General features: G+C 32.9%; 8 protein-coding genes, 1 long non-coding RNA gene and 1 pseudogene across 16 annotated transcripts in view; 5 read left to right on the top strand and 5 right to left on the bottom strand.

Annotated features, from left to right (window-relative positions):
- Positions 1–1,272: 1,272 nt before the first annotated feature.
- LOC102610081 (DNA-directed RNA polymerase D subunit 2b-like) lies at positions 1,273–2,963 on the bottom strand (annotated as a pseudogene).
- An 11,552-nt stretch (positions 2,964–14,515) lies between these two features.
- Positions 14,516–16,202, bottom strand: LOC102609767 (uncharacterized). Its single transcript, XM_052443000.1, has 4 exons — positions 15,948–16,202; positions 15,749–15,869; positions 15,245–15,645; positions 14,516–15,140 (listed from the first exon to the last, which is right to left on the bottom strand). Exons 1-4 carry the CDS (start codon positions 15,983–15,985, stop codon positions 14,900–14,902), a joined length of 801 nt encoding a protein of 266 aa, XP_052298960.1. The 5' UTR covers positions 15,986–16,202; the 3' UTR covers positions 14,516–14,899.
- Positions 16,203–26,720: 10,518 nt separating this feature from the next.
- On the bottom strand, positions 26,721–28,173 carry LOC102609490 (E3 ubiquitin-protein ligase SGR9, amyloplastic). The gene has a single exon (XM_006480476.4). It carries the CDS (start codon positions 28,005–28,007, stop codon positions 27,162–27,164), a length of 846 nt encoding a protein of 281 aa, XP_006480539.1. The 5' UTR covers positions 28,008–28,173; the 3' UTR covers positions 26,721–27,161.
- Positions 28,174–30,271: 2,098 nt separating this feature from the next.
- LOC102609205 (pentatricopeptide repeat-containing protein At2g37310) lies at positions 30,272–32,755 on the bottom strand. The gene has a single exon (XM_006480475.4). The coding sequence runs from the start codon at positions 32,622–32,624 to the stop codon at positions 30,633–30,635; it is 1,992 nt and encodes a 663-aa protein (XP_006480538.1). The 5' UTR covers positions 32,625–32,755; the 3' UTR covers positions 30,272–30,632.
- A 4,066-nt stretch (positions 32,756–36,821) lies between these two features.
- On the top strand, positions 36,822–38,879 carry LOC102608725 (dirigent protein 17-like). 2 transcript variants are annotated; one of them, XM_025099530.2, is made up of 3 exons: positions 36,822–37,090; positions 37,778–37,848; positions 38,019–38,879. In XM_025099530.2, the coding sequence occupies exons 2-3, from the start codon at positions 37,786–37,788 to the stop codon at positions 38,562–38,564; spliced, it is 609 nt and encodes a 202-aa protein (XP_024955298.1). In that variant the 5' UTR covers positions 36,822–37,090; positions 37,778–37,785; the 3' UTR covers positions 38,565–38,879. The 2 variants fall into 2 exon arrangements, with proteins under 2 accessions (XP_024955298.1, XP_006480537.1); XM_006480474.4 differs by lacking the exon at positions 37,778–37,848 and having other exon boundaries at positions 36,825–37,090.
- A 4,326-nt stretch (positions 38,880–43,205) lies between these two features.
- LOC112495482 (uncharacterized) lies at positions 43,206–46,561 on the top strand. Of its 2 annotated transcripts, none has more exons than XM_052443010.1 (2): positions 43,206–43,366; positions 44,015–46,561. In XM_052443010.1, the coding sequence occupies exon 2, from the start codon at positions 44,022–44,024 to the stop codon at positions 46,131–46,133; it is 2,112 nt and encodes a 703-aa protein (XP_052298970.1). In that variant the 5' UTR covers positions 43,206–43,366; positions 44,015–44,021; the 3' UTR covers positions 46,134–46,561. The 2 variants fall into 2 exon arrangements, with proteins under 2 accessions (XP_052298970.1, XP_024955369.1); XM_025099601.2 differs by having other exon boundaries at positions 43,208–43,366; positions 44,002–46,556.
- Positions 46,562–47,125: 564 nt separating this feature from the next.
- LOC102607956 (uncharacterized) lies at positions 47,126–51,633 on the top strand. 4 transcript variants are annotated; one of them, XR_003066075.2, is made up of 5 exons: positions 47,126–48,411; positions 49,107–49,381; positions 49,592–49,960; positions 50,041–50,150; positions 50,571–51,633. It is a non-coding gene; the product is annotated as an uncharacterized LOC102607956 (long non-coding RNA). The 4 variants fall into 4 exon arrangements; XR_003066074.2 differs by having other exon boundaries at positions 50,359–51,628; XR_370932.4 differs by lacking the exon at positions 50,571–51,633 and having other exon boundaries at positions 50,041–50,307.
- A 4,877-nt stretch (positions 51,634–56,510) lies between these two features.
- LOC102607457 (uncharacterized) lies at positions 56,511–61,399 on the top strand. Of its 2 annotated transcripts, none has more exons than XM_006480469.4 (4): positions 56,511–56,925; positions 58,430–60,037; positions 60,129–60,857; positions 60,971–61,399. In XM_006480469.4, the coding sequence occupies exons 2-3, from the start codon at positions 58,444–58,446 to the stop codon at positions 60,818–60,820; spliced, it is 2,286 nt and encodes a 761-aa protein (XP_006480532.1). In that variant the 5' UTR covers positions 56,511–56,925; positions 58,430–58,443; the 3' UTR covers positions 60,821–60,857; positions 60,971–61,399. The 2 variants fall into 2 exon arrangements, with proteins under 2 accessions (XP_006480532.1, XP_006480531.1); XM_006480468.4 differs by having other exon boundaries at positions 56,512–56,925; positions 61,015–61,399.
- Positions 61,400–66,510: 5,111 nt separating this feature from the next.
- On the top strand, positions 66,511–68,417 carry LOC102607158 (pentatricopeptide repeat-containing protein At2g37320). The gene has a single exon (XM_006480467.4). It carries the CDS (start codon positions 66,672–66,674, stop codon positions 68,289–68,291), a length of 1,620 nt encoding a protein of 539 aa, XP_006480530.1. The 5' UTR covers positions 66,511–66,671; the 3' UTR covers positions 68,292–68,417.
- Positions 68,418–68,689: 272 nt separating this feature from the next.
- Positions 68,690–71,035, bottom strand: part of LOC102606880 (uncharacterized) — a 2,555-nt gene continuing 209 nt past the window's right edge. Inside the window, exons 1-6 of one of the 2 annotated variants that reach the window (XM_006480466.4) lie at positions 70,967–71,035; positions 70,579–70,714; positions 70,389–70,473; positions 70,242–70,289; positions 69,193–69,293; positions 68,690–69,077 (exon numbers count right to left, since the gene is read on the bottom strand). The exon at positions 70,967–71,035 is cut by the window's right edge and continues 206 nt beyond it. In XM_006480466.4, coding sequence (XP_006480529.1) covers positions 68,945–69,077; positions 69,193–69,293; positions 70,242–70,289; positions 70,389–70,473; positions 70,579–70,714; positions 70,967–71,035 — 572 coding nt within the window. In that variant the 3' untranslated portion in view covers positions 68,690–68,944. The remainder of the gene's footprint in view (positions 69,078–69,192; positions 69,294–70,241; positions 70,290–70,388; positions 70,474–70,578; positions 70,715–70,966) is intronic. The other variant, XM_025099938.2, reaches the window with a different exon arrangement.

Here is a 71,035-nt window from a genome sequence, read left to right on the forward strand (position 1 = left end):
TCAATCTTTTTGCTCTTCTAGTGACCACATTTATAGTTTAATACAAGACCTTGTAGCTCTTTCTTTTTGTGTAAAGTACAGGAGAGTAAATTTTTCTTTCATCAGAGTAGACTTTGGATTATATTGTTGTTGTTCTGCATCAAGGTTAGTTCAGTAGGTTTTTAGTTGCAATATTAATAAATTGCAAGTAACACTAAAAAAAATAAAATAAAATAAAAACAGTGCTCATTTTTCTTGTGTAGTTGTACCTTTTAGTTTTAAAGTAGTTTGATGAAACTCTAATAGTGGTGACACATGTCATAATCTGTGACTTGTTAATATTTTATATTTAGACATAACTAAATTTTAATAATTACTTGGTCACATAAATTATTTAAACGCTTAATAAGATGTGACTGTTGGCTATTGATCTTGGGTATGCTCCTTTCTACATATTGATCCATTTTTTCTTAAAAATATATCTCATTATTTTTCCCAACAAATGGTATTTTTGTTTTATTAATTGAAAATTTCTATGGAATATTTTGAAGAAGTATTTTAAATGCTTTTTTTTAAACCTTCCAAAAAGGGCAATATCAAAAATATTATAAAGGCATGCTAATTTTTACTTATTATACACAGAGGAACAGTGAAAATTATTAACCAGTGCTTGTATTTTGTTGTAATCCTCATTAACGTCCAAAATCTTAGTTAGCACCCCTTAAGCCCACGTCGATCTTACAGTTGTGACCTCTATCAAAACCTGAGGATTGAATTACTTAAAGATGGAACGAATAGCCTTGTCAAAGTCAAAATTTAAAACTTATAGACTTAATTATATTAGAGTAAAACCATAAAGACCTTACTGTAATTTTCCTATTGCACTGTAACCTAACATCAAAATCTCTGTATTGCAGAATGGATGTGAGCCAACCAGAATTTCTTAGCCTAAATTTAAGACAGTAATACTTTACGTATCAAGCAGTAATAGAAAGAAATTCATCCAACAATTTACTTTTTAAGTTTTATGAAATATTTTCCTAATTAGTTCAAATACATACCTCTTGTGGTTTTTCGAATTATTGATCCAGTGAGTTACTTCGTCACCTAATGAAACACAACTGTCCTCATGATACGATTTTATAATATCTCATAAATATAATTGTCGATTAATTAAACAATTTTAAGCAAACCCTTTCAAATATGTTTGCTGTACCCTAGAGAAATTAATAGAAATTCGGTAAATCCTAGAATTGGATTTTATACTGTAATAAGAATATCATAAGCTGCATCTAAAGATTCCAAGCATATGATTCGATAAAAGTTAGATGATACATAAATCTCCACAAATTCATGAGCTAATTTTGCTGCACCTCTTTTGTGGCCAATAACCAGAGTAACTTCCAATTTGCTGATATCAATATGGTACAAGGGAACAAAAGATCCACTAGATAAAAGGAAGCTAAGCTCCCCCGGCATTTTTTAACATTTCAATGCCATGCTGAAAGTCTCCTGGCACAATAACTTGGCCTCATAAGGGATGTTAAGCTACACAATTTTCCTGCATATTCTCCAAAGATTTACCGATATACGCATAACGGCAGGTTAAAACAAAGTTCTATAAACATGTTGTACAGTCAACTACTCAACTGACGCCACCATGAAAACTCAACAGAGCTGGGTGTCGAACTTCAAAGAGATGCCCGTGCTGAAAAGTTCTTGACAGAGTAACCTTGCCCCATAAGGAACATCGGCCTTAACAATGTCATCGGCAGATCCACAAACACTGCAATAGGGGCCCCGAACCTTGCGTCCGCTGCCCACCATTCATTGAACCACATTTGCCACATTCTTGCTCTTCCCATAAATGTGCATCTGGTACGAGTCACCCGGCGTGAACAAGCGTTCATGTAAGTTGGCAGAGGCACCATGGGCTAAAAGACAGTCACGCTCCATCTCACCAAACTTGATCCCCACCAAATCATTTCCTGTCTGTGACTGGCAGTCGGGTGAGGGGTTTGATTGGCCCATTGTTTCAAAATTTCACTTTGTCCTCAGACATGTGAATGAACCCCTGGTAAAATGTTGGCCCTATAATATGAGTAAACGAACCATTACACCATATCGGCCATCGTAAAGTCTCTCCGTTCCCAGTTTGGAAAATCCAGCCCTGCACAAATTTACAGAAAATGAATGCTATTCAGTCGGCGGACCATGTAAAAGACCAAAACAGAAACTAATGCTTGAATATGACAGGAATCCCCCAATTATGACGTCCTTAGTTTCCTCACTTAGAACATCCTTCTGAATTAACTGTTCTATTCCAGATTTGAATTTTTTGCTTGTGACACCTTTCTGAGTGTATACCTGCAAGATTATGAAGATGCAGCATGAACACGATGTAAGTAATTAAAGAGCTCAAAGAAAGAATATAAAATTTCTTGCACACTGACATTCATCATGTATTCAGTGCTACAATTGCGGCATCCAGTAACTTAAAAGGAAATTAAGGAAAAAACATCAGAAGAATGAGATGACCTGCAGGTTTATTTACACTGTGTAGATTTGAACACTTCAAGTCCAAGTAATCTGAGCACATATAGGTTGGATTCTTTGAATTTCCGGCCAATATAATTTTTTCAGACTCAGAAAGTAATCAAATGTCAGATGAAGAATGGTTGTTGGCATCAACAATCACATCCAAAATAATGGGCATTTATGAGTAGAAACACTAACAAAGAAAAACAAAAATATCATAAATTCAAAATTTCAGTGAAAATAATACTCTTTACTCACCTGAAGTTGAACGTTCACTTTCATCCTAGATGAATTAAGTCATGTTTTTTAAGCCTTGCATGCCTAGGAAGCATATCATGCTCCTATCCTCCACTACCCGTAAAAGAAACTAGGCTTACCGAGAGTAACCAGCCCAAACCTGAGGGAAGCATATCGCCACTCACCTTCTCCTTTCTTTGACGGGCCATAACCAGGCTCAACTACAGTCTCTCCAAAAGAATCAAATGCCTTCTGGAGACCATTTTTGATAAATTCATTGTATGAGTTACATCTGGTGACAAATCAGACCATACTCATTAAAAACAATATTGATGCTTTCCTACAAAAGCTTTTCAGAAAGTCTTTCCCAAGATCATGCGTACTGCTTGTGTGTAAATTCATATCATTTGTAAAAGGAAAAAAAGGATCAAATAAATAAATAAACAGACAAGAGATCATCTAATGAACATTGAAGCTAACACCCCAATTTGATAAGAAGAAAACCTAAGAAAACGAAAATCTAACTTATGCCTGTTGAACCCTTCAACCGTAGAATAGAGTGCTGTTGCCAGTATATTTTGACAACTTTCTGGGGAAAAGGTGAAGAGATAAAGAGAGAATTGAAAGCATTTTTATAGTTATAAGCAACAATTTAACAGTTTCTTTCGCAACCATCTGACTTATTTTAAGAACAATACAAGCAGGATCTTAAGCATTTTACCCTCATTTCTTATTACATACTATCTACCGTAGAATAGATATTTTACACACATTTTTGTAAAGAAAGAAAACAATTCTTAAAACCAAAATCGCAAAACAATAAGCATTAATACAATTGAACCACAGTTCGCGTGAAACCAAACTTCCAGTTTCAGGTTCTCTTAGCACCTCAGATTTCCATTTCCACAGCACAAAATGCAAAAAGCATTTTTTTTCTTTTTTTCTTTTTTTTTTTTGTTCTCTTGAAAAATCAAAGTTACCAAAAAAATAAGAGATGAAATACACAATTCATTCTCAACCAAATATAAGCACAAATATGAGCAGTCACACCAAGTGAAACGTTTTAAGTAAAAAAAAAATCCAAATTAAAAAAAAAAGTTTGGATTTTGTTTACTAACACTCATAATCAAAACTTTCCTGGGTTTATGAACAATCAGTCAGAAAATAATAAAAAAAATTACAAACCAAACCTTAAGCAGCAATACAGCTAAACAAGCAAACGACAGTCTGAATGCAAGCAAGCTTCCCGTTTCTGGGTATCCTTACCCATCTCATTCTTATTTCCAAAACACAAAAAGCAAAAAACTTTGATGACACAAAATGCTTAAAACGTGGAATACATTTCAGTTTCAGCCATAATATAACAAAAACTAGATAAAACTCTGAATGAAACAGAACCCAAAAGTCAAAGATTCCAAAGAATGGAGGCATAAACTTACATTAAGCTTCCTATTGCATGTGTACTTTCAAATAGAGACTAAACCGCTCTAAAAGATAAATCTTTGATTCGCCAACACTCTAGAAATCCAAACTTTCTGGCTTTTGTAAACAATCAGTCAGACAATAATAAAAAAAATATTGACAAACCAAAACCTTAAGCTGTAATTCAACTACACAAGCAAACAACAATCTGCATGCAAGCAAGCTTCCTGTTTCTGCGTATCTTAACCCATCTCATTTCATTTCCAAAACACAAAAAAGCAAAAAGCTTTGATGAGACAGAATTCTTAAAACATGAAATACATTTCAGCTTCAGCCAAGGTATTAACAAAATCTAGATAAAACTCCTAACGAGACAGAACCCCAAAAGTTTAAAAAAAAAAAAAAATTCCCAAAGAATGTAGATAGAAACTTACGTTGAGCTTTCTACTGAATGTTAAGTTTCAAACAGAGACTAAACAACCCCTCTAAAAACTGAATCTTGTTTTCACCAACACTCTCAAAATCCAAACTTTCAAACGTTTATACACAAAACAGTCACACAATGTGCTCACTTTTATATCCAAAATTCCACTCAAAGCTTCGGGGACACCTAGGGCTGCTAGCCCAGATAAACGAGCGTTAGCGGGCACTTCCAATAGTTTGATTCAAATCGAGCTTTCTTTGGGAATCGTTTGATGGTACTCATTTCGGGTAGCTTTTGCTCCGAACCAGGAGCTCTAGTAAATGTAAATAGTTTTATTATAGGGATCCCATTTGCCCCTGTACCTTAACAATTTCCTTAATTTAACTGTCATTGAATTGTTGGTTGTTAAGCTGATAACACTGCTCAATCCTCTCTTATATCAGACTTAAGGGGTGGGCATTTGGTTCAGTTCAGTCTGAACCGAACCAAATCGAACCGTATTATGACAATTTGGTTCGATTTGGTTCGGAGCAAAAACCTAAATAATTCAAAAATTCTGAACCATTTGATTTTTTATTTGGTTCGGTTCAAAACCGAACCAAATTACCGAATCAAATGGTTTAGGAAAAAATTAAAATTAAAATTAAAAAATAGTTCAGAATTTATTTTTTTTATTTTTATTTGTTAGTTAATACATGATATTATATATGTCATAGCATACACTTTATTTTATTGTTGAACTTTATTATTTTAATTTATTATTGTTAAATTTTATTATATTGGTTATTATTTATGAATTTCTAGATTATTTTTGAAATTTATTATGTTAATTTACTATTGTTAGATTTTATTATGTTGTTTATTCTTTGCTAATTTATAGACTTAAGATTATTGTTGTATTAATAGTGTATTATTATATTTTTTTTTTTATTGAATAATGAATATATAGGATAAAATTAAACCGAACCGAACTGAGCCGAACCAAATTATAGAACGGAACTGAACCAAACCAAATTAATTTGGTTCAGTTCTATAATTTAATTCGCATTTGATTCATAAATTCATGAACCATTTGGTTTCAGTTTGGTTCAGTTCAAATTGAAAAATTGAATGTTGTTATTAACAACATACACTTTGATATTATACTTTTTTTTTTACAATAAAAGGTGCTTCATTACACTGAAATATTACTAGAGAAGTGCAGGTTCAAGAGGCACATCTTGCAGTCATGTATAAGACTCTGATTGACCAAGAGCCATTTTATCAGCTTTGTCAGCTACTGAATTACAGGAGCGGGAATATGTTTCACTACAAACACACATCTGTAAAGAGGCGAAGCCAAAAAAAAAAAATTTGGGTGGACTGAATTTTTCCAAGTCCAAATATTATCACAATTAAAAATATAAATCTTGATAAAAATTTCATGAATACATAAGAAAATGCATTAAATTCAAGAAACAATTTAGTTACAATTAAATATTATTTAAGTTGTGTTTTACGATACTTTTGATAATTAAATTCATCTATTATCGAATTTAAATTGATAGTGTTTACAAATTCTCTTTTAATATAAATAACAATACATTCTGATATAAACTTCTTCTCTATCTTATTTCGAAGTGATGTCTTGATAAGCTTCATAATATTATTTTCACTTTGAACTTCAACTCTTCGAAACTGAGATTCGAGATGTTCATCTAATTTAGAATCATCAACATCACATGGAATCTCACTTGATGACTAACCACCATCTTTTTTAAAATAAAAAAAATGTAAGAAGAGTTTTTGTAGATTTTGATGGTTGATTGTTTGACATTAATTAACATTGAAAAATAAAGAAGTAAAGAAATATTTTACAAGAGAACTAAATAGAAAATTGCTTATTTTAATCAAAGCTTTTCTTAAATAAGCTTCTTTTTCTCAAAGAATGTATTTGAGCGCCATAGTTGCAAGCCAGCAACAACAATGCATCATGCATATAAACAGGGAAAACCCACTAAACTGACCAAGTGGGTTCAACTTCGGCACTTCTTCTCCTTCACAGAAATGACTCATTTTAATTTATGATTTATCAATAATCAATTTAAAATTTTGATTGCTAAAATTTAATGATTTGATCTAACAATAATTTGATCATACACAATAATATTAAAACAAGAACTAATTAAAGAATATGACTTTTAGTCTTTACTACCTTACAATTAATAAATATATAATAAATGATCAAATAAAAAATAATTTTGTTGTATATTTTTACCAAGAGAAGACAAATAACTGAAGAAAAAGCAGAGCACGTCAACATGAAGAAGCGAAGAAAAAAAACAGAGCACGTTCTGGAAGAACAAAGTAAATGCTCAATTTTTTTATATGAATGACATAGTTGTAAATTAATAGAATGGTAAAGTTATAAATAAACGTATAAAGCAATGACATGACAATCTTGTAAAGTTTACACAATGGTATTTTTGTAAAATTATCAAAATTTTGGATAGGCAATAGCTCACAAAAAGCTCCGCCCCTACTCTGTTTTGTTACAAATAAAAGCTCTAATGTCAGAGATTAGCCAATCAATTTTCAAATTGCTACTAATTCTCTCTGCTTTGTTTTGTTACAAATAAAAGCTCTAATGTCAGAGATAAGCCAATTAATTTTCAGATTACTACTAATTCTCTGTGATATAAGACTAATACCATTAACTGAATCAAACTCGATCATTAGTGGAGTAAGCCCCAAATCCACTACCAATTCGATACCTTCCAATATCACACTAGCTTTCACAAATTCAGTAGCACCAGAGAAAGGTCTTCTACATATTGAACTAGCCTTAAATTCTCCCTGCGAATTTCTAATTACAACTTCAAGCCTGGCTAAACCTTCAGTCTCATTGATTGCTGCATCTGAATTCAACTTAAACCAGTTTTTGTCAGGAGAAGGCCATCTTTCCTCTTTACTTGCTAGAGAGGCTTTTAACATGGGTAGCTTGAGCATCCTTGGGAAGCTTGAATTACACTATTAGTCCTTACCAAAGTACTCAAAATATCATTTCCTCCCTGTTGGAATAGAGTCAGATTCTTTGATCGCCAAACTGACCAAGCAAGAACAACAAAACCTTTAAATTTTCTTTAGATAATAGAGAGTGCAAATACAGAGAGACACTATAAAAGTCATTAAAAAGAGTTCATCTTTAAGAATCGGCTAAAGTTGAGAGATTTCATACCTTTCGGGTTATTTTACAAGTCAACAAGGCATGGAAGGCATCTTCCTTACCTATATGACATCTCTGACAATAGGGAGAATCTGATTATTTTCCTCCTGTATAAGTTATCTGCTACAGGTGGAATATTCAACAAAGCTCACCACATGAAAATATTAATTTTACTGAGGAGAGATAAGGACTATAGATGCTTCCACCAGCCTGAGGTTGAATAAGAACAGGAAGGGGATTCTAAGTAATTAAGCCTTAGGGCCACATGGTAACTGCTTTTGACAGTATAAAGACCTCTCTTGTCATAATGCCAAACCAATTGGTTTGATCTTGGCACGTTAGGTATCGGGATTCTAAGAATAACTTCAACATCTATTGGCATAAAAAGACTACGAATTAGTGACTCATTCCATGATTGATCTAAATTCATCAACTCTGCTACCACTTTGATATTATACTTTGATATTACTTATTAGCTTAACAAAACAACATCCATTTGAGATTGAAGTATAAGAACAAGGCTACATCTTAATTATGTAATTTAAATTAAGCAAAGGCACAATAATTACATGAAAATTGATATTAAATGGGTGGGTCACCCATGATAGGCCACCCCGACCCGATCCGCACATGGTAAGCATTTTCCATATGCGATTATGAGGAGTTGAAAGAAGTTGATTTAAAATCAACTTCCCATGTTAGTTTCCAAGATATATAAAACTCCCTTAAAAATTAAGAACGTGAAGAGCGAAGAGAAAAAATGTGAGAATAAATTTTAAGAACTTTGAGCGACTCATCAAAAGGAGGGCATTTATATTGTTATTAGAGGAAGACTTTCGCTCGTGATTTCTTTCCGACCATTGACGTGATCCAACACTTGATTGTTCTGCTGCTTAATTCGAGAAGAAACTTATTTTTAGAATCCTTAATTATTTTTCCATCATTGGTATCAAAGCATTTTTTTTGTGTTGGATTCGTACGAATGGTTGAGTTTATTTCAAGAAAAATGTATGAATTTTATGTGTTAATTTTTTTCATGAAATAAATAATATGGTGGCTATCCAATTTATGTTTTGTAATGCTAGCATCAATGTAAAAAATTCTAGAATTGAGTGACACAAATGCGACCTAGGGTTTAATTTGTATGAACCTTAATTAAAATATAAAACCTAAAATTTTATTTGATCATATCTTTTGATGTAGGCAATCTAACATTGTGTGTTATATATCATTAGAAAGATCTTTTCAAGAGGTTTCCAAAGATATGTGACTCATTAAAAATGGACTTAAAATGAGAACGTTATGGCCAAAATACGAATTTAGTCGCATTAGGGTTACAAAATTTCAGAAACCCTAATTTTGGAGAAGATGATGAACAATATCATATTTGGTTTTTTAATGATTTCGGCTTATTCTGACCTCCGATTGAAAATCTAAAGCCACCATTAGAATTAGAATAAAAAATCAAGTCGGAAGGTGCCAGACCTGACATCATCGGAGTCGAAAGAGGTGGCGCGTGGATCCCATTCTCTGATTATCCAATTATTATGATATAATTTAAACTTTCACGGTGTTTGTTTGGAGATTTTTCTAAATTCAGTCCTTATTGGAACTATCCATTTGGTTAATGCTTTCATTGTATTAGATACAATGCTTGATGATTGAAGTTATAATGATAGTTGTTTTTTCATATGTTATGTTTTCAAGTAATAATGAGATATATGCTATTACTTGGCATGTTAGATTAGGTCACATAGGGTAAGAAAGAATGCATAGACTTGCGAGAGAGAGCATGTTGGGTCCACTCACTAAGGTTGAATTACCCATATATGAAAATTTTCTAGCTGGAAAAATAATTAGAAAATCATTCGGTAAAAGAATTAAATCTGGAAAACCATTGCAATTAATCCATTCTGACATATGTGGTCGAAGGAATGTAAGGGGTAAACATGGAGCTTCATATTTTATAACATTAATTGATGACTATTCACGTTTAGGTCATGCCTACTTGATTTCTCACAAATCAGAAGCTTTGGATTGCTTTAGATTATATCTAAACATAGTAGAGAATCAACTAGATAGTAATGTTAAAGTTCTAAGAACTAACTGAGGATGTGAATATCTTTCGGAATAGTTTAAGGAACTATGTAATGAAAAATAAATAAATAGAAAGAAGGAATAGAACTTTGTTAAAAATGGTTAGGTCAACGATGGCGCAATTAAATCTTCCAATATCATATTGAGGAGATGCATTGTTAATTGTTGTCTATATATTTAACCGAGTTCCTTCAAAATCAGTCAGTTCCACTCAATATAAGTTATAGACGGGTAGGAAACCTAACCTATCTCATCTACAACCTTGTGGATCTACGACTTATGTTCATAACTCCATCCATAAGTTTGGGAAATTGGGAGCTAGGAGTAAAAAGTGTATTTTTATTAGATACTTAGAACATTCTTAAAGGATATGTGTTCATTGGTGAACATGAAAGTGGAACTGTGACTGAACTGGAATCACAGGATGTCAATTTTCTAGAAAATGAATTTCCTAACATTAAAGAAATTGATAAGGATTTTCAATTTTATGAATTAAAAGATCCAAATGAGGTTATCACTTCTAATGTCGGTGTTGGCACTAGTGTGAATCCTTCGGTGATTGCTACTCTGAGTAGGAGTGAAACACCGGACACTTCGATTCTAACTAAGAAATCGACTCAGAAGAGTAGTTGTAAGCCAATTCCTCATCATCGTTTTGAGATTGAGGCTGAATCTTTTATAATTGCTTCATACGATAGTGAGGAGCCAAATACTTTTGACGAGATTCTCACATCGTTAGTTAGGAATTTGTGGATGAAAGTAATAGAAGAAGAGATGGAGTCTATGAAAATCAATCAGGTTTGGGATTTGGTTGAACTTCAACCTAATCGTAAAGCTATTAGAAACAAATGGATTCTCCGAATAAAACGTAAAACATATGAGATAATAGATAGATACAAAACAAGATTAGTCGTTAAAAGCTATACCCAAAAGGAGGAAATAGACTACAAAGTGACCTTTTCTCCTGTGATAGGTTTGCTTCCATACGGATGAGACAATTGAGAGATACAAAACAAGATTAGCCGCTACAGGCTATACCCAAAAGGAGGAAATAGACTACAAAGTGACATTTTCTCCTGTGGTAAGGTTTGCTTCCATACAATTAATCTTAGTTATCGTGGCACATCTAGACCTTGAATTGCTCAGATTGATGTAAAAACTGCATTTCTCAATGGAGAACTAGAAGAAGAAATTTATATGCAACAACCACAGAGTTTTGTTGTAAAGGCCAAGAGCGCAAGGTATGCAAACTTAAGAGATCTATTTATGGCCTTAAACAATCCTCTAAACAATAGAACCTTAAATTCCATCAAGTTACAATTTCTTATAGCTTCAGGATAGTTAAGGATGACCATTGTGTGTACATTAAAAAGTCTAAAGATGTTTTTACGATATTGTCCTTTTATGTGAAAGATATATTGTTGGTAGCGAACAATAAAGAGTTTGTCAATAATATTAAAGATTGGCTATATTCAAATTTTGACATCAAATATATAGGCAAAGCAAGTTATATCTTACGAGTCAAAATTCTTAGGGATCTTTCAAAGAAACTTTTGGCTCTGTCACAAGAGTCTTACATTAAAAAGATCCTTGAAAGATTCAACATAGTTGATTGTGAGCCAAAAGATACTCTTATAGCCAAATGACAATCTCTTAGTATGGATATGTGTCCCAAGACTCCTAAAAAAAAAAAGAATGGCTAAAGTTCCTTATGCAAATGTCATTAAAAGTCTCATATATGTCATGATGTGTACAAGGTCTGATATTAGTTATGTTGTAGGACCGGTGAGTAGATGCCAGTATAATCCTGGTCAGAAGCATTGGAGTGCTGTTAAAAGGATTTTAGTATATCTCAAAGGCACTATAAATTATTGTTTATACTATCAAAGAGATGGTTTGCGACTTGTTGAATATTCGGACGCCGATTGGGGTGGTGATTTAGATGAGTGTAAATTGACCTCAAAATATGTATTCTTGCTAAACAGATGAGCAATTATATGGAGTAGCAAGGAACAAACATACACGAGTTTATCAACGATGAAAGCTAAATATATTGCATATTCTGCAGCAATGTAAGAAGTTGTATGACTTAAGAGATTTATAGAAGACTTAGAGATTAATATCAACAATAGTAATCCAGTGACTGTCTATTGTGACAGTCAAATTGTTATCTTTTTCTCAGAAGATGCTAAATACCATAGCAAGTCGAAATACATTGAGACTAAATACAATTTCATAAGAGACATTTTAACGAAGAATGAAATAGCTATATAGTGTATATTTACGCATAGCATGATAGCTGATCCACTTACCAAAGTTATAACGAATGATGTATTCGCCTCTTATGCTAAATTATTAGGGCTATGTAGATTGTAAATTGATATTGTTAAGATGTACTTATTTTGTTGTAAACATCTTTAATACATGACCTGTTTTTAAATGTAATGGTGTCTCTTGTTTTAATTTATTCTATGAAATGCATAATTGCACACATATAAAAGTATGTCGTCAGGTCAAGATCGGCTTTCTTATATGAGCGGTTGCCTCAGTTGCTTTGGGAGCAAGCTGAGATGAGACAAGTAGAATAATAAAATAATGTGTTTGTTTGAGAGCTAAATAAAAATAGTTTTCTATAAGTTTTTTTCGTCTTAATTAGAATCAAGATGGGGTCTTACACGATTTTTATCGTAGACTGACTATGATGTACCCCACTATTATAGAGACATTGTTCAAGTTAGATGTGAGATCTCATTTTGACACGAGAGGAAGCGTTCATTTTAAGAACTCGGGTCAAATGCTGTAAAAGAGTGACTGGACTAAGATATGTATAGTGAATTGATTTACTGAGACATACGCATACTACGCGTTTTAGGTGACCAAAATGGAAAATAAGATAATCTCCCTTCTTCCTCATTGTGTAAGTTCTATATGACTTTATATAAGTCCATCTTGGTATCCTTATGACTATCAACTACGTTTCTGAGATCTCAAACTGGTGTCTGCTACTTTAGCATATTATCTATGATCTTGATAAGATTCAATCTATGAAACATGCTTAGGAAAGCGACTATTCTGGATTGATGGGCATGAGTGTGATGGGAAGATTTAATTTTTCTTTTATATGATTCACTGGTCGACCAATTGTATAATATCTTTAGGATATTACAATTGTGAATACATAAAGAGATTGTGCAATTTTAGCATGCCGAGGGGATTTAAGAAGTTGTATGCTTGAGTGTTAAAATAAATCAAATCTAGGATACAATGAACATATTTTGAAATTCTCTTGCATACGATTGCAATTAAGACATCTCTTACCTAAATTAGCAATTGAGATATGTTTTTGGCTCACTGAATGAGTATTTGGATATGTTCATGATCACACGATGTATTTGCCTATATGATTGAAGATATGTGGCTGTTCATTATTTCTTTGTTCATTGCTCTACTGCTTTAACGTCATCCCATCATATGCGAGTGGGAGATGTTAGATGGGTGGATTGCCCATGATGGGCCAACCCGACCCAACCTGCACATGGTAAGCAGTTACCATATGCGGTTATAGGGAGTTACCTATGTTAGTTTCCAAGATATATAAAAACTCCTTTTAAAAAAGTTGAGAAGAAAGTTTAAGAACTTTGAGCAACTCATCAAAAAGAAGGCATTTATACTGTGATTAGAGAGAGATTTCTACTCGTGATTTCTTTCTGACCATTGACGTGATCCAACCCTTGATTACTCCACTGCTTAATTCAAGAAGAAAGGTATTTCTAGAATCCTTAATTATTTTTCCAACAATTGATATTTCAATTGATATTTCTAGAACCCTTCTACATCATTTTTATCTTTTTTCTAAATAGAAACAACATATACAAGTGACATTTCTTTTTTCTTATGTTCACAATTGATTTAGATATCATATTCTCAGTTATATTTCATGAATCTTAGCAAATATTAAAAACAAAACCAAAGTAATTAAAATTATTTGGCTGCAGGATAGCTTAGAAGACAATAATTTATGTTCCATACATTGCCTCCATTGCAATTTGCAAATTAGATGATCTTCCAAGTTCATATTTATGAGTATAAATTAGATTTAGAATGAAAAATTTTTTAACACTGATATTATAATCATATTATAATTTATATTATATAGGACTATCATTGACAAATTAAACTATTACTAAAACTAATTATTAATTTATATTAAATTTTATGAAGTACTGTCTAAATTTTTACTCTCTTTAATATTAAAACTTCCACTCAATTGTTTAATAATTAAGAAAGAACTAAAAAACGTTATAATATTTTTATAGGAGTTCGAACAACTGCTCCCACATGTGTAAGAGCAGCTACCACTCTCGGCCTATAGAACGAAATATGTTCTAGAACTACTAGTTCATAGAGAGAACGGGAAGGGCTCTACACAACATTAGAAATTAAAGGTTTCAACTTCAAATTCAAGGATAAAAATAAGCCCAAGAAGCCCAAGGCCAGCGCTCATTCCCAAGAACTCATAACTGAACAAAATTTCAACATGAAGAAGAAAAGGCTGCCGGAATTTGGGACCCAAGTTAAAAGCATCAAAGGGACAACACATACCCAACTACACATGCTATCTGAAATGTACAAGGCCAATATCATTATAACTTTATCAGCCATCCAAACACTCTGATTAATACGGTATATTTTATTTGGCTGTTTTGCTTCGATGCAAAATGGAGCAAAGACTAAATGTCCTTTTCTAATGTATTATCTAAAAATTACAACCAACAAGCGTAGATCAACTGGTAAACGGCTATTTTAGCTTAACCAAGATTCTCAGTTCGAGACTTGGGAATGCAACTGTATTAAATACTTGTTAGGAAAATTTTACCGCCTTAATGGTCCTACTCGGTTCAAATCTAAATTAGTCGAGGTCCAATGTGATCTTCGAATACCGAATGGTTTAATATACCAAAAACAAATTGCAATTATTACTATAAACATGCATGAATTCAAGAATGGCCAACTCTAATCATTCGTCTGCTTTCCATTGAGCACTGAATCCTTTCTCTGGCAAGCCTTAGAGCATCAAGAGCATCTCTAACACTTCCACTAGTTATCTTCTTCACCTGAATGCTCTCAGATTTCTCTGCTTGGACTGGATTACTCACTGGTACCAATGCTAATGAATTATCCACATTTTCTTGATCACTTTCACTTTCATTCTGATCACCTTCCGTTTCAGCTTTCATGCTAGCATAAGCCATTAAGAATGAAATGAAACATGTTTAAACTCTAGCATTAAGGACACAATTATTTATAATCATGGAGTGAAGGAGCAACCGGAATTTGGGTACCTATGATTATCGTCAGGCTTTGAATCTTCACAACATGGGCTTGAATGCTCACTGGAATTTGCAGTGTCTAAACAACTTGAGCTCTCTTGAAAAGAAGCACTTTCATGGCTTTGATTAGAGGAAATGGTGTCTGATAAATTGTTGTCAAGATTTTGTGACACTTGTGGGGTTGTGATCTGTGGCTTGGATTCAGATTCTTCTGAATCTTTGGGGCCAGAAGTGCTTGTGGATGATTTACAAGAATGAGCACAAAAGTCTGATGATGAACTTGATTGCTCTGATTGATCCAAAGGAATCAATATGTTCAGGGATTCGAGCTTCTTCTTTAAAAATCTGAGCTTCTTTTCAGCTTTATTCCTCAACTTGGTCTCTTCTTTGAGATTATTCTCCAATTCTATCAACTGAAAACCCATAAAAAAAAGATTGTGAATACAAAGACATCAAATCCACCCCAAAAAAAAAAAAAAAAAATTAAAATGCAACAAGCATATATGTTCTGCATACCTTGTTGCCCATTTGTTCTGCATCTTCATTTGCAATCTTTGAAGCTTGTCTTTCAGCAAGCAATCTTCCTCTCAGACACTCTATTGTCCTCAAATCTTCTTTTACATCAACCTTTCTTTCACTGGAAAAAAAAAAAAAAAATACCCCATCTCAGAATGAATATTAAACACAAAAGTACACAAAATGCTCATTAACTCACCTCCATTTCCCATCATCCATCTCGCCGGTAGCTATCATTCTCTTGTACTTTGGGCTGTGACTGAAGCAATACCAATCTTGACCAGAACTTCACTGATTTTGTAAAAGAAGAGGAGGGTGAGTAAACCAGGAGAATGTTAAATGTGGTTTCTTTTAGCTCTGCTGCTACAGATCTACTGCTGTCAAAATTGGAAACCCAAGGCCGCAGCTTGGGCTCTTTTTTATGCTTATATATCCATAGCCAAGGGCATTATTGCTTTACTGCTAGTCACACACTGTGTTTGGTGCAAAACTGTCCATTTTTTAATTTCACTTTCCACAGTATAAAGTTTTTTAACTGTCCCATTTATTGTTCACTAGCTGTCTGCCTGTCTCTCATTCCACATGTTACATTTTTATGTGACTTTACACACTCTTTTGAACATTGGTCTCATGGAGCATCATCTTTAAAAATTTAGGGTTTATTTATTTCCCTCTCTCATAACCGCACGTTACATTCTTATTGGTCATTTTTTGAAGATGAATATGTGATTAAGAGAATCTGTCACTGAATTGTGAACTCCTTGGTATTTAAATGGCCAGTCACAAATCAAAAAGGCATCTGATCCTTGAGTCCTGATAATCAGGGACCCATTTGTTAAAATAGAAAAAATTATATTATTATTTGCAAGAATGTAGAACATCAAGGACTCAGATTTATTATCCCTATTCTAAATAGATTTATCATTTAAGATTTATCCCTTTTTTGAATTTCAAAAGAAGTTATTGACCAATTCCAAGATCTATCTTTGAATTTTTTTTTTTTAACGAATTTTCAAATGAAGTAAATTCAACGTTTTTATCAAAATTTGAAATTTCTCACCTAATCTTATGTGCTCCAAGACTTTGAACTTACTGTAACTTTTAAATTTATATCTATATTGTCATTTTTAAAAAAATTAATAAATTGCATTTAAAAGATTAAAAAAATGATCAATAAAAATACAAGGTCATATCAAGCTCAAATGTAACACTTAAAACAGTGTCTAAAACTCAAGCTTTAGCTAAGATGAAATCATTTACTGTAGGTTACCCAATCCATATTTGCAAGGAAACATGGTAATAAAAGTTCACAAAATTACAATTTCAAAAGCCATAGATATGTTAAAAATGAAACCGCCCACAAGGACCATTGCCATAATCGTATGTCTTGTATTCTCTGTAGAAGCATTTATTGATATTGAAACTTTGGTGTGAGGAAGTAGATAAAGAGGTGAGGCCGTGTGGGTAAAATAAATTGGTTCAAATTTTGAAAACCTTCACGGGGTGGAATAAACTGATGCAGCCCTCACGTGATGCCTCTGAAATATCTTATTCCCACACCTTTTATTCAATTTTTTTCCATCACATATGCTTGCCATTTTTGTTTTACATTGAACTTGTCCTCTTCTATCTTATCATAAATTTTAAATTTTTCTTCACCACAACACAAATATTATACACAAAAATATTATTTCAGTGTACTCACATTTATAATTTTTTAGAGTAGGAAATTCAGTTAGTGATTTTCTAGTAATATTAGATTATAATGTTGTAGTTATATTTGGTGGAATAGTGCACTTATTCATATTTTTAAGATATTATATAAAAAAAAGCAAAGATATTATATAAAAATATTCATCGGTGAATTTATTAGATCATTTGTATTGGGAGATCAAGAGTTTGAATAAGATCGTATTTGTTTTTATTGGCGTTTGTCGTTTTTTCTATTTTACTTTTCTAGCATGGTTCTTTTAAGGGATAAGGCTCATTATATTCCTCTCTAATTAGGTGTCTTTTTTATTTAATTAATAAAGTTTTTCTCGCTCCATCGAGATTCCCCAAAAAGAAAAAAAAAATTAAGATCCCATTTATGGTTAATAGTTTATTATGCAAGTAATATTAATTATATTAATTTTATGAATACTTGCACATTTTAAAATATAAAACCTCGTCTTATTATAATTTAATATTGTAATATAACTAAACAACACCTATATAACATCAAATTAATATGTTTTATAACCAATTTTACCTAAGGTGTCATTTTGTCTTTGATGTTTATGATTTTTTTTTCATTCTTTATTAAATTAGCATCAATTCTTCAAGCAAAGTTGTGAAGAATTATCTAAGATCATCTAGGGGGCGTCGTAATAAAGTTCACCGTACTCATCTTGAAATGAGTATGCCTTGGTGTGAAGTGGAAATTCATTCTTTTTGTTGTGTCCTCCGCACGTATATATATTTATGAAACACCAAACCATTATTACTATTTGAGTGTATAGAAATTAGAAATTAGCTTGCACTTCACTCAAAGCAAATTGAATTAAACAATTTGATTAAATTTTAGTGTAGCTAGGAGACACGTATCTACATAGCTTTCACATTGAATGATTTGGACGCATGAACTTTAAGCAAACTCATTTTCATTTAACTGGACCACTTTTTATCTTTTCTTAACAAAGAGCTTCACTCTATGGGTCCATGTTTTTGTAATTTTCAATATGGGTGAAACTTTGAAGACACTACTAAATAGAAAAGAAGAATCATGGAGGCAAAAAGTGTACAATTACAATAAGAACAAAATCATGGAGGCTTTCAAATTTTCTTTATGCTGAGTCTCAATAACTAGAAAGTTCTTCATGGCCTTCATAAATAGATTGGCTCCTTCTATCGATGATCTAGATAATCAATAAGACTCGATCGATTTGTATTTGATTATATATACATTTTGTACAATTAATCATAACGTTTATAATACTTGAATTGTGATAGATTAATCATTATATGTGTATATTTATTGTATCGCGTATCAGAAAGCTTTTAGTGAAAGATGGTGTATGAATATCTAAAACCTTGTGCTATTTAACTTAAACTTTTATTTTGTGTATTAGACATATTATTAAGTTATTGTAACTCTTAATCCTCTGATAAGATGGGAACATATATACGAACATAGAATGTCCACTTTTATGTCTATTTTGAATAAATGGGAGTAAAAAAACTTCATAAAATTTTGTCACATTTTTTGTTTAAAAATAATAAATAATAAACGTAATTATAGTAAACAATAGATAAATTTTCTCTTTAAAAAAAATCATTTTATGGAATAAATGTACGGACGATAATGATTACATTCTGAATATTTCACCATGACTATTTTTAACATAAATTCTGGTTATAGATGGACTATAGAATGTTACTCGGAGGGACAATGTGAGAACATCATTAGTGTTGTAGAGCATTTGAGCACCATATATCTCAATTTTCACTCATTGATTGACTCACCATGTGTTTATTAAAAATGTAGAAAATAAGTATAAATTGATGTGACGTTATATCATTTTCACATGTGTTGTAAATATAATTTCTTTAAAAGAAATGAAATAATGCAACCAAGATACAACATAGGGACGTCAGTTATTGTAAAAAAAAAAAAAAAATCTTTTTTTCGCTTTTCCATCTCTTGCTGTCCTCTTCCGTCTTCCCCATTCAGTATTTCAAAATTCAAATTTTTCAAAATTTCATTAAGTAACGGAGGCCCAAAACGCATCAATGGACGACGACGCAATTGCAACTTGCGAGCAACGTAGGCCCGATGATTTCCCTGCAATGTAGGCCCAATACATTAACTACCAGAATATTTCTTAGAAAGCCCGGTTTTCCCAACCATTCACTGTAGATAACATTTTGCATTGGCACCCTCGAAATACCTCTTAAACCCCTTTGAGCACTTTATAACTTTAACCTTTATTAAATTTTCATAAAAGGACAATTTCTCATCAAATTCCACTTAAAAATAGGGGTGGCAAAATGAATAAATGAATTAAATTTAAATTTAATTGAGTCAAAACTCTTCTGACTCATATTCAATTTGTTTGTTAAACAAATTGAAATCTCAATATTCAAATTCAATTTGTTTATTAAACGAATATTCATTTTGACTCGTTCAATTTTTTTTAGATGAATTAATAAATGATTAGAATCGTATCTAGATTTGTTTACTATTCTTTTATCCTATAACGAATCGAATTACTATATATTTTATCTTATTATCATTTATAATTACTCTATTAGCCTTCAAATTTTTTTGTACATGTTTAAAGATAAATAAGTAATTTAATTAAATGAATAATAAACAAATTTAAAATGAATGCGTCATATTCGATTTGTTCATGACCCATTTATTGGATGAATATTAAATGAATAAACGAATCAATGTCCCCATTTACTAAATGAATATTAAATTAATAAAAAAAATCAATGTCCTCAAACTTAAATTTGATTTGTTTAATTAGCGAACCAAATTAAATTCACACATTTATTGAAAGAATCAACTTTCCCATCTAATTCGTTTCGGATCATATTGAATAATCAAATTCCGACAAAGACTGTCACCCTATCTAAAAATAAAAAAGAAAATTCAATTCCAGAAAAATCCCAACAACCCATGCTGGTGGTGCTATTTAAAATCAAAATGGAGACCCAACAATTTAAAACTTAAATAGGCCCAATTACAAAAAAAGTGTCCCAACAGAGTGTAGATATTTTGAGTAAGGATGGATTTCTTCTATGCTACATAGTAATGCATAATAACTTGAACTTTGTTACAATCGAAAAAAATTATTAAGATATATGGTTTGATAGTATAATAATATTATATTATTAAATCATATGATTTAATAATTTTTTTGAACTGATCTTAAATTAGATCAGTACTTTATTTTGGCATCTCTGGTAAGCTTGATGGTTGATGAATTGTAATAACATGTTCTATTTCAGACCTTAGGAAGTAGACCACGATAGTGCTTTTTAAGGTTTCACACTCTAGAATGTTGCAATAGAAGCTAGTTCTTGAACTGATTCTACAATCGACGAAACAAAAACGTTGAAAGTATATTGTTAAAAGAAATAAAGGTTTTTAAATAATGAATTTATTAAATAATTCCGAATAGTACAAACTAGGAATTTATGTCCTTTTATATAATAACCCTAAATATTGCGAATCTATCAAAATATGCAAATCTAAAATATTATTTTATAATAAAATTTTCCTAATAAAAAAAAAGAAAAGAAAAATAAATGGCACTCAAATCTGAGTTCTTAAAAAAAAGATAAAAATTCTAGAAGAATCGGAAAAAAATAAGAAAGAATCTGAACTGAAAAACAACCAAGAAAGAGGTGGAATTTTCGGTTGTATCTCAAATTCTAGAAGAATCGGGAAAAATAGGAAATAATCTGAACTGAAAAACAACCAACATAAGTTCTTCTGGTTAGATTCGTCTCATTGAAAGTTTTGAAACAATATATTATACACTGAAAATGTACACATGTATCTCAAGTTACGACCTCCAAAAGATATCTCGCTCGTAATACACAACCATCCTATATCAACAATTTTTTTAGTGTAAGCAACAACATCAAATAGTACAAAAACCATTACAATTGCTGGCATCACCTCTAAAATTTCAGTTTCCTTGTGCAAACTAGTACTGATCATGAGCAACAATGTTAGTTAGCTTTTTGGCAGCAGTTTTGGATTTTAGAGCAAGGTTTTGTCATTGTTTTGATTGGAAATGCCAATTCCTTCAATGCTATCACAGCTCAAGCATTACACATGAGAGTTTATTGCTTAAAGTATACATGTGTGTGTGTGTGTGTGTGTGTGTGTGTGTGTGTATAGAGAAGAAGAAACAAAATAGTGAAGAACATGGTTCTCATAAGTTCCATTAGCGTTAATTTTGCCCTTAATGGATGTGTGAAAAGAGTTTTATAATATTTTTAAATAGGTGAGACTATTTAAATGCATGAAAATAAATTTCAAACCCACTTATGAATAAATAATTTTGTTATTAAAATGATAACTTGTAAAATTACTAAAAAAAAAGGAAATAATTAATTACTTCAATTTAACTCACGCTTTACACCCACGAAAAAAAAAAAAAAACTCAACCTCTTTTCTTGTATTAACTTGACTTTTATCTCTGAACTGTTATATAATTAAATAGAAAACTTTGTATTATTGTATTTGTAATTCATGAGCAGATTGAGTAGCAGTATTTTTTCAACAGACTTCATTTGCCTCGGCATCTTGCGTAGAAAAGATCATTACTTTTTATCCGACGGTGCACTTTCAAGTGAAATATATAGCAGAAGAATGAGTTCTAAAATTAAATTAACTTTCAATTCGTTAAAGATGTCAAGGATATGGCCTTCTAAAACTGAATCTAGAATATAAATTATATATAAAAAAAAAAGCACAGAGAATAAGAAAAATATAAGATAAATAATAGTGGGTTTAATTAATAAATAAGGTTGAAATAATTAAAGTACATATAGGCTTAGTTTTGGGATATGGATGGATTAATTGAACAAAATTTTAATGACGAGTATATTTAGTAAATGGGTGTTAAGAATAATTTGATGGATTCAAACAGTCTCCATTATTTTTAAATATTTTGATGAGGTAAATAAAGGAAAGGGGTTATAAGAGGTATTTAGAGGGGTGCAAATAGTTCAACTCTATTTTTTTTTTAAATCATAAAGATTTGTTTATTAAATAAGTAAAGTAAAAATGAAGTTCAGATTTTTTTTTTATTACAGGAGATTATTGCTCAAATTAAAACTCATATTATATGAGATTATAGCTTATATTTACAAATCAAACTTACATCACTCTCACTAATATTCGAGAGATGTCTACTTTACTCACACTTAAGTAAGAGAAAAGAGTACTTTCACTCAATTATACATTATAAATAAAAGAGGAGAAATATCCCCATTTTACGTTTGTGAGGGTTCGAACTGCTACCTAACTACTCGGCCAAGAATCTCGGATCTTTAAACATTACTCAAAGCACACGTATTCTCCCTAATTTCATAAATAGACATGTAGACTCATATTTGACTTCTATACCCTTTTGACAAACTCAAACAATTGAATTTAAAATTTTATGATAAATACTAATATAATATTAGAATCAATGACAAAGGCATTTTCAAAAATTAATGAGGTGTGTAAAGGAATTCGTTTGACTGAAAGTAAGTTTTATCATGGGCCATTAGCATTGGGCTTTACAAAGGTGAAGCCTATCTTGGCAATGCGATTCAGTCTATTTTTTGTGGGCTTCACAAAAGTACAAGCAAGCTTCACTCTCGGCACTCAGTTGCTAGACCTATATAGGCCATGGTCATATTTTCCTGGTGGTATTTGTTTTAACCTGAGACAAAAATTATATAATGAACTATTAATTCAATAGACACTAAATGTATAATTGTTTTTGAAGAGTATATATATATCTATATAGAGTAGTGCTAGGGAGCGAGAGGAACAAGAGAATGACGAGAAAAACGGCAGCAGTTGCTGCCGTTTCACCTCTCATTCATCTTGCTCGTTAAAACAATAAAAAAAAATTTGAATAAAGAAATGGCGCGTACATAGTGAAATCCAAGCCTTATCTCCTCACACAAGCTTTCCTCTTCCACTTTCCTCTCTCCTCACACAAATCACCATTATCGTTCACGGCAGCAACTGCTCACGGCTTTATCTACTCCCAGCCAGCCTTTCCTTTTCCACTCTCCTCTCTCCTCACGCAAATCACCATCATCGTTCACGGCAACAACTGCTCACGGCGACGCACCATCATCGTTCACTGCAAAACACTCCTCACAGCAAAGCACGCTTCCTCATCCACTCGTCTCTCCTCACGAAAAATTACCATCATCGTTCATGGAAAGCAAACTGTTTCCCCCTCTCTCTCTCTACTCTCTCGACAACATTAAGTAAGCAAAATGGTGCTTTTTTTCAACTTGTTAGTGGAAGCTAAAGTTTCGTATTCAGAAATTTAAGTTATTCCTTAATTTTCTGGATGTTAAAAGATAAGCTCCAATTGTTGATAGATGGCTACAGTTGGCTGTGGAAGATGGGGTTGGAGAGTTATATTTTGAGAACATAACAAATGAAAATAGAGTGTAAACGTTGCCTCAGGCAATCTTTTCTACTAATTCTGTGACGAATTTAAGGCTAGTTTGGTGTAGGTTGGAGCAGCCCTTTGATTCTATAATTTTGCGTTCCCTCAAAAAGCTAACTCTAGAGTGAGTCTGTTTAGATGAACAGATGGTTCAAAAGCTTGCTACTGAATTTCTGTATATTTGAGGTGGCTAGGTCTCCTCATTTGAAAAAGTTAGATTTATTTTCTGTATATTTTGCTGACAATGAGTTTAATCACCTTATCTCAAAATTTCCTCCGCTTGAGGATTTGTTTATGACGCGCTGTTGTTTGCCCGAAAAGACAAAGATCTCGAGTAATCAACTTAAGAACTTATTGTTTCGTAGCTGCAAATATTTGAAGGCAATTGATGTTGATACTCCTAATTTACGCTTGTTTACTTACGAGTTTAATCCAATTCCCATTCTATCAATAAATGTTCCTTGTCCATGGAAAGTCAGCTTTGTGTGTAAAGGTGTTCTCAACACTCATTGGTACCTCAAACTAAAGAAATTTCTTGGAATATCCAAGCAAATTGAAAGTTTAAATATATCTTTGTATTCGAGCAAGGTATGCTACAAAATTCATATTATAGATTTTTAACATTTCACTTTATGTTGTCGCTATTGTTTATGATTACTAATTTTCTTTTTCTCTCCCCGTCTTTGTCCATTGCCATTTATCAAGGTCTTATATAATTTAAACGGACTCAGTGAATGTTCCCCTTCACTTCGTTTACAAGTTGAGAATCTGGAGTTGCATACAAATGTGCCATTATCAGATTATGAACCTTTATTAGATTGTGTTTTCTGAATTTGTCATCCTAGGACTTTGCGAGTGCATGTGATGTTTGAGGAAGATCACAAATTCATTGCGGTATATTAAGATTACTAATTAGTAATAAAGTAGATAAATTTTCTCTGTTGGAGAAGTAGCACACATAAGCTTAATGATTAACAATATAATTGCGTTACTAAGGCTAGCAGAAGAAAATTCACTTTAAAATTTGAGCTAATCTTCTTATTTTTCTTTCACTAAGCTTGCAATCTAAACCAAAATTCACAGCAATTCTACCCAACTTTTCCAATTTTGCACAAAAACCACCCAACGAGACAAAAAAAAAAACTCAAATCCAACACACCCACCAAAAACCAGATCTTTCACAGAAATGTCAAAACAAAAATTCGGACATCAATCAATTATTTTTCAATTAGTTTCGAACCTGCAAAAGAAAAGTAAAAAAAAAATTAAATTCCAGAAGTGATTTGCGTGAGGAGTGTTTTGCCATGAACGATGATGGTGATTTGCATGAGGAGAGTGGAAGAGGAAAAGCAAGCTGGAGATAAGCCGTGAGCAGTTGCTAAGTTAAAAAGATGAGGAAAGGTTGGCTGGAGATAAAGTCGTGAGCGGTTGGTGCAGTGAACGATGATGGTGATTTGTGTGAGGAGAGAGGAAAGTGGAAGAGGAAAGCGGAAGAGGAAAGCCTGCGTGAGGAGATAAGGTTTGGATTTCAATCTGTGCGCATAATTTCTTTATTCAATTTTTTTATTATTTTATTGTTTTAACGGGCCAAAGGAATGAGAAGCGAAACGGCAGCAACTACTGTCGTTTCTCTCGTGATTCTCTCGTTCCTCTCGCTCCCTAGCATTTTCCATATATATATATATATAATTCATCATGTTAATAATTATAAACATTAATTTGATTCGTTATTAATTGTGTCATTCATTTAATATATTTTTAACGTACATTTCTTAAGTAATTACCCCTCTGAAATGTTCTTGATAAATTTTTTAAAATATTTGTATTTATACATGCACAAATCTCAAATAACATTTGGTCAAAATATTTCTAAATAACTTTTAAAATATGAAAATAGAACATGTAATACTTTATTTATAAAACTATGATTAATTGAATGGTTAATTATGAAGAAAGTGAATTCATATTAAGGTTCTATTTGGAATTGAGGTGCTGTAACTTTTAAGATACAACTGCTGTAGAAAAAAAATATGAAAAAATTATGTAGTAAATATAAATTTTAAATAATAATTTTAAAAAAATTATTAAAGATATAATAGATTTTCTAAGATATAATAGAATTTTTTATTATATAAGTGAAAAATCATATCAACATATGTTCCTAATTATCGCAGATAATGTTTACGAAATACTTTAGTGCTGTAACTTTTAAGTTATAATTGTCTATCCTCAATTCCAAACCCACCCAAGAACTTTAAACCCAAATCCGACACAATTAGAAATATACAACTTTTTTTTTTGAAAAATCACTGTGTATTATTATAATCAGCATAAAAGTATTTAATAAAAAGTTAATCTAATAAGAAGAGTAACATATAAAATTGTTTGCATTGCGGATTGTCTAGACATACTCCTGCTCTCTCTCTCTCTCTCTCTCTCTCTCTCTCTCTCTCTCTCTCTCTCTCTCTCTCTCTATATATATATATATATATATATATATATTGAGGACATTCTCATTTTTATAAAATAAAGATATCACTAACAAATACAAAGATACAATTTTCAATGTAGAGAATGTGTGTGTCTACTAGATGAATCTTTCGCTTTACATTTCTATTTCTAATGTTCTATGTTACTATGTATATACATTTGAGCAAATCTTGGTGATCTTAATCCTTAAAATAAGTAGTTAATAATGATCATGCACAATAAGTGATCATTCAATCTAGTACTTACAGCCAGTTAATTTATTAGTTTTAGTATTAAAAGTTCAATCTATGGCACAACGAGTAATGCTATATTAAATATAGCAAGAAGACTGCATTAACAATTTCAAAAAAATTACAACAAGAAGACTGCATTTACAAGCCAGTAATAAATAATTTGATCTTGAATAAAATTTCATTACAATTGTGCCAACCCACTAATATATAATTTCTTAGTATAATAACATTTAATTCTAAAAGCATTATAGTGTGTAGTCTATAGAGATATAGATACACATGTTTATCCCGTTCATCCCCCCATTTATGTAGTAACCAACAAAAATACAAGACTTGCCTCTAAACTCCAACCTTAACCACAGGTGTCTTCTTCAACAAAAACAAGTGATGATCCTTTGCATCCCATATGATCTCAATTCTCAACCATTCCCAGTTTCCCATCACAATCCTCTGCCACGTGCTACATGCAATGCAAATTAATCACATGCTATGATTGCATTATTATCATTCTCCATCAAAACTGCCGCCGCCGCTCGTTTTAACGAGAGCGTCCCACAGCCGTTCGATCTCTCCAAAAACATCATCAGTAGGGAGCCGGAACCTGCAACAAGGACACGTGTTCCTCTTCTTGAGCCAAGGCAAAATACACAGCCAATGAAACAAATGCTTGCATGGTAACTCACACACGTCCCTCCCCTCTCCCATTTCCTCTTTACATATAACACAACACTGATCGGCACCGGCACCGTCCACCGACGGCAGCCCCACCACGGCCGCCACCGCCGCCGCAACATCTCTCCCTTCCTTCTCCCCACCACGAACACCACCTCCTCCCATTGCGTTTACAAACCTCCTACACCTCGTCACCATCTCAACGTACGGCAACAAAACCGCCCCTTCGTAAGCACCGCCGACAATGCCCGAGAGAGACAAAGCGCTTTCGCAAAAGTGCTTCCCCAAGACCGCCGGCCATTTAGCCTGCGGGGCGGCCGAAAGCGCTTCTGGGTCTTGTTGGTGGACCTCGCAGAGCAAGAGGAGAAGCAAGACGGCGTCGTGATCGCGTCTCTTGATTTGATAAGTCGATGAATGGGGAGGAGGTGCTCGTGGAAAGCACTGAGTGAGGAGTTGGAGCGAGAAGAGGAGGTGGCGAGCGATGAGCAGGGTTTTGTTCGGGAGGGAGAGGGAGTGGAGGTGGTGGAGAGTGAGGGAGAAGAGGATTGGGGAGGAGATGACGGCGGAGAGGCGCCGGCGCCAGTGGTCGGAGAGTGAGAGAATGGTGTGAGTGAGATCTTTGAGTTTATTTGGAGTGAGAGTGGAGAGTGCTGAGATGATGATAGTTTCTTCTTCCATGATATGGGATCGTGTGCTTTGTTTGCTCTTTGAGCCTGGGAGATTTGAGAATGTGGATTTTTATATGGGATTATTATTATTATTAACTAATTTGCTTATTACTGCTTATTATTGTAATGACCATGCAATTATATTATTCTATAAAACTCTTGTTTATATGCCATTGGATCGACTCTATGATATTTTATGTGTGTGAACATCATTAAATGATCAGATTTTATTAACGTTTGCTAATTTTTTTTAATAATTTTAACGGTGCCAAAATTATTAAGAGTACAATACTTCCATTGACGGTCATTTTTTGATGATATTTTGAGTTGTTAAAAAGTTCTCACAACACTAGTTCTATTTTTTCCTCTTATTATGTGGCGGTTATTTGCTTAAGAATAGGAGGAGATAAAACCACCCATTAGACTACTCCTTGGAATATGGCAGGCAATTAGTTTTATAAAATTGTAAAGAAAAATGTGGGTCTCTTGGTAACTTGGTCTTACAAACAAAGCCTATTTGTTTCCATCAATTTAGGTCGTTGTTATGTTTACTACAATCCTATAAATCTGCTTTTGTTATTTGAAGTGGTGACAAATGAATTCTCAATCAGGTCAATTTCATCGAAGGAGGAGAATTATATATAAATGCTCTCTCTTTGGCATTCACTGCGTCCAACATCACAATTTTAATTCCAAAACTTGAATCCTTGAATGTTTGATATTGCCCAGCTCATGGTTGAAATTTGAAAAATTTTCATTTGCAGTGGTACTTCATCATCTCCTTCCTTTAAAAATGTTACAAACAAAATATACAATAGTTTTATCTGATAAAAAATAAGTTAAATATAATTAGTCGAATAATTACTTTAATTGTGCCACATCGAGTTCACATATTAGACCTCTATATTAAACCCGACATAATTAATAAATATATGATAATAAAACCGGTGGAATTAATAATCCTATATATATTTTTAATTAACTCAAATCTATTAACTGATGTTGCGTTTGTATCTGAATGGTTGAGTAACTCAAATCTATTATCTGATGTACATAAAAGTTAGTGTGGACAATTGACCCAGCTCAATGAAAAAATTCTTTCTCATAATACTAACATTTTAGAAAATTTTGTTTGAATGGGAATAAATTTATAAAAGAATTTTGACACTGAGACTAATTTATAAATTATTAATTTTTATTATAATTTTTCCTCCAACAAATTAAATTTCTAGATCCTCCCTGCTCAAATTGCATTGCATTAGGAGTGCAATCATGGGTGGAAAAGAAGAAAGTTAGGCTCTGGAATAGAATACTAATGGATTGGCTGAGACTGTTGGGTTGTTTGTCCAGAAGCATGTGTCCGGTTCAAACAAGTTTTGACACAGTTCATTTCTTTATATTATCTCTAATAAGCACTGCCTTAATCAAGTAAAAGAAAACAAGCGCAAGATAGAAAAAGAAACATTTGGCCCATCCATGGCTCTTTCCTCTTGTCCCCTATAACCTAAATTATTGGTAACAATGCAAATCTGAGTGGAATTTAGCAACTGTGTCACCCTTCACACTAGCATGCACCGCCTTCATCTCGATTTGTATGTTAAAAAAGTTGTGATTCTACATAGTAAAAATGAGTCCATGGACCATTCTGTCCATCCTTTACTGAGAATTTTGGTAAATTTATGGAGGGCATTATGGTGATAGGTGAAAGTAGGTATATCAAAGGGGAGACATGATGGGTGGTAATGATTTTGTGACAACCAAATTACAGTCAGACTTAGGCCAACCAAGGAAAGATAATTAATAAATTATGGCCTATTTGGCAGTATGGCCCAAAAATATGGCATTGGATGCTTAATCTACAGGTAAAGATTACCCATAAGAACAAAAGAAAGAGAGATAAAAGCATCTAAAAGCAAAGAGCTAAAGATGATCCTGTCAACTGGGCATTCTTCATGTTCAAGTGATGATTAAAAGGTAAAATACTGTTGAAAATAATCCTAAGTGCAATAGTTCAAAAGTTTGTTAAAAAAACTGAAAGCAGTGCACTCTTCTCCGAGATTGTATCTATGTCAATGTTCTTTATGATTGGTGTCTATACCAACTCATTTTCTCAAGAAAAATGTAGACATTTCTTTAGAATGGGATCCAAAGTGCATTTTGCCTTTTTCATCGAAACTTCTAAGGCATCGACAAAAACTGATTAAAAAGTCAATGTACACTGTTTCTTACCGTCCTTTTGCTTTGTTGCTTAATTTAATTCGAAGCAAGAGGCAATAAAGACTAGCCAATCAGCAGCCATCCGGCTCAAAGCTCTTCAACATGTGGGACGCTTAACAACTGACTTGTAAGCATATTATGCTGAAACATAAGAACAGCCGCTCTAGCTCATTTTTCTTACAAACTGAATCCTCTCAGTTGAAAGCAATAAATAGGTTTAAATTACAAGGTGTATTTGCCTCAGTAATGTTCTTAACAGTAGTAAAACTGCTGCTTCAGGCATTTAAGTACTGTGACCAGATTGCTGGGCATCTCTCAAAGCTTCACAAGGTAAAAATGGCCTTAGAAAGCACCTTGTACGTTGGATTCCCCAGCTGCCTTATAAGTTATTGTGATTCTGATACTCAGGGTTTTAGTTTCAAACATAAGCGCTCTCCTCCTCAACCTCATCCAGTAAAACATAACCTTCTTCTCTCATTAACCCAAGCAACCTTTCCAATATTAAATATATCTGTTCACTTTTATCACCTGATGTGTCCTTTGCAACGAAGCTTTGTAATCCTCCACTGCATTCAATCCAACTACGGCCTGGGATTTTTGCCAGACCAGATTCCTTCATTTGTTCTCTGACCCTATCAGCTTCATCCCATCTTCCTGCTTGTGAGTATAAATTTGCCATGATGATATAATTTCCTGTGTTTTCGGGCTCAATCTCAAACAGATGATCACAAACGAACTTCCCCAGTTCAACATCACCCGAAATTGAAGCCCCATAAAGCAATGCACCCCAAACCTTAGCACTTGGTTTGACTGGCATTTTAGATACAAATTCTGTTGCTTCAGATATCCTTCTGGCTCTACTTAGAACTCCTACCATGCAAGCATAATGCTCGACTGAGGGCTGAATGCCATATTGCCCAGACATGGCATTGAAGATGTCCCAAGCTTTATCCACCAACCCCGAATGAGCACAAGCTGACAACACTGCTGTAAATGTGACCGGATCTGGCTGAATCCCATTGTTCAGCATCTCATTAAAAAGACTAACAGCCTTACTGGCATCCCCATGGGCAGCATAGGCTGAGATTATTGCTGTCCAAATAATCAAGCTCCGACCTTTGAACCGATCAAAAACCCGTTGTGCTCCATGAAGAAACCCTGTCTTTGCGTAAGTATCAATAATGGCAGTTGCAACGTATATACTACAATCATATCTATTTTTAACTGCATAGCCGTGTATTTCTTTCCCTCCTTTTAAGTTTGAGAAATGGGAAAACAATGAAAAAATGCTCGAAATTGTCACTGCATTTGGTCTTACACCAGAAGCCTGCATTTCTCTAACCAAATCCAAAACTGCCTCATGACGGTTATTCTGAACAAGACCCGAAATCACAGCATTCCAAGTACTCAATCCTGGTCGTTTCATTACTTGAAACAGATCCATGGCTTTCTCAACAAACCCATGAACCATGTAACCAGAAATAATTGCACTGTAAGAAACTTCATCCTTATCACTCATCTCTTCAAGCAATGCTCTTGCATAATCCAAACTACCGCATTTTGCATACATTCCAATCAAAGCATTACAAATCCAAAGGTCCATTTTAATATGACTCTCAATGACAAAGTTATGCACTTCCATTCCGAAAACTATATCACTAGATTGTCCACACGCCTGCAAAACACTAACGACTGTCACCCCATCCGGTCTCAATACCGGTGAGTTTAACATCTCTCTAAACAATGCTTTACACTCTTCGTAAAACCCTCCTTGGGAATACCCAGCAATCATCGAATTCCACGACACAATATCTCTCTTCGACATTCCATCAAACAACGCCCTCGCTGAAGCAACATCATCGCATCTTGAATAAAATGTTATCAAACCATTAACAAGAAACAAACTTGAATCAAGCCCACATCGCAAAACATAGGAATGAACCTCCTTAGCGAATCTCGAGTCGTGGAACAAACCAGGCAATGCCTTCAAAACACAAGTAATCGTAAAGTTATCAGGCTTCAAATCCTCTGAATAAGACGACGCCAAAGACGAAAACAACCTTAACGTATCAGTATACATGTCGTGAACAGAGTACGCGATAAGCATGGCGTTGTATGAGAAGATGCTTTTGCTTGTAATTTTATCGAACACGTGTCGGGCTTGAATGAGACTGTTAGATTTCGAGTAGAAATTGATGAGTTTCGATGCGAGGAAGTTGTCGGGTGCAACGGAATGGAAGATGAGGCGCGCGTGGAGCTGCTTGGCTTGGCGAGGAAGGCGGTGGTCGGTGAAATGTTGGATGAGTCGGCCGTACGCGCCACAGTCGAGAGTCTGAAGAGCTCGCTGAATTTGGCCACTGTTGGCGCGCAGATTTTGAATGTTGAACGATAGTGAGTTCGCGTGCGTCATTCATTTGGTTTGATGCCGAGCCGAATTCACTAATTTGCTTGGTGTTTCTTTCTTATAACCTTAAGGGCTATGGATATGGAATGAACCGATGGGGTTACGCATTCAAACGGCACCGCGTAGGAAATGCCGAAATGGCACGCCACACAAGCAACCTGTGGAAACCTTGCCACGTCACGAAAATTCGCACATTTGACTCGATAACACTTTAATGACATAAATATGAGTGAGAAATTAAAATTTGCTAAAATTATGACAAACCACTAGTGAAAATATGTAAATGCCCTTTCTATAAATTTCCTCAAATTTCTCGACTTTTAGACTTATTGACATTTTATGAATTCTATCAAAATTCATCTGTAGAAGTCAACAGGTCGAGAAGTTCTTTAGATGCATAATTAAAAGCACCAAAAATAGGTATCAATAGTGCGTTTGGGATTGAGGTTGGGCAATTGTAGCTTAAAAGTTACAGCACTAAACTGTTTGGTAAACACTAGCTGCTGTAGTTTGGAAGATATATTAATATAATTTTTTATTTATATGTGAAAAATCTATTATATATTTAATAATTTTATCAAAATTACTATTTAAAATTTATATTTATTACATATTATTAATTTTTATTTTATAGTTACATTTTTTTTTATAGCAGTTGTAACTTAAAAGCTATAACATCTCAATTCCAAACACACCCCAAATAAATTAACACAAATCTCATAAAAAAACAAGAAAGAAAGTTTTAGTGCTTGGACCAAAAACTAATAATTCATGGAATACCCAAGTGATTTGACACATTATGTTTCTCGATAAAATCTTAAGTGTTTGTCTCAAATTTATTGAAAGTTTTGATTTCTTTTGATAAAAATGGGGGGTATTTTTGTCCTTACACCTCTAAATTGTCATAACAATACAATAATTTTTAAAGTTTTGTCATATTTGGATAAAAATTAGGGATATTTCTACCTTACTATTCGTGTAAACCCAACCCACCTTCCTTCTAAAAAATATTTACAACAAATTCACATTATTTTAATAAATATAAATTAACAATAAAATTTTTACAGTTAATCAATTAATTTTTTTATAAGTTTATTGTTATTTTAGGATTTTTGGATGATCTTTAACTATTCAAGTTACTTTAACATAAGTTCTATTTGATTATTTTACCCTTATGACATAACATAAACAAATTACACAAATAAATATTTGTTATTGCATCTAATAGTTTAGTTATTAAATTCTATAACTTATAATCTATCATTTTTAAATAAATCTAATAATTTTCAACAACATAGATGTCAATTATATAAATTTGCTATTAATAATCATAATAATAAATTAATATTGACATATCATTTTGAAATAATGAATTCTATATAAAAATTAAAATTAATATTGAAGTTAAAGTAAATTTTTGGTATTTTTACCTTATAAGGAATGAGGATACCTAGTCAATTTAAACTTGGGTTAAGTAAACTTAGTAATTAGATATAGGATGAGGTTATTTGAACTCACCAAACTACTCACCTAATCTACTTTTTTAAAAAATATTAATAATTAAAATATCCTAAATTATATTACAATTATTGACGCTAAAATATAGTAAAGAAAAAAAAATCTTTTTTCTTTGAATCCATCTTTATATTTAATATATTTTTGTTAAGCCCTAATCGACTCGAGGCATATTTCTTCTTCTGTGCCACTTATACTGTAGTACTGTACATTACAGAAAAAATCTTCTAATGCTGTCCAAGTACCTTTCACCTTTTATTCTTTTTGTTATGTGAAGTACTTGACTGAAAATAAAGGGTTATTTTTTACCAGTCCCCATATGTTTCAACAAATTTTGGCGCATACCCTAATGTTTCAATAACTATCACCACACACCCTAATCAACAAATTCCGCAGATAACTTTGACAGAACAAGGGTAAAAAGGAAAATGATGGTTTGCTCCCGTGATCCCCAATTGAAACCCGAAGCCCACATCAGAATTTCAATTTCATAACCAAATGCTATCGTTTTATGCTCATCCAAATCAAAATCCACACAAGTACACTCACCTCACCAATCTACCAAAACTCATATTCCATACCTCACCAAATTTGTTTCAGTTTTAGTTTCAGTTTCATCCACCATCGCCATCTTCAGTTTGTGACCGTCGAGCTCCTTATCAAGAGATTCCATCTAGTGAATCTAGTCCGAGGTGGAAGTCGTATTAACCCGCAGGATCTCTAAAGATGAGTACGCCCAGATCTGATTCACTTGCAGGTATTCGAGAACAAGCCCCTCTAGAGATGAATGTGCAGCTGACTCAATCACTGTGGATTTTGTGGCATCAATCCTAGTTGCCTTTCTTCGGCCGTATGATAAGAATAAATCCCATTCTTGCTAAGAGCGGTAATTCCTTTAGGCCACTCACTGGAACCCCATACCACAAAGCACCGCCGCACCGCTGGCCGCTCGTACAACAACCACAACACAAAGCCGATCGATTGGTTTGGGTATAATTTTACTTGGTCAATATTAAAATTGGAATTGATGGCAAAATATAAATTAATTTTAAAATTGATTAGATGATTTGCTAGTTTTTTGGGCGTTCTAGCATAATGAATAAAATGATTTGGTGAATTCGATTAGCTATTTCGTTCGGAAAATTGGATGGCTAGTTTGGTGCATAAGGCTTGGAAGATAAAGATTGGTTTGCTATTTCATTTGCATTTATGCTTGTTTAAAACGGCGAGGCTTGGATTTAAAGAACAACGCGGTGGGCTTTGTGGGGTTGACTACAAAGGAGTAAGGAATTTTTTTTTTTGAAAATTACTGAAATAACTGAAAATTCCATCCCCTTCAAGTGCTGCACAGTTCTTTGAGGAAGTGCAATAATTGCAACATACACTTGCCCAAATCCAATCAAATAATCCAACGAAATTTTCCTTTCACTTGCTTCAAGTAAAGAAGAAAAATTTGTAGCGGACACATACTTCTCAACCACACCTTCATTTTTTAGTAATAGCATTGAAAATAAGGGTAAACAAGTCTTTTACTCAAATAATTGACAATTTCGTCAAAGTTAACGGCAAAATTCACTAATTAGGGTGTGCGGTGATAATTGTTGAAACATTAGGGTTGGGGCCAAAGTTTGTTAAAACATATGGGGGTAGGCAAAAAATAACCCGAAAATAAAAGACCTTATTCTTTTCTTTGTTGAGTGAGTGGGTGTCTTTTTTTTTTTTTTTTTATGTCAATCATTTGGCATTATTAACCAAATGATATGTCGATTACTCGATTTTGCGGTGAATGGGTCAGCTTCTTGCATGCTAACACGAGTCTATGTTTGGTGGTTGATAAGCTATTAGGCATATATTTTTGGATTTTGAATAATTACATCAGAAATTCAATGAAACATTTGTTAAAGGTTTATAAATGAATTGAATGGATTTAATAAGTAAATATATTATTATTATACACATTGTGTTTACTAAGGACATATTGGGTATTTAGATAGGTTTATTGAATAAAATTTAAAATTTTAAAATATGAGAGTGAATTTATTTAGTAAATGAGTTTAATAAATAATTTAATAAGTTTAAATAATCCTACCCATAAATATAATAAAAAGCCTAATTAAACAAAATAAATCAAGATAAATTTTAATTAATTAGTTCTCTGAAAATTCTTGTTAGTTTAACATTTTTAAAAATTACGTAAACTTTTTTAATTGTTTTTTAAAAATAGGGTTGGCTAAATTTTAAGCATGGATTGGATGATATAATAATTAGGGAAATTATCATTCGTATACTCTATAGATGCTCTATTACAAAAAATATTACAATATTTTAAGAGTGTATCAATCGTTCACTTTAATTTGACAAAATGTATCTGCCGTTCACCAAACCATTACTTGTTGTTTAAATAGGATACGCTAGAAGGATAATTTAGTCTTTTCATATGATATAAGTGATAATTGAAGGATATACAAGTAATAATAAAAAAATTTAAGAATATACAAGTGATACTTTTCAAGGGTAAAATCGTCAATTTATTATAATTTTATTAACTTTCAAACGATAGCTAACAGTTTGGTGGTCGGTAGATAACTTTTGTCAATTTAAGACAGTCGATTGATATACTCTCAAAATATTATAGTATTTTTAATAACAAAACATTTATAAGGTATACAGTGATAATATCCTAATAATTAACTCCCCCAACATTTCACTGTTCCAGTGCAGCAGAGCAGTACGTCACTACGTTGTGGTTTCATTGAAAATTGTTTCATTCTTTTTCAGTTGTTCTGAAGAATTTCAAGGTAGTTACTCTGTTACTGCCTATAACTGCTCTGCTCCCTGAAGCACAAAGGGTTCGTTCTCTGTTACGTGCACAAGTTAGGGTTTTATTGAACAGGAGTAGCAAGAACTCGCTGCAAAATCGGAGCTAATTCTTTCATTTCTGCTTCATATTTTGATCGGTACATTTATTTACTCAAAGCTAAACTCACTTCTTAAATGAATTATCTTCGTTTTAGGATCAATCAATACTACCCTTTATAAATAATTTGAACACTAATTATCTTGTTACAATTATTCCGTAATTTATTGATTATTATTTTGAATTAAGCTTTTTTGTTTTCCGTGAATGGTTTAAAAAAAAAGAAAGAAAGAAAGAAAGAGCTATAGTATTGAATTCTTTTAAGAGCAAATGAAGCGGTTGTGAAACTCTAGAGAGAATTAATGACCAATATATTGAATCAATTTTCTCTGTTTCTTTGCTTGATAACTGAGAGTTGTTGACAACTATGTGTATTTGCCACTCCATTGTGTTTACTAGTTTCTTCGCTTTAGGGTTCTATTTGTAAATTAGAAGCCTGTAACAGTCGATGCAGAGATGATTCAGGCTAATATGACATTGCTTCAGTAAGTTTGCTTATTGAGATTTTAAAATCTTGTATCTGATATTGGCGTGGTGTGAAAGTACTGATGAATTTTCTTGATTAGTTTCTTGACATTTGGGATGCAAGTTTTGTCGTCTGTTTATCTTTGTTAAAGCAAAATGTCACAAAAGATATGTTTCGGATGGTTTCCCAGTATTTTACTTTCATGATCGTATTGTTTTATTAGATAACTTTCTTGATGCTATGTTCTTATTCGCATAACAGATTTTCTTATGGATGATGTCAATTACTGTATACTTGGTGAAGATTTCTTCTGCGATGTGATGTGTGCTGGAGTATGTGTTTTTATTTTCCTTGTCTCTGGAGAATGCCCCATATAGTCTATTTTGACAGGATATTATCTAATACCTATCGGCATTATTAAGCATCAATCTGTTGAATTATCTGGTTGAAAGAGTATGAACTATTTTTCTTACATCTTCAAATCTTTGACTCTTCTCTCCAGGCTTTATGTAAAAGAGGGCTATATATGGAAACCATGCGCAAAGAGTTGGAATCTGAATCTTCTTTGACAGGGGTTTTTGAGTTGCCAGGAGAGCCTGCTGTTGTTATCAACGGGGTGCCTGAAATGCCTTCTATTGACAATGCTATTGTTCTCTCTAATAGTGCGAGTGATGCTGAATCACCAGGAGATGCTGGTTTTGGTGAATGGTTGGAAGGGAGGGAAGTTCGGAAATTGTTTGGGGAGCAATATTACTCCGGTACCGTGACCCAGTTTGACAAGGAAAATGGCTGGTATAGGGTAGAGTATGAAGATGGTGATTTTGAAGATCTTGACTGGCATGAGTTGGAAGAGGTGCTTTTGCCTCTGGATATTTCAATTCCACTGAAAACATTGGCTATGAGGGTTGTCAAGAAGAACCAGAAACCAGTTCAGAAATCTGGTAGAAGTAAGGCTCAGTCATGGAAACATAAAGCCCAAAGAACAGAGAATAAGGGAAACAATACGGATGCAGATGAAGCTTCAGGGACACAATTAAATATTCCATAGAAGGTGAGTGGATTTGTGACACTTCAGAAACTGATAAGCAGAGGCCACAAGTAGTGAACCAGCTAAAGAAATGCAACTGACCCAGCTATTTATATTCAGAATTAGGTAGAGACTTCTAGAGTACAAAATTTGAGAGCCAAGTTTCGAGGTGAAACTTAAAAAATCCTATGTTTCTAGCAATTAATGTGTTGTTCGTGTTTAATGTCTTTTCTTGCTACATATGTAATGTCAAGAAAAAGAAAAGACATTTTTTTTGAACCTGTGTAAAAACTGATGCCTGTTTATACTTGAGGTAGAAACAAACAATTTATGTTATTTCTCGTCTACAATTTGCTTGTGAGCCTGCTACCCTGTTGTTGTGCTCATGAATTTAGTTTCATTATTTGTGGTTTAATTCTAGATAAGAACTGGGTGAAAAATAGCTGTAACAGTTCAATTCAGCAGTTCTGATACCTATTAGCCGAAGTTTTCAGAGCAGGACTATATTTTTGTACTTGTGAGATTGCAGCATGAAACGTCCTGCCCCTAAGACTTTCGTTATATGTATTCGTGGATGGTACATTGTCAAGATGATGCCTTTGTTGTTGCTGGTTAAGTAAGAATTGTGTGCTCATTTTGTTTGCTAGAAACGAGAAAAGTGCGTGCTATTTAGTCACAAGGATTATAGCTGATTGTGATATTCACACACCTTTCGTTCACTTAGTCTAAATATGTATGGCAAAATAATTTAACTAATTGTTTTAATTCACTTCTTCAATATTTTCTCTGATATTAATTTTAATATATTACTGTATTTTTTTTTTCGTTTTAAACAATTTGCTAACCAAACAAGGTAATAGAAAGAACTGTATGAATAATAGTTTCATTCTTACTTTTTTTTTATTCTTTTAAATTTTTAAAAGACTTGTTTTTTTGTATACTCTTATTTTATCTCATTTTAATTAATATTAATTATTGAAATATTGGAGAAAAATTAAAATTAAAAAAATTATTATTAAGGCAGGCCCGAATTGAAAGTTTGACACTGCAAATTGTGCTCTTACTGTTGGAATCGCTGAAGCCAAAAATGGTATTTTATGATATATTGTTGACTTGATTTGTACTGAATTTATCTGTGGGACGCAGCATCAGCTTCCAGAAAAAATTTTGTACCTGTCGAAGTGAACTTGATGATCATAATTTTCTATGGGCATCGGCTAAGTTACGAAATTCTGTAAATAGCAACCATCCTCTGGGAATTGTTAGATTTCAAGACTTTATGATGTTATTTGACAGAGGTGAAAAAATCACTTCAAAGAAAATTAGTGGTGGGCAACCTGCTAATAAATTAGTATCACGTTGCAAACGCGTGATTATTTTGGTTTTACTAACAAATGTTTTACGATTAAATTGTTAATGCATTTGGTCTAAACATTCTATTGTTCTACTTCTCCATCTTATTAAAAATAATTATGAATAAATCAAGGATAGTATGTTGGATAAAGTTAAAAAATAATAATTATTTTTATTTCAATTTATGTGTGGAAATTTATATCTCATCTCTCATAATTAAGGATAGTAAAATGAATAAACGAATTGAATTTAAATAGAATCATAAATGAACTTACCAAAATTTGATAGATTCAAATTAAATTCATTTATTAAATTTATCATAATTTAGGGATGTGGATTTGATTCATTTATTAAATGAATATTCGTTTAATTCGTTTTTTGTACAAAATTAAATGAATTGAATCAAATTTAGATTCGTTTACAATCTATTTAATTCGTTTGTGCATAATTAATAACAAATCAACCATACCTAGATTTGTTTACAATTCATTTACAAAAATAATAATTAATTAAAAAATCAAGCAAAAAAAATAGAAAAAAAATCACAAAATTGACATCCTACAAAAATACAAACGAATCTTAAACTAATAAATAAGTCAGTGACCTCAAATTTGGATTCAATTAATTTATTGAACAAATCAAATAAATGAATCGTATCCCCAAATCACCACCCCTACTTATAGTACCACTAATAATGATGATATTATTTAGTATCAGACAATTAAATAACAAAACTATCTAACTGGCTAACTTAGCTTTATCAACAATAGAAGTAGGATTTCCTTGGTCTACTCCTAAAAATAGAAAGAAAGAAATTGAGAAATCCAAATATTCACTATTTAGGTTTGAGCTGGGCTAAAGCACCTACTTGAGCATCGAGATTGAATAAATACGGAGATTCTACAGAAAGACTAACTTCTTTCTCAAATACAAAATCAACGAAATCAAAATCAAAATCACAAATAAGGAAACACCCAGCGGGCAGGTAAAGCCAACAAGAAAGTTATAGAAATTGGCTCAAAAATTGAAAATTTTTTATTTTAACTCATCCCTCCATCTTGCTAAGAATAGCATTGTCCTATGAAAAATGTTAAACAACACAAGTGACTTGCAATACTAGTACTAATAGAAATAATTTTCATATAGAAAGAATTATTATGACTCGTGTATTGTTAACTAATATTCTTGTTAACTAATAAAATTTTCTTACGTGCATAAATGTGTGTTTCTGTGTACACTCTTATTAATCCAAATTGATTTCAAAAGGTAAAAACTTATTTTACCTTATGCGTATGTATAAATAACATAGAAATGTATTGTCTGACACATCAAATAATATAAGTATCTTATGCATATGTCGACATTCTTACTAATAAATGTTGATTTCATTTGTGAAAGATTGATTATAACTCATTATTGTTAACTAATTTTTATTAATAGTACGTAGGGATTAGGGAATGTATCTGACTGGGTAGGGAGTATTTCATTTTTAATAAATAATACAAAATCCAGGCCACGTTTGAGAGACAGGATAAGAAGGAGGAATCAGATTAATTTTTGAGATTACTATTATAGTCCCGGGTTTGGACTTATTAATAACATTTTGTACTAAAATAAAGGGACTACCGTGAAATTTTATCATTTATGCAATCACCACTGAGATTGCAGTGAAAGTGGTGATTTCAGAAATTTCGAATCTCAATACAAGTCTAATAAAAATTACTCAAATCTTTTTATTTTAATCTTGTAGAATAATATGAAGAATTGACTTCTCTTCTAAGTCCTAACTATTGAATTAATTTTCCATAACATAGACAGACCCCTATGTTTGATGTTCAATATAAAAGATTTTACGAAGTTGAGACTCACGTTTATTCCTTTTTAATATAAATAAAAATTGTTATCATTATAAATTAATTAAAGGGAAAAAGACATCCCTAAAGTTTGAAAAAATAATCACAAAAATTTTTAAGTTTTAAAACTAGGGATATGGAGACTTTTTTTTTTTTTCTAATAATACCATTTGACTATAGTAATTAGAAAATTGACTTTTAAAGTTTAATTAATATAAATTTAATATGAATTATATATTCTATCTAGTAGACTAATAATATTAAATCATTTTTTAACATATAAAATAAGTTAAAATTTTAAATTATTATATTTATTTTAGTAATAAATATATTTGTAATATTATAAAATTTTTAAGTAAATCTTTGGGTTAAATAAATTTTACAATTAAAAAAATCTTTATATTAATAATATTAAAATTAAAATTTACATAATATTTAAAATAATTTTAATTTTAATTAATTTATTTTAATATTACGTCTGTATCTATTATTAAAAAGTACTTTAATATAATAAAATAGGTCTAATAGATTGAAAAATATTAAAATATTTTTTAATATTAAAATTATTTTGAAATGGATATATTATTACATTTATTTTAATGCTATATTTCCATTTGTTATAAAATTTTGGGTTATTTTTTGGGAAATTTATAGAGTTAAAGGGTATTATGGTAAAAAAAGAGTTTTGGTATCCCTTTTGTGACCGTTTTTCTAAACCTTGGAGATACATAACTATCCTTTTTCCTTAACTAAATAAAAAAAAAATTAAAAGTTAATCCTAATGGGAATTTGTCAAACTTAAATAAATTGGTTTTGCGTGTAAACACACAAAATTAATAATTTTTATAAAAAAAAATATTTGATAATTTTTGCGCATTATGATTTTTACCTTTCATAAATTTCCAATTTTTTCCCACTGGTGAAGGAGACAAATCTCAGCGAATGCACTTTTTGAATATTTTTTATTTTTTTCCCTGTCTAATATAGTAATATTGTAGTTTTAAAATAATAATTATTAGTTGTGTTGTAATAGCTAATACTAAAATAAATATTTTATATTATTAATTTTATTTTTTATTATGTTATTTTGATATAATTAGTAATAATAATAATTTTATTTCCTAATTAATAAGAATAATTTTAGAGTTTTATAGTATATATGAGGATATATATGAAATTATATTAAGTATAAAATTAATTCTTAAAATTATATTTTGAAAGACTTCTTTTTTTTTAATGTGATGGGGACAATATAATTTTATTAAAAGTGATTTTTAAAAAAATTCACTAAATATTAAAAATAATTTTTTAATTTTTTAAAATTACTTTTAAACCTCGGTCTCAAATTGACTAACTCAACCCTCATATGTACTTATCAGTCTTTTCACATTCAAGATGTGCACACTCTGCACCAACGACCCACGTTTATCCAATTTTCCTCTCAAGAAAAAATAGCTTCTGCTGCTTCTTTGGTGACGTGATTTATAAAACTTCTCCTTTATTAGACTCTTGCCATTCCCTGCTCTGACTCTCACTCTCTTTCCCTGGCCTGTCTCTAGGGTTCTTAACGATCAATGCTCTCAGTTTTCGTTTGTTTCCCCAGAAAATAACCCCAAGGTACTGTTGCTCACCCTTTAACTCCATGTTTTTTCATTAGTTAGAATGAATAAACGTTGTCTGGGTCGTTATCATACATGCAGAGTTAGTTAAGGCAAAAGAGATTTTTTTTTTCTTTTTTCGGTCTATAATACATGGAAAATCAAAATACATGTTTTTTTTTTTAATTATCTTCTCTTCATGGAATTGAACTTTTCAACCAACCAAATGGGTCGTGATCATTTTATTTGTTGTTCTCTTATAAACATTTCATGGATGCCTTGTGATTGCTACGGTTAAGTTTTGTTTCATGGATGCCTTTTGTTTTGGTTGCATTTTTGCATTTTGTATTTGCAAGAATCAATTGGTACATTGTCTAGTTCTATACTAGAACTCGTATTTGCTAATATTTGTGATTAGTCTTCTATGCTTTGTTTCGTTTAATTCCAAATTGAATGCCATTCTGAATTGTGCCCAGAGGTTGTATTAACCTGTTAGGCCATGCAAAGTTTTGTTTTTACTGATCATTTCATTGCATAATGAGGAGTCTTTTGATTCAATATTTTGGATCCTTTTGCTTGATTATACCAGCAATGAGGCATCATAGTTGGATTTGATATTTTTTCTAATCTTGACTGTCAAATGCTTGGTTTTAGTTGGATTTTACAGTTGGTAGATGTTGAAAAAGGCGACTAGAGCTCCAAATGTACCTGAACCTGTTTGCGTGGATAGTGACTTTATTCCATATCTCTCTTCTCAACATCAGCATGTAATCTCGAAACCCGAGAAAGATGGAGAACCAAGTTCAATTGGGATAGTGAAGAATGTGGGGTTGAACCTTTCACAGATGGAAAATTTGTCGCATCAACATCGTTGTAGAAAGAATAAGCGTAAAACAATTCCCAATCAGTCAGATAGTATTGCGTGGTATCCTTCTTATCTCAATCAGATGGTGCAAGGAAATAAGTTTGGGGCTGCTTATGGTGCAAGAACAGGTCGAATAAAGGGGGAGTATGGAGTGGAACTATCGACCTGCATTGACGCAGCTCTGGCTTTGATGGAACTGGCAAATGAGAGTTTGGGTTTGCCTAAGAACAGATTATACTCTAATGTTGATCAGACACCAAGTGGTTTGGTGTTAATGGATCAATTGAATGATACAATTACCTACAGTAACCATTCTCAAACTGCTGGTTACAAGACCAAGCTGTTTGAGAAGTTCCAACAATCTTCAGTTCATAATGAGGAAAATGGAGAGAGGTTACCCAAGAAGAAGAAGAAATTCAGGAATGCACCCTCTTTGCCTCCAACAAAGTACAAGAATGATGATGATGGTGAGGAGAATAATTTGCAGAACAAAGTACAGCAACGTGTTAAAGCTTGTATGAAATGGGGTTGTGATCCATTAGACATGTCAATGATGTCATCATTCAAATCTGAAACAGAGAAAAAGAAGCAGAAGAAAAAGGTAGGTGTACCATTCATGTCTGGCCTGGTTGAATATGATTGTATTCAGTTCGATTTAAAGGTCCTTGATGAACCAGTTATTTCTCCTTTGAAGAAACATGCTTTGACAAAAGGAGAAACTAATGATAGCTCTTCATATGGGTTAAATGCTAATTCATTCCTGTCAAAAAGAAGAGCTAAAAATAATGCAATGCCAGAAAAAAAACCATTAGGAAAGCTGGAATTACCTCCAGTAAGCCCCAAGGTTCATAAGGGATTCTCATTCTCCATTATGCATTTTCTTTCTGCCATTCGCACTGCAATGGTCACGCCAGAAGGAGAAGAAGATACTTCTGTAATTGGCAAGCACCTTTGGAAGGACAATTTTAATATTGCACAAACAGAGAAAATGAAGTTGCCTTCTCTCACCATACATCAAATTATTGAACGTGTGAGAAGAAGTCCAATAGGTCCTTGTATTCTTGAAGCCAGGGAGCCTCTTGAGGATTTAGTGAGAGGTGCTTTGCATATATTTTCTTCTAAGCTAGCACCTTTAGGTGTCAAGGATTGGCAGCCACTCACTTCATATCTGAAATCGACGAAGAGTTGGTCCTGGATTGGTCCAATTTCCTTTAAGCCAGCTGAAACCATTGAGGAAGAGGTATCTGTTAAAGCTTGGGGTCTCCCACACAAAATGCTTGCAAAGTTAGTTGATTCTTTTGCTAATTGGCTGAGAAGTGTTCGAGAGACACTTCAGCAAATTAAAAGCCTTCCTGCACCACCTATGATTTCAATGCCAAAAACTGCAGATTTGGAGCAAAGATTAAAAAGTGCAAGGCCTCGGAAGTGTACAGCCACCATTAGCCCATCCTCTGCAGAACTAAGGGCTTATTTCCATATTGAGGAAGCTCTCAGGTATTCAGTTCCAGAAAGAGCTTTTTTATATACAGCAGTGGATGGTAGAAAATCCGCAGTTGCTCCTATGAGAAGGAGCAGTGGCAAGCCATCATCAAAAGTCAGAGACCATTTTATGCTTAAAACAGATCGGCCACCTCATGTCACCGTGCTGTGTCTTGTGAGGGATGCAGCTGCGAGGTTGCCTGAAAATATGGGTACCAGGACTGATGTTTGTACGCTTATGCGTGACTCACAGTACATTGTTGAAGATATCTCTGATGAACAGCTTAATCAAGTTGTTAGTCGTGGTCTTGATCGTTTGCATTATGAAAATGATCCCTGTGTACAGTACAATGGAGATACAAAGTTATGGGTTTATTTACATGGAGATAGAGAAGAAGATGACTTTGATGATGATGGTACCACCCATAGAAGAAGCTGCTAACGGCAATGGCAATGGCAAAAACTGGTAGGAATTTCTTGTAATCATATAGGTTCTGTTCTCATTATAACTGCTTCTCTGATATAAGTGATCTAGTATGAACGTTGGTCATAAGATTGATCTTTTCATGCGTCCTGCAACGAAATTTTCTGGATTATTTTTTGTTTGAAATCCACCACTATTAAATTGACACGTCAAATTTGTGTTTGAATATTCTTACATGAAAAATAATATAGGTGTGTTCGTATTAGCTCAAATTTGGTACGATTCATTGAAAACATGACATAAATATAAAATGATTACATCAAGTACCGACATTAGTTATAGAACTTCTTGTTGGATTTGCTATCTTTAAGAACCAACTTATGTGGTAAATGCGTTGCGGTTGTATAAATCAGAATGTGGCTGAGAAATGATAAAATAAGTAATCATTTTTTTAAGAATGCAATATTATTTGTCCAATTCGTTGTGTTTGTATTATTGATCTAAAACATTAGACTAAATAAGTTTTAGATTTTTTGGGGGTTTGAAGAGACTTAGCTGACTGGTTTTTAAGTGGTTTTATTTGACTAACTAATCGAAGTTAAATTTAAAGGGGAGTATTGATAATATCCCAAGCTTTTAATTTTAAATTTCATCTCAAATGATGTGTTATTAATTGAGTAGTTGGTAATTTTTTATAAGATCCAAGTGAATTAATTGTACTATTTTATCAATCAATTAATGAATGCTACATCATTTGTGATATATTTTTATGATAAAAATTTTGGAATGTGTAGCATTACTCTTTTAAGAGAAGTAGAGTCTTGAAAAATTAATTTAAACTTTATCCACCCTTTACTTTTAGAAAACAAAAATTTATTTTTTTAATGTAATTTAGATACGTTTCTTAAAAAAAAAAAAATAGAATGTTACTATTTTAGAAATTTAAAAGATTTAATTTTGTCCTTATATTTGGAATGCTTACCCTAATCCCAATTGTATATTAATTAATTAAACCGAAGGTGCGGCAAAGATGCCCGTATTAGAACACACATGCTTACAAGCACGACCAAGCACTAAGCCCTTAGATTAGTTCACAAATGAATCATAGGCTGCATGTTTTCACGGGGTTTTGTCAGGTGTGAATATTATTTTTCTTCGAACATGTACAAAAAAGAAACCCTGTTGTGCTATACAAAGTCGCCAAACTCTATCAATCATCTATAGGTCTTCCTGTTCACAAAAATTGAAACAGACATCGTCAAGTAAGAGCTTACACAAGGCTCTGAGAGTCCTTGATAGTTGATATCATGTCGCCCAGAACTAGAGTCAGTACAAAGACCGAAGTCCGTCTTTGGCTCATTCAGGACTTTCTACAAACAGATTCCAAGCATCTCCATTCGCAACAATTTAACCATGATTTCACCGGTACAAATTCAACGTTTGGATCATCAAATGTATTTGATCAGTTGCTTGACACTTCTGTTGTTGATGTGGAGAACTCAATCTCCATGCATCATGATTTGCACAGGGAACGGCTGAAAATTGATGCGAGTTTTTTTGTCAAATGCCAGTGACTTCATGTGGGTCTACACGGAACATCCGTGGTGGTACTCAGTACCAGTGCTTAGCTGTAAGAAGTGGGTTTGTTGCAAATGTTTATGTAGGGAGTTCTTTGATCAGTTTTTGCGGCAAATGCGGCGAAAATATTGATGTATATAAAATGTTTGAGAAAATGCCCGTTAGGAACGTAGTGTCATGGACAGCCATCATTGCTGCCTTTGCTCAAGAATGGGAGGTTGATATGTTTTTACACCTTTATTGTATGATGAGAAATTCAGTGTTAGAGCCCAATGATTTTACGTTCACTAGTGTTTTGAGTGCTTGCACGGTCACTGGAGCTCTTGGACGGGGAAGAAGTGCTCATTGTCAGACGATTCGTATGGGTTTCTTTTCGACCAAATGAAAACTTTAGCCTATTTGCCCAAAATGCACGAGGAAGAGGTTGATGATGCTTTACATGAAAGGATAGATAGAACCGTCTTAAGTTATAAATAGTCAAAACCCTAACGTTTGTTTTCATCTAAAGCTCACGCCATCATTGTCACTTGCTGCCATCGTCAACACTTTCATGTGCGCTATCAATTGAAAACTCCTGAAATCCGATGGTTTCAGTTCCATTCTCAAGATGATGGTGCATTGGACGCAATTGAGTTCACAGAGAGATAGAGATGAAGATCTTTTCTAATCTTCGCTTAGAAGTAGCTTTGATTCAACATAAAAGGCTCGAAATTGTTAGGTGAGGTTCTATCATTTCCAATTTCATAGCTTTTATTGAAGCATGCCAATGATGATTAGTGACCAGTAATACCTTGATTGCTTCGCAATTGATTGATGCTGATACTGTATCACATTATTTATTCGTGTGTGGTATGTGTGAAAATGGTTATGAGACAGAGAGCTGAATTTGTACCGAAGTATTTGATAATCATCTTGCATAATTAATTAAATGCCAGATGATTAGCCAATATCACTCAACCTACTAGCCAAATTCCCATGTAATATCACTGTTTATTGCTGGCATTGCTATAATAAGGAGCCAGATTTGTCTAAATTCATCATATAAATTGAGTTACTTGTTTTCAATTCTGTTTGAAACGCTATCAAATCATTGGCTCTTGTTCTGGAACTTGCGATTGTAATTAGTTTAGAGTGGAAGTATGTGAATAATTACAATTTACTAGTTGAGTATATTCTCTCAAATTAGTATAAGTGTCCAGGTTGAAGCAGTAGAAGCGATTGATCGTAGCATAGTATTTTCCCATATTTTTTATTTAGATCATCTATATTTCCTTGTATTAGAGTTTTTTTTATTCTGTTTCTTCCTTTTTCCATTTTCCTTTTAACTATTATATGTTTAGAAAATTTATGATTCTTTTCAGTTTTCACTCTTGTCTAAAGTATTAATTAAACAATGGTCCTGACATTTTTCAGGATTATTAGGCTTGCACCACATGGGAATTTCAAACAACAATTGGCTTGGCAAGAGTCCATATTGTTAAGGTTCAATCGATAGACTGTCTCTTTCCTTTACCCTGTAGTCAATACGGCTGTGATGAATATTGAAAGTGAGATTCTTGAGTAATTAGTTGGAAAACATGCTTTTGGCTTAAACTAACACTCAGAGACAAAAATAACAATGGGATTTGGAGAGGCCCTTCATTCTCTGGACCTTTAAAAATGCCCAATGGATGAGACCTTTACTATTGGTAAACTTCCTTATCTTTTTACTTAGTAAAGTTAAGAGTCTTTGATGCACAAAAATTAGGCAAAGAGCAAAAGAATAATCCAAAATTAATTAAAATTTATTGCATTCAATTTATTTACAAAATTGTTATTTTTGATATTGATAGAAGGTGATTTTAAAATCAATATTGTGTATAAGTTACCTCATTCTTATGTAAGAAATTACTTTCCAGGTTCTGCTGAAGGAAGACTAATGCAAGTGGTTAGACAGTTAGTGAAGGCAATACGATAAGGAGAAAGTTGGATTATTTAGGTTAATGGTTGTGAAGATATTTTGGGATTCATAAATTTAAAGGGTAACCTTCAAATGGTATTGGCACTTTTTGTCTTATTTTTAGAGTTATTGCATTAGTAGGACAGCTCGAGTACAAGCGACTTTCCAGCACTTATTATGGCATGCTACATTACTGAATCAGCTGATATTGGATCAAATGGGATATCGAGACTCAGTAACAACGTTCTTGCCGGCATTGCAAGCTCAATTAGAACACTAACAAGTTCAGAGATGCCAAAGCAGGGGAAGCAAGTTCCTGTTTTTCATGGTAATTGCTTTTTTCCAATTCATTTATCTAGCATTTGATTAAAAATGGGGGTTCTCTTTCATTTTGCCTTTACTTTGCAGGTATAACAGACTTTGCTGAAGTGTATAGCTTCACAGGGAGTTCCTTTAATCTGGCACCAAAGGCCATTACGAAAAGCCCGAAGAAATGAATACCATATATTTCTGAAACAGTGAGTTAATTTGTACTGTTTTGTCAGCTTTACTAGTACATGCTATTGGTAGGTATCTAGTTTAAGATACCCTTATTTCACATGTTGCTCTGCTCTAAAAATGATTAGTCTTTATGAGTTATTTGGAAAGAGAAAATGATTACCGTTTGATGCTTTATCTGGAATTTTTTTTTTTGTAAGCTTTTTCTCTTGTTTGGACATTATTTAGGGCTGGGCATGCGGTTTATTTTTACCGAACCGAACCAAAATTGCTCAGTTCATTTTGGTTCGGTTAACAAGTGAAAACCGAACGCTTAGTAGTTTATGACCGAATAGTTTGTGTTCGGTTCGGTTGAAGGCACAAACCGATTGGTTCATGGAAATTTCAATTGAAAAAGATAAAGAAAAACCGAAGCTTTTAACTAGACTAAAACTTAGCAGAGCAGCAGCCATCGCAGCAGGTGCAGCGGCGCAGGAGCAGCCGCAGCCCCTTCTCTCTCTCTCTCTCACGGCCACGATAACTCTCGACTCTCTCCGTCTCCGGGCACCATCTTAGCCAACTCGCGGGAGATTGCAGCCTTGTTCAGCATCGATTAGCTCGCAGCAGACGGCGGACATTATCGTGATTCAGCTATAGGTCTCGCAGCCATCGGTTCTTGCATGTATTTGGTTTTTGTCCTCTGGTTATGTTATTGGATAAAAGATTTGTAAATGTGAACTTGATTCAAGAGATTGGAGACTAACAATCGTGTGATTCTTTGTTTGATGGTAATGCTGTCTGATAAAGATTACTGGGCCAAAGCTGGCGAGCTCGCTGTTAAAACAGCAAATTATAAATCTAGATAAATTTAGAAACTGAAAAATTTTAGAACTTCGGTTCAGATCTAAATTTCGGTTCATTTTTTTGAAACCGATCGGTTTCAGTTAGGTTCTTCGGATTTGGATCAAAACCGAACTGAACCGTAAATTGCCAGCCGCTAGACAATTTTCTTAAAAGTTAGTTCGCTTTATTAGCTATTTATAGATTTCCTGATCTGAGATGGTAAACTCCTTGACACATAGATCCAGATTCTTAGCGTACATAAATTATTACTTATGATTAGTGTTGACACATCATAATCCACACATCCAATTGTAAATTGTTGATTGTCTTGTACTTGGATGAGCAGAGCATTAGAAACTACTTACAATCTAAAAGGGATCATGGTCTGCTTTGGAAAGTTGATGAATCAGTTTGCCTAGTTGGTGGCTTCTCCATAAGTTTCTCACTTGGTTTCTCTATCAATATGGGAGGACCACATGGAATATTAACTCCTAGGTTTCCCAGAACCTTTCAGCGATATATTTTTTTTATCAAAGGCATCATTTATGTTAAACAATTTATGGTTCTCATTGTTACTAATTATTATAGTCAGATAGTTATAACGAAATGAATTGATGTGTTGTGATCTATTGTATTATCACATTATATTTTGGGTATTTATTCTTTTTATTCCTTCATTTGGTGGGTCTTGAATCTTGATTAATGGAGGTGTTGTGGAGTGGTTGAGCTTAGAATTTATAAAAAGTAAGATTATATGACAAATGGTCGAAAGGGCAGGGGGCTGTTATTCAAATTTCGTCATTGTATTTACTTTTGAATGCAAACTTAATAACTGTTTGCTCATGCTTAAATTTTGAAATGGTTAAATGGGTATTAGTTGATGTACTAGTATGTGAATACGATGCCGATGCAGTCCCTCCATGGGGCTGTCCTTTTTGCCTTTTTAGGGGCTCATACATTTTGCAGCCACTCATCCGCTGTCGCTAAATTCTTGCGACGCCTCGTATGTTTTACGATGACCACATTGCTATAAGTGCGATGGCTTTTTAGACTTCACAAATGAAAAATAACGCGATTACTCGCATCAACTTTCTCCCGCTGTATTGCTGTTGTTGAGGGCTATCAGAAATGTAAATAGCCGAGTGGCCTTTTTCTTGTTGCGACTTCTAACTTTTGCTTTGAATAATAAAGCTAAGGAGGATAAGAGTGCAGTGGATAAAGTGCTTGCTAAGTTTATAATTTCAAACCACACTTTCCTTGAAGTTTCTGAATTTGAACTACAATTTCTAGTTGACTTGAGTAAGAACATTGAAGAATTTTTTCCGTACTTATGATTTACCAAATTCTACGACCGTATACGTATGAAGGAATTGAAAAATACATTTGAATATCAAGAAATTTTTTACGTACCGGCTATACACTTATTTCTTAGACTAAAAATAACCAATTAAAAGTCCAAACATGCACATGCCGCACCAAGAAAATACAAATTTACTAAAACCAACTTCCATTTTCATTTTTTCAATCTGACAGTGAGCATCTAAACGGCTGACTGCTGATTTTGTGGCTCCAAAACGCGGCGATTCATCATTGTCCCCAGCAAATTGAATATCTGGGGAGTTGCTTCATAAAGCAGGTCATAGAGTTGCTGATGCCAGGCGTGCGCTACCGTTACAAAGCAAATGACCCATAAGACCAAGCTGAACCAACCCACAGGCGGAACAAGGATTATCAGAAGCAAAATTGAAGCAAGAGCTCCGGCGAGGAGACTGATCTTGCCAAAAATTGCATGGCGCAGCTTTATTTGAGTAGCTAGTAGTATAGCATGTACTAGCAGAACAGCAAAGAATGCCACCATGACCCTGTAGTGTGTGTCAAATGGGTTGGCATCTTTTGACTGGAGTTTAACTTGGAGCAGGGTGCACGATGTGTTGATTAGAAACACGATTATGGAAGAACACTGGATGTAGAAATTCATTCCTCGCTCGTTCTCGCTGTCTCCATTAGAAGAAAAAATTGCATTACAGTAAGTAGGTTTGAAAGGAAGTTGTCAAATAATTAACTAAATCAAAAATGAAATGATGACCTAAAACGCATGTTAATTAAGAAATTTTGCACTAACCTTTGAGTCGTACCGAAATCATTTGCATGGTTGTTTGGCATTTTATCCAGTGTTTTCTCTAAACTCCAAATCAATCTCTGACTGTGGTGTTAAGAAGCAATGTTAGCCTCGTTGGGTTTGTTTTTATAGGCAAATTAAGCATTTGCATGGTCTTAGCATGCAACTCAGCATTAATTAATCATTCGCATGGTCGGAAAGTTGACTTGCCAGGGGTTGAAGTCAAAAACAAATCAACCCGTCTATTTTTCCGTCTTATAAACCACTCCCGAATAATTTGTGGAAACAATTATAATTCGTTAAGAAACGGCCCGTTTAATTGAGTTCTTCAGTCTTACTACTGTCACCCCACTCCAGCAATATTCGTTTGAATGAGAGGGCCGTCATTTATTTATTTATTTATTTTTGCGTTAGCAGAAAATTATAGAGTTGCTGTATTTGCACAGTTTCATTAGTCGCATAGAATCCTTATTTTATTAAAATTATTTTCAAGGACAAATATAGATAAAATTAAATCCAGCTACTCCCATCATGGATCCGCCAATGCGTATCAGAACATTTTCTTGCATATTAATTAAAACACAATAACGAAAATTAAATGGAAATAAAGCAATGCTTATAAGCCATACAATCAATCTAATGACCTCTTGGTATTTGAGAATTTATATTAAAAAAAAATAACTCATAAAATTGATTTACCGAAGATTTTCTCTATCCCATGCATCTGAGATAACTAATTCTTTCTTAAGGAAAAAGATTTCACTTCTATAATAACTTTATTATAAGAATAAATTTTAATATATCCCACTTAGAATGATGATCTCTAATTTATCCCTAAGGTTTGCAAACATCAATTTATTCCCTTTATCATTGGAAAAAAAAAAGTAAAAAATTTCATCATCCATGTGACCAATTTACCTTAATCTTTTTAGTGATAAATCGAGGTAAATTAAAATTTTTACAATCTTTGAGATAAATTGAAGATTGTAATTCTATGTGGACATGGACATCATAACTAACATTGCCTTAAAGCGTTCTAATTTGAGTTATTTGTGACCTCGTCTAACCTCGTCTATTAGCTAGTCCCCTTCAATTCGTGAAAAAAAAACTCCCCGTATGCTTGAATTCTTAGTCAAACCTCTTTCTCACCATCCTCTCCCGCGGGCTCCCATATAATTCGTCAGAAAAAGTCCCCGTATTGAAACGGGACTACCCACAACCCGCCTCAGAGTGAAACGAATAAAAGTCACCGTATTGAAACGGGACTATCCACCTCAGAATGAAACGAATAAATAATTCAATCACTAAATCACATGATGTTGTGCATGCATTCGAAGTAGAATTAAATTAAAGTTAGTTACATGAGGATTCTTTTTTCTCCTTTAATGATGTTATCTTTAAATGAAAAAGCAAAAAGGCATTCTTTTTTATATTATAAAAAAAAATAAAAAAGTAAAAACGTAAAAAAGATAAGTATATTTGTTTTATTATTATTAATTACATAAGTAGGGGTGACAAAATCTTACATGAGTTTAAAGTCACATAGGGCTCCATATCCAAATAGAATGAATTTTGAATAATTTTTAAGAAATGTAGTGGAGTATGTGGAAAAATAATCTCAAATTCTTAATGAATTGGAATTTAGTTTTATACTCCTCATCCTCCCCCCCCCACCCCATTCCCCATTATATATAAATATTTCTTAAAATTTTTGTTTAACAATTTTGTTTTATCAATTACAATATTGGTTAATAATTTTTTTTACCTAATATAAATAAGTTATGACTAAAACAAAATCCTACATTATAATTCTTATTTAATTCTAAAATATTGTTATGTTTTCTTTTTTCTCTCAGGGTGCTGCTTTCTTCAAATATTTTTTAATTTTGATATTATTTCAAGATATTATTTTAATCTTTTAAAGTTTTTTTTTTAAAATAATTTAAATACTTTATAATATGACATTGATTTTATTTAAGTCTCTAAGTTTTATTTTACTGAAATCAGTTATCCACACCTACTATAAAATAAGTAAATGGATAAATATTAAATATACACTTAATATTATAATCTGACAATCATCATTAGTGGAGCTGTATAATATTCAATATACACTTACTATTATGATCTAACAGTTATCATTAGTGGAGTTAATCCAACTTAGCACTGTTATGTGTAAGGATAGCAATGGGGTGCGGTGGGGGTAGGGAGGCCTACTCTATTCCCCACACACTAAAAATTTCTTCTGCGTTCTTTATCCAATCCTCTAATAAATTTAGTGAAATTGAGATGGGAAATCCCACGTGGAGAATGATTTTCTTATTTCCATCCCATTAATGTAGGGATGGCAAAAATCCCCACGGGGACGGGTACCTTCGGGGATTTTCCCCATTCGGGGAGGGTATGAGGATAATTTCATACCCAATTTCTTATTCGGGAAAGGGACGAGGAAATATTTTTACCCAATTTCTTATTCGGGGAGGGGACATGATTGAGGTGGAATCCCCATCCCCTACCCATTTCCCCATTTTAATTTTTAATTTTATTTTAATTTTTTAAAATTACTAGTAAATAAATAATAAAATTTAAATTATAAAATTATAAATATTGGTAAAAATAAAAAATATCAAAATATTTATATTATTAAGCTTTTAGGCGTAATGAACTAATTAAAGTCCTAAATTTTTATTTAGGACATTAAAAAGACTGAGTAGATTCTATTAGCCCAAATTTTTTTTTAATTTTAATATTCTTTAAATATTTTAAACTTAAATCTATTTTTTATTTATTTATAGATGTTATAATTGTCCATAGAGAATCACAATTTTAATATCTAATATAATCTAATATAATATTTGCTCTTAATTTGCTTCGATTTAACTATTGTGTTGTAAAGGGAATAGTCCACATTTATAAAGTGCCCACGCCACCATTGAAAAAGTTAATTTTGAATCTAAATTTTACTTGTAACAATTTTGTATTAGACTATTAATTTGTTCATGATAGTTTGTAAAAGAAGTTTGTATCCCTTGCATGCTGCGTTACTTACTAATTTAATGTATGTGACTTTTGTAATGGATATTAATGTAAAATATATTTCGAACTTTACTTTTATTTAAATTTTTTATTTAAATATGATTAATTCAAAATCGAAAATAAAAAAAATATATTAATTATTCGGAGATCGGGGATCCCCTGTTATTATTCGAGGAGGGAGTGAAGATTCTCTCAAATAATTCTGACGGGGACAAAAAAGAGACGGGAACATACACAAAATATCAGGGATGAGTACGGAGAGATTGGTCCTCTCCCCTCCCATGCACGTTGCCATCCCTACATTAATGCGGTCGTCATTAGTGTTTTACCGTAAAATTAATCCAACTTAGCTGGACCATAATTAAATTTGTTTATGATTACGTAGCATAATTAAAAGACAAATCCACGACGCTGGACCGCGGGGCGAATTGTCTGGGCTGGTTAGATGTCGGCAAGCTCGTCGCCTGAAAGAGTGAAAGTTCTAGACTAATCTTTCTTCCAGACTTCCTCTGTTACCTACTACCTTTTAATTCGTGAGCATACGCCCCGTATAATTACAAAAGAAAAAGGCGTTTTTTTTCACTCGTCTGATAGTTATATTGTGGCGAACGTGTCTATGTTCGTTGTGTTTTGACTTGAAGTCTTGTGTTTACATTGCATTTCTTTTTTCATTATTTATTTTAGCATCACACCATTTGAAACTTTACCAATTTCTTTTCTTGCCTTTGAGAGCATTTCATAAATACAAGCGCCAAGCTTTTGGCAACTCTCTCCCTTCAAGAGGGCTTCTTACTCAGAGCTTTAATTCACAAAAAACAGTTAAGTATGGTTAATTTCAGTTAATTAATTGTTGATGTTTCTACATCACGTGCTTCTCTTGTACTTGCTGGGTGATACGTTAGCCGTTTACGTAATCATATATTATTTGCATATATGACCAACATTGTTTTTTTTTTTTTTTTTTTTTTAACCTTGTTTGGGCTGGCCTGGTCTGTTTTCGATTCTCTCTTACAATTATGTTGTCAGCATGTGAGCTTTCACCTTAGGGAAGAATATTACATTCTCAGCTTTCATGTCTTTTAACCTTTTTAAATGCTAAATGTTATTATGTCATGTCCTTGACCGTTAAATTATCGTGAGCTGAGCTTTGTTTTTTTACTGTAGATATATTTGAATAGGTTTCGATTGGATTCTTCAGTCATTGACAACTATTGTTTTTCTGTGGAGTAAAAGCAATTATGGTTAGAGACAGAGATTTTGGGAATATTTGAAGTACTTAAATGACCAGTTTATTGTGCGGAGGTTTTGGTATATATAGAGAAAATTACACTTCCCAGGGAAGGGAAATCCATCATTTTATAGATGGTGTGGTGTGCACGGTATAAATGAATCTTTAGGGCCTAAACATGTTGTTTAGGGATAAGGATTCGGTGCTTAGTTGAGCTTGTAAATGATATAAATGAATATTTGATTACCGAATCAATGGTTAGGATTTGTCTAATATAAGTCCCATAAAATCTTGACCGTTGATTGGATGCTCAGTTCAAGTTCAGTTCAACACCGAATCCTGGTCTGTTGTTCAATTCTTCCTTAATGATGGTGAAGATATATTGTTGAATCCTTTTCTGATTTAAGGATAAGTTTTTGTGGGAGGCTTGGAGGCGATCCTGAGGAAGTATCTTTTACAGACCCATCTCAATGTCCTAATGGTTAACTTGGGTTGTGGTGGGGGTTGGAAGGAGAGGACTTTAATTCTGGTGTTCATATAACTTGAAAAATTTTGGATTCATAAGACTACTCTGTCGACAACAAAGATTTTCAAATATTTGTTCTAGCATGAGATCACTTTGTTCTGCTCCCATGGAAGGAGCAGCACATAAGAAATAAGGAATATAGTTGCAATGGTATGACTAAGATTGCAATTGGAATATTTATGCTTAATTCAATTTTGGAAGTCCAAAAAGAATTACAGGTTGCAGATAACAATTGTTTGTGCATCTTGTAAACAGGAAAGGTCGAGTACTGAAAATGATGTAGCTCATTGTGAACTTGGGCTGGCTTGATTTTAAATTCTGCCTTACACTGTATTTTGTTTCTCATTCACGCATATAATTTCTATAGCCAGCATGTGGACTTTCAACTTTTAGAAGAGGATTGCATTTTAAGCTTCATATCCTTCAACTTGTGAAATCTTAGACTTGACCATGTTAATTTTTGTTTACTTTGGAATTCGTCCAATCATTTCATTGTTGATTTATAATGGATCTTTATTTGGATTCCTTATTAACTTACTCTTTTTTTCCTTTTTCCAATCTCACATAGAATAAAAAGCAAACATGGGAAGAGGGAAAGATAAATACTGGGAATACGTCGAGGCCTTGGAAGATGGTCGACTTTTGTGCACGTTCTGTCGAACGAGTTATGCTGCGGGCATCACTAGGATGAGATACCATTTCGCTGGGCTTAAAAGGCATGATATTGGACCTTGTCCAAAGGTTCCTGAGAGTGTTCGAAATGCAGTATCTCAAGAAATTCAAGCTTCAGATAGTAGTAGAAAAACAAAAATTGTTTCAACTTCATCTCCAAAAAAGAAATCTAAGACTTTTCATCAACCTAAAGTTGCAGGGGCATGTAAGACAGATAAAAGTAAAGCTAACACATCACTTGTCAGGTTCTTAGTTTCAAACAAGTTGTCACTGGATGTTTACAGAACACCATATTTGGGTGACTTGCTGAGCAGCGTAGCAGAAGTTGGGCATGGTTACGAATTACCAACTTATTCAGAACTCCAATCACAGCAGATCCTAGATGCCAAAGAGGAATACATTGGAAAGACCAAGAAGTTATTTACTAAAACAGGTTGTACGCTGATCATATCTAAGGTAGAGATAAATTCAAAACCTGAGTGTCTGAACTTTTTTGTATGTTCACCTGGTGGCTGGATTTGTTTAGAGAAAGTTAGAATTCCGGAGGAAGGGATGACATTTCATAGTTTTAAAAATAATGTATGTCATATAATTGAAGATTTGGGGCCCAAGAATGTTGTTCAGGTAATCCTTGATGATTCTAAAAATTGTATGGTGCGCTGCTCTACTGATATTAGAGGAGACAACTTGTTCTCTGAAGTTATAAAGGTGATTCAATCGAAATACGCTTGGATATACCTGTCTAGATGTGCTACCGGTGAACTGGTGGAAATTTTGCTGTACATACGCTCTGAAGTTCGTTGGATTCGTGAGACTATTCAATTGGCAAAGCAGATTTTCAAATACATGTGCAAGTGTAATAGCACTTTACAGTTGCTAAGAAAGCAGCTGCATCCAGGAAATAAGGAATACAGTTGCAGTGAAAAGAATAAGATTGCCATTGAATTCTTTATACTTAATTCAATTTTGCAAATCGAAAAAGAGTTACAAGCATTGGGGATACAAATGGCTCCTGCTTCTTGCGAAGGGGAAGGGTTGAGTAGTGAAAATGATGCGGCTATGGTTGTGCAAAAAGCTATTTACTCTACAGAATTTTGGAGCAATGGGAAAAAGGTAGTGCGAGTTTTGCAGCCATTGTTTCAAGTTCTTGAACTCATAGATGGATATGAATCAACTTCAGGATATTTGAATGAAGCACTGAAGAGAGTAGAAGAGGTACTCAAACAGCATTTAGATGGTAAGGACCGGATTGAGGTGCTTAGAGCTTGGAGAAGTCGTCTAGTCCAACCAATGCATGAAGTTGCAAGTTTTCTTAACCCTGCATACGCGTGTGGTCTGAACTTTTGTCATGACAATGAAATTAAAATGGTTTTGGACAGTCTAATGTTATTGGTTTCTGATACAGAAAGGGAAGAGCTCTTGAAAGAAGTGCAACTCTACCGTAGGAAAGACTCAGATTTGTTCAATGAAGGAGCAATGACAATGTTAAAGACACTCCATCCTTGTAAGTTATGTTGATTTAACTTGCATTCATTTAACCATTTCCTTGGTTGGATGAATTTTTATTGTGTTTCAGTTGTTTTGCAAAATTGTAGGGAAGTGGTGGGACTGTTATGGTGATCATTATCCAATACTGCAGAAGATTGCTGTACGGCTTTTGAGCCAAACTTGTTCTACTTCATTATGTGATCACATTACCTTTCGCCAGAATCCATTTGTTAATGAATCAACCATGAACAAGACTATGATGGAAAAATTTAATGTGTTTAAATCAAAGAATTTGAAGCCGATTGACCTTCAGAGAATCAGTGGACTTCCTGAATATTCTCACGAGCATGTTCAAAAATTTTTGGAGGATCGGGATGTGTCGGACAACAACATCAATGATGAGTTTGCTATACCAGAGTATAGGAATTTAAATTGTCAGTTGAATTGTGGGTTAGGTCCTGAATCGACTGTGCGTGAACGGAATCTGGAGCCTCAGCAACATGGTCACGAGAAGTTGGAGATAGAGATTCTGTCTGAATTTGATTTGGGGCAATTTTTCCCCATGTCTCCTCCTTCGCTGCCTTTTGTTCTGGAGCCTGAGCAACGTGGTCATGTGAAGAATTTGGAGTTTAGACCTGTATCGACTGTGCCTGAATGGAATTCGGAGCCTGAGCAAGGTGATCGCTTGGGTTTGGGGTTACGATCTATATCCACTCTGCCTAATGCGGAGGCTGAGAAATGTGATTCCCTTTTTTTTACGGATGATTTCAATTCAGCTCCAAAATGGGGACTCCACTAGTATTCGTCCATTTTCTCAAATTATTCTCCCAATCAAGGTAAGAAACTTGTGTTTTGTTATTAATTTTTCAAAATAGAATGTTTATCTTATTAATTTGTTCAATTAATTTATAAGACATTTCAAATTTTGGGCAAAATTGTATTTTCGCAGGGGTAAGTGACCCCTCCTTTTGTCATTTTCAAAACATTTTTCAGATATCTTGGGAATGAAAAACAAGCTCAAGATCAATGGAGGAAGACTCGGAATCAGATCAGCAAAACTCACCCACCTTTTAATCATGCTTCGATTAAGTCGGTTAAATCATATATTTATCTTGAATTTGCTGATCCATGTACATTGTTCTGCCTGAAAATTTCACATGCAACAGAATCAGATATACATTCCTGTTTGTGTCAAAAAAAACAAAAACCACTAAGCTATTCATTTTCCATGACAAATTTGTGTATTTGTTCGAATATCAGGCATGATTACAGGTGTAAAGCATGAACGAATGTCTAAATCGCTGGTTGATTTTCTGATTCGGCATGCTTTCTTAACAAATTAGTTCATGAATTGTAAAATATATACGTTATAGCTTCAGTTTCTTTGGATTGGTTGTTTGCGGTTACTGAAAATTTATTTTTCTCTTAAAGCATGCTAATGATATATTTATGGCAATATGCACGATTGAATTTAGTAAAATCAGAATTGATGCAGTATCCTTTTCATACTATTTGAGTTTATTAAATGGAAAAAGGCTAACCACACCCCAAAGTTTATTTAAATAATCACACACACTACCTTAGTTTTAGGGATGGCAATGGGGAGGGGAGGGGAGGGGACTAATCTCCTCGTACCCATTTCTGATATTTTACGTATGTGTCCGTCTCCTCCCCGTCTCCGTCAGAATTACTTGAGAGAATCTACATTCCCTTCCCGAATAATAACAGAAGATTCCCGAAGATTACCGATCCCCGAATAATTAATACATTTTATTTTTGTTTTTAATTTTGAGTTAATCATATTAAAATAAAAGTAAAGTTCGAAATATATCTTACATTAATATCAATTACAAAAGTCACATACATTAAATTAGTAAGTAACGCAATATGCAAGAGGTACAAATTTCTTTTACAAATTATCATGAACAAATTAATAGTTTAATACAAAATTGTTACAAATAAAATCGAATTTAGTTTCAAAATTAACTGTTTCAATAGTGGCGTGGGCACTTTATAAATGTGGACTATTCCCTTTACAATACAATAGTTAAATCGGAGCAAATTAAGAGCAAATATTAGATTAGATTAGATTAGATATTAAAATTGTGATTCGTTGTGGGCAATTATAACATCTAAAAATAAATAAAAAATAGATTTAAGTTTAAAATATTTAAAGAATATTAAAATTAAAATTTTTTGGGCTAATAGAATCTACTCGGTCTTTTTAATGTCCTAAATAAAAATTTAGGATTTTAATTAGTTAATTAGGCTTAAAAGTTTAATAATATAAATATTTTGATATTTTTTTTGTATTTTTACCAATATTTACAATTTTATAATATAAATTTTATAATTTATTTACTAGTAATTTTAAAAAATTAAAATAAAATTAAAAATTAAAATGGGGAAATGGGTAGGGGATGGGGATTCCACCTCATCCTCGTCCCCTCCCCGAATAAGAAATTTGGTAAAACAAATTCTCCGTCCATTCCCCGAATAAGAAATTGGGTATGAAATTATCCTCATACCCTTCCCGATTGGGGAAAATCCCCGAGGGTACCCGTCCCCGTCGGGATTTTTGCCATCCCTACTTAGTTTCATAAATTGTCACACAAATCATTTTTTTACTATTATACCCTTAATTATGATAACCCAATAATTAACTTTAAATAAAATTTTATAATAAATAAAAATAAAAATAAAAATAATATAATAAGATAAAATTTATAAATTATTTTAACATTATTAATCTATTATATTCTTTTGATAATAATGAAATCTACTTGACATATTAATAATATTAAAGTAATTATACCTAATATTTGCAGTAATTTATAAAATTTATTTTATTTTATTTACAATATTTATTTTAATTATTTCTATATTAGTATAAATTTTGAAGTCAATTTTTAGATTGATAGATTTCAATGTTAATAAAATCCGTTGGGAAAGACTAATAATAACTTAATATTAAAAATAATTTTCATTATATTTGTGTCGTATGATATTTATTTATTAATTTTATCTTATTGCTATATTTATATTTATTTGGGCTGTTATAATCAAAGGGTATAATAGTCATTTATGAAATTAATAGAGTTGATCATTAATGAAACTAAGGGAATATGTGTGACTATTTAACCAAACCTTGGGGTGTGGGTGGCCTTTTCCCTTATTAAATTTGTGAATTTGCTTTCAGTTCACATGCTAGATTTGCCGTAAGAATTGGCTTCGGATCGGAAATTATAACTCATACTTAAAATCAAGTCTTCCGGACATACTTCAAATTCGATTCCAATGCTATGGATATAAATTTTTGGACAAAAATCTTTAAAAAAAAAGGCCATTATAGAATCACGATATGATGTTAGCCTGCCAAATGTTTGACGGAATGACTAAATGCTGCCTTTCTACTCTCACATTTTTCGTGAATTACAGGACATAGAAATGTGTTTAAGACTTTTGTTACTCGCAAGGATAAAAACTCATTTAGTCTTTGTATTTTAATATTAGTGTCTGTTTAGTTCTTATATTTTTAAAAATACCTCGAAACATTCCTGCCGTTAAAGTATTGATACCCCTACCGTTACTTTTTATTTCTTTTGGCTTACTTTTACAATATTACCCTTTTATAATAATTTTTTATTTGGACATTAATAAAAAATAATTAAATTATCAATTTAACCCTAAAAAATAAAAAAATTATATTAATTTTTTTGCAAACACCATTTGCACACTTGGTGGTTTGCATACAATTTTTTACAATTAAAAATTAATATAGTTTTTTATTTTATTTTTAGAGTTAAATTGGTAATTTAATTATTTTCTTTTTATTAATATCCAAATAAAAAATATTATAAAAGGGTAATATTGTAAAAGTAAGTCAAAAGAAATAAAAAGTAATAATTTAATTTTTGACAATTAAAAATTAATATAATTTTTTTATTTTTAGGGTTAAATTGGTAATTTAATTATTTTCTTTTTATTAATGTCCAAACAAAAAAAATTATAAAAGAGTAATATTGTAAAAGTAAGCCAAAAGAAATAAAAAGTAACGGTAGGGGTATCAATATTTTAACGGCAGAGATATTTTGAGGCATTTTTAAAAATATAGGAACTAAATAGATACTAATATTAAAATACAAGAACTAAATGGGCTTTTACCCTACTTGCAATATTAAATGAATATTTAAGTGCAAATTGTGTAATGCTTCTCTAAAATAATAAAATGAATAATCAGATTGCACAAAATATGGATTGGTCACGGATTTTGTTGTTAATTTAAATTTTCAATATAGACACAAAATTATTTTGAATCGTTGCACTTAGTGAGTAATGATATTCATCTTATGGTAGTTACATTACTACTGACAATACTGGATTAATTCATAAATTTATTATGAAAATGATCCCTGTGTACAGTACAATGGAAATACAAAGTTATGGGTTTATTTACATGGAGATAGAGAAGAAGATGACTTAGATGATGATGGTACAGCACATATAAGGAGCTGCTAACGGGAATGGCAATGGCAAAAACTGGTAGGAATTTCTCGTAATCATATAGGTTCTGATCTCATTATAACTGCTTCTCTGATATAAATGATCTGGTATGAACTTTGTTCATAAGATTGATCTTTTCATGCATCCTGCGATGAAATTTTCTGGATTATTTTTTGTTTGAATTCAACCACTATTAAATTGACACGTCAAATTTGTGTTTAAATATTTTTACATGAATAATAAATAGATCGTGTTCGTATCAGTTCAAATTTGGTAAGATTCATTTAAAACATGACACAAATACAAAATGATTATATAAATTATTGCCTTTATTTATAGAACTTGTTGTTTGATTTACTATTTTTAAGAACCAACTTATGTGGTAAATGCGGTGCTGTTGTATTAATCACGATGTCGTTGAGAAATGGTAAAATAAATAATCATTTTTTAAGAATGCAATATTATTTGTCAAATTTGTTGGGTTTGTATTTTGATCCAAATCATTAAAATAAAGAAGTTTTAGATTTGTTTTGGGGTCTCTACAGACTTAATCAAGTGGGTTTCAACTTTCAAATCATTTTAATTGATAAATTGATTTGAATTTTGTCTACCCTCTACCTTTATAAAAGAAAGATTTATGTTTTGGATGTAATTTAGGGGTCCGGCTACGGTGCCCCTCTGATACCATACTCTCACTTTTTGTCTTTTGTTGTTGATAAATTGCACTTAACTCCTTATTTTCTTTTTTATTTACATTTTCACTCAAATGTAATGAAAAATTATAATTAACTCGTTACTCTAACTCCTAAAATTACTCTTCAAAGTTCAAACATATTTTCATTTAAAATTTTTTATTCCTAAACTATCCTCATATAATGAATATATTTATAGGTTCAAATAGTCTTATCCTTTAATTTTAGTTTTCACTCATTAAATTTTCTAATATTTGATCATGCACAAAATATAATTCTCTAATATAATAAAATCTAAAAAAATATATTTTATAATGGTTTAGGAAGTGAGAAAATGAAAGAAAATGGGGGGACATGAGAGAGAGAGGAGAGAGAAAAAAGAGTAATGATTAAAAATTAAAATATTATTATTGAGTATTGTCTCATAGCATATGTAAATGCCATTGCACCTAGAAATTATAGCTTTAAATTCTTCATGTCTAGAAGCGGGTAAAAGGTTCGGTGGTTGAAATAGAAAGTTTTGAGCAATTTATTTGTAATCATAACAATAAAATTACCAGTGATTGTATGCAATTTTTTTTTTAAATTATAATGATTAGAACCAAAATGAGAAAAATATTTTTGGAAACAATTGTGATGGTAATTAATCTTTTTCTTCCTTAATTTTAATAGGGGTATAATTAAATTCTATATGATCAAGGTGGTTGATGGTTAAATAAATAAAAAATCTAATAGATGAGGATGAGCTAATCACATTTCAAAATATTAAGAGCAGAGTAATAGATGTCAATTTATTTAGTGTGCAGTCAAATTTATCCTATAGTAAATAGTAATTATTAAATAATATATAGATATATTATATATTAAATAATTAATATATATTAATGCAAATTTTAAAATAAGTTATAAAAAAGTCAAACTAGGTAATGGACTTAGGTGTAAAAATTTAAAACGATTTGGAGTTATATTTCAAAATGTTGAAACTTTATTATTTTTTAACGAGCAAGCAAACAATAGGGATTGTCGAGCTAATAACCTATTAAATCCATCTAAGCCATTGAACTACTTTGATGTTAAATCTATGACTCATAATAGTTGATAAGAAAATGATAAAAAGTAGGGGTATGGTGTCACAGGGGCACTATAGCCAGACCTGTAATTTTAGATGCATTTCTTTAAAAAAAGAAAAGAAAAAAAAGAAAAGAAAAAGAGAATGTTACTATCTTCAAAATTAAAAAATTTAGTTTTGTCCTTGTATATTTTTAATGCTTACCCTAATCCCAATTGCATATTAATTAATTAAACCGAAGGTGGCGGCAAGATACTTACATGCTTACAAGCACGACCACGCTGGCATTAGAACACACATGCTTACAAGCACGACCACGCTGTAAGCCCTTAGATAAGTTCCCAAATGGATCATAGGCTACATATTTTCATGGGGTTTTGTCAGGTATGAATATTATTTTTCTTCAAACATGTAGAAAGAAGAAACCCTGTTCTGCTTTACAAAGTCTCAAAACTCTATCAATCATCTATAGGTCTTTCTGTTCACAAAAATTGAAACAGATATCGTCAAGTAAGAGCTTACACAAGGCTCTGAGAGTCCTTGATATCATCTCGCCCAGAACTAGGGACAGTACAAAGACCGAAGTCCATCTTCGGCTCATTCAGGACTTTCTACAAACAGATTCCAAACATCTCGATTCGCAAAAATTTAACCATGATTTCACTGGTACAAATTCAACGTTTGGATCGTCAAATGTGTTTGATCAATTGCTTGACACTCCTGTTGTTGATGTGGAGAAATTAATCTCCATGCATCATGATTTGCACAGGGAACGGCTGAAAGTTGATGCGAGTTTTTTGTCAACTGCTGTGACTTCATGTGGGTCTACACGGAACATCCGTGGCGGTGCTCCGTACCAGTGCTTAGCTATAAGAACTGGGTTTATTGCAAATGTTTATGTAGGGAGTTCTTTGATCACTTTGTACAGCAAATGCAGGGTAATAATTGATGCATATAAAGTGTTTGAGGAAATGCCCGTTAGGAACGTAGTCTCATGGACAGCCATCATTGCTGCGTTTGCACAAGAGTGGCAGGTTGATATGTGTTTGGAGCTTTATCGCATGATGAGAAATTCAATGTTAGAGCCCAATGATTTTACGTTCACAAGTATTCTGAGTGCTTGCACGGGCAGTGGAGCTCTTGGACAGGGAAGAAGTGCTCATTGTCAGACAATTCGTATGGGTTTCTTTTCGTATATTCAAGTTGCTAATTCTCTTATCTCAATGTATTGCAAGTGTGGTAACGTTGAAGAGGCAGTTTATGTATTCAACAATATGCATGGTAAAGATATTGTATCATGGAATTCCATGATAGCTGGGTACGCTCAGCATGGGCTTGCAGTGCGTGCGATTGATCTTTTTGAAGAGATGATGAAACAACGTGTGAAACCAGATGCCATAACTTTCCTTGGTGTTATCTCTTCATGCCGCCATGGAGGTCTGGTTGAAGAGGGCAAAGTTTACTTCGATTCAATGGCTAAACATGGTTTGAAGCCAGAACTTGACCATTATTCGTGTGTTGTTGATCTTCTTGGCCGAGCTGGATTACTTGAAGAGGCTCGAGACTTCATTAAACAGATGCCTATATATCCCAATGCCGTTATATGGGGTTCTCTGCTTTCTTCCTGCAGGCTTCATGGGGGTGTTTGGATTGGCATAGAGGCTGCGGAGAGCAGGCTATTGCTGGAACCAGAATGTGCTGCTACCCACGTGCAGTTGGCGAATCTTTATGCAAGTGTAAGGTGCTGGGATCAGGCGGCAAGAGTGAGGAAATTAATGAAAGATAAAGGGCTGAAAACAAATCCTGGGTGCAGTTGGATTGAGATTATGAATGTTGTTTACAGATTTCGGGCAGAAGACAAGTCGAATACTAGGCTGAGTGAAATACTTCCTGTTTTAGATTTTCTGGTCGACCAAATGAAAACTTTGGGCTATGTGCTCGAGGTGCACGAGGAAGAGGTTGATGATGCTTCACATAAAAGGACAACCCTTTTGAGTTATAAATAAGCAAATTCCTGAATTACAATCCTGCAACTGTGCAGTTTTTCGTGTACCAGATTTGTTCTAATGTATGTATATTTTGCCTCTATAAGAACATCCAGTAAAATCATGTCACACTGATTTAAATTTTTAGTTCACTTCTCTCAAGTACTGTCATAATTGATTAATTAAAAATAAATGTTTACCATATAACGATTTTATTGGAGTATACAAAGACTTGATGGAAACATCCCCAATAGATATGACTGGATTTGGCGATATGTACAGAAACTAGAAAACCAGAAAAATGTCAAAGAAATTAAAAATCATGAAAACCTTCGCCCAGATAAAATCAAATATACAAAATAAAATAACACAAGCAGACCCAACCAACCAACCAACCAACCAACTAACAAGAAAATGGATACAGTTATCTCACAAAATCATAGTGGATACTAGTCTCTTTTTCATATATTTTTTTTTTGATGCGGTCTCTTTCTCATACTTGAAACATCGGAAATGTTTTATGTTTCCAGACAAAAATACTGAGATCTAAAATGTATATGCAACAAGCAGATAAAATTTTCAAATTTCTATTAGGCAAAAGATAAAATAAGAAAAAATCAGCAAGGCTCATCAGTGCACAAATCCACCCTAGCCGGGGTAGGAGGAAAAAACAGTTACTGCAGAACTCGCACCGAGACTTGATTATTGAGACAGAAGCCTCTATTCTTCCTAATGAATGCATCCATTGCCTGTGTCTGTGATGGGAAGCGAACAGTTGCCCATTTAATGGAATCTGGGAGTGACTGCCTGCAATAATATAATAGGAAACAATAGAAAAAAGGAAAAGAAGTTAATGCATGAAGGTAATAACAAAGATCATTGTAATACTGTCCAACTGCAATGTAAAATACTAGGCATTAACCTCAACATAAAACTGATGGAGGATGCCTCGTATTCACAGCCTGAGAGAAAGCGTTCTACATCTTCTGCAACAGCAATTCTAGGAACATTTTGCAGTAAAACCTGAAAAGCAGCAGATGAGATACAGTTAGCACCAGCTTAGATGTATCAGGGAAAATGTCTACATGCAAAGAACTTGGAGAGTCACAATGCACTAAGTTGCAGCTTTCAAACTTTATGAATATGGCAGAGAGCACCACAATTACCAAATCTAATATCTACATATTAGAGGACTGAAGCAGGTACAGGAACACAAACACAACAAAGTGGTATCCCGTAAGCCTCAACAGACTTCAGAATCCATAATACTAAATAACCCAACACAAACACAGATTTACAGTTGCTTGAGAGAATTATTGCCTTATGGCACAGAAAAGTCCACACACTACTGATATTCACAAAATACTATTCTAAAGACTTAAAAGATAATTCTACGAGCAAGAGCGATAGTAAAGTTTGCAAAACTGAAAGTTGTAGTAGAAAGGGCCTGTCATACAGCCAGCATATTAACACAGTACCACAATCCTACCACATGGCGCACAGCTTCCTCTCTTACAATGTGAATTGGCTAAGTGGCTTATAGAATCTCACAACAGTTAAAAAAAAAAATTGTGACTTCCTCTAATTTTTATGTTAATATGATCTCGTATCACAACTGACAAGACACAGATGCTACTCTTTCCCAGTGATCAATGACCCAATCTCCTTTAGACTGTCGATTCCAATTCATGTGATTTGCTGATTTCAGACAACTCATCAAACAGCCAGCCTCACAAGTTAGCCTCAACAGCCAACAACTTCTTGTAGGACAAGCCTTCGTTTTTTTTTTCGTTTTTTCTTTAAGATCAGTACAGGGAAATATTGTAAACATCAGATGATCAGAATGATCAGAACAGTAAATATGGGGGGGGGGGGTGCTCTTAATTACAGTAACATATAAGAGGCATGAGTAATTGAGAACCCTTTTTTATCATTATTTTAAGAATAAATATAACCAAGAACATTACTTACAGTTTTTCCATTATAGGGCATGACAATATCCCATTCACTCTGTTCAGCCTGATATTCAAGCACAGAAGTATAAGACCTATAAAAAATTTATGGTAAAAAACAACATAATCTGTCAAAACTTGGCGTGTGTATAAGCAGCAGCATTACCCTTTCCAATCTGTACAAGCGGCCCTTTCTCCCAATAAGCCTAAATGCATTATCATATGCACTAAAAGAAGGGAATTGCATCATCCTGATCACAAGAGAGAACATTTAGAAAACGAAAAATCAAGCATAAAAATTTCTAAACAAAATTCCAGCTAGAAAACATATAAAATAAAGCAACGAGAGCAAATACATTGCAAAGGGCATATAGTTGCGGGTGTAGTTGACTTTGAGATCATCTGGCGTCAAATTACAGCCCTCAAGCAAGTTGATTATATCACTCTTCAGTGTTTGCCTTGATATGCCCAACAATTTCCCATAAAACACACCTAATAACAAAGCAAAAAAAAAATCAAAAAAATAATTTTTTTTTCTGTCGTCGAAGTTCCGAATATAGGAACCCCGGTTCAATAAATAAATAAATAAAAAAATATATAGCTGTAGTTAAACAAAATAAATTCATATAAATGATAAAATTCCTTAAGTGAATTATTTTTTCCCTAAACCCTAAACCCTGATTTCGACACAAAATAGCGAAAAATGCGATCAAGTTAATTCCAAAAATGCGACAGAATTAGTACCTTTAGTTGGTGTTTGAAGAAACAGATCGATTGACGCATCATTTGGCGGCGGCGGCGGCGGTGCCTCTG

Source organism: Citrus sinensis, chromosome 6 (assembly GCF_022201045.2).
Source record: "Citrus sinensis cultivar Valencia sweet orange chromosome 6, DVS_A1.0, whole genome shotgun sequence".
Classification (NCBI taxonomy): Eukaryota; Viridiplantae; Streptophyta; class Magnoliopsida; order Sapindales; family Rutaceae; genus Citrus; species Citrus sinensis.

Excerpts from the sequence above, each read along its gene's own strand:
- LOC102609767 (XM_052443000.1), bottom strand. The coding sequence starts at position 15,985 with ATGATAGCTACCGGCGAGATGGATGATGGGAAATGGAG. Across the intron at positions 15,870-15,947 it reads ATGGATGATGGGAAATGGAG|TGAAAGAAAGGTTGATGTAA; the intron begins GTGAGTTAATGA and ends TTTTTTTTCCAG. Across the intron at positions 15,646-15,748 it reads CAGAACAAATGGGCAACAAG|TTGATAGAATTGGAGAATAA; the intron begins GTATGCAGAACA and ends ATGGGTTTTCAG.
- LOC102609490 (XM_006480476.4), bottom strand. The coding sequence starts at position 28,007 with ATGGAAGAAGAAACTATCATCATCTCAGCACTCTCCACTCTCACTCCA.
- LOC102609205 (XM_006480475.4), bottom strand. The coding sequence starts at position 32,624 with ATGACGCACGCGAACTCACTATCGTTCAACATTCAAAATCTGCGCGCC.
- LOC102608725 (XM_025099530.2), top strand. The coding sequence starts at position 37,786 with ATGGATGATGTCAATTACTGTATACTTGGTGAAGATTTCTTCTGCGAT. Across the intron at positions 37,849-38,018 it reads GCGATGTGATGTGTGCTGGA|GCTTTATGTAAAAGAGGGCT; the intron begins GTATGTGTTTTT and ends TCTTCTCTCCAG.
- LOC112495482 (XM_052443010.1), top strand. The coding sequence starts at position 44,022 with ATGTTGAAAAAGGCGACTAGAGCTCCAAATGTACCTGAACCTGTTTGC.
- LOC102607457 (XM_006480469.4), top strand. The coding sequence starts at position 58,444 with ATGGGAAGAGGGAAAGATAAATACTGGGAATACGTCGAGGCCTTGGAA. Across the intron at positions 60,038-60,128 it reads GTTAAAGACACTCCATCCTT|GGAAGTGGTGGGACTGTTAT; the intron begins GTAAGTTATGTT and ends GCAAAATTGTAG.
- LOC102607158 (XM_006480467.4), top strand. The coding sequence starts at position 66,672 with ATGAATATTATTTTTCTTCAAACATGTAGAAAGAAGAAACCCTGTTCT.